The sequence below is a fragment of the Argopecten irradians genome, unplaced genomic scaffold, assembly GCF_041381155.1.
Source record: "Argopecten irradians isolate NY unplaced genomic scaffold, Ai_NY scaffold_0025, whole genome shotgun sequence".
NCBI lineage: Eukaryota > Metazoa > Mollusca > Bivalvia > Pectinida > Pectinidae > Argopecten > Argopecten irradians.
The window spans coordinates 40116-112204 of record NW_027187492.1 but is presented as its reverse complement, the minus strand read 5'-3'; the positions used below and the strand labels follow the sequence as shown (position 1 = coordinate 112204).

The 72089-nt window shown below is 33.8% G+C and overlaps 1 protein-coding gene and 1 long non-coding RNA gene across 2 annotated transcripts; both read right to left on the bottom strand.

Annotated features, from left to right (window-relative positions):
* Positions 1-49126: 49126 nt before the first annotated feature.
* LOC138311458 (uncharacterized) lies at positions 49127-49603 on the bottom strand. The gene is made up of 2 exons (XM_069252804.1): positions 49422-49603; positions 49127-49274 (listed from the first exon to the last, which is right to left on the bottom strand). Exons 1-2 carry the CDS (start codon positions 49601-49603, stop codon positions 49127-49129), a joined length of 330 nt encoding a protein of 109 aa, XP_069108905.1.
* A 1782-nt stretch (positions 49604-51385) lies between these two features.
* On the bottom strand, positions 51386-66330 carry LOC138311457 (uncharacterized). The gene is made up of 5 exons (XR_011206669.1): positions 66307-66330; positions 61336-61377; positions 53859-54152; positions 53404-53529; positions 51386-52773 (listed from the first exon to the last, which is right to left on the bottom strand). It is a non-coding gene; the product is annotated as an uncharacterized lncRNA (long non-coding RNA).
* Between the last annotated feature and the right edge of the window lie 5759 nt (positions 66331-72089).

Genomic DNA, 72089 nt, shown 5'->3' with positions numbered 1-72089 from the left:
GAGAAGTTTTGAACAATTGGTACCAACACTTACCGCCAAGTTTGAACCAAGGAACCAGTGTGAGATGTATAGGGCACAGGCAGAGTCAAGGACGAGAAAGAACAAAGAATCTCTGGTATCATTAGCACAAGATGTGAAAAGATTAGTTAGGCTAGGATACCCTACTGCACCCACAGAAGTCAGGGGCAGTTTAAGTTATCGATACTTTAAAGATGCTTTGAATGACCAAGATATGGAATGGGCTGTTTGTCAGGGTAGCGCTGAAAACATAGATGAAGCACTGGATTTAGCCCTTAAATTTGAGTCTCATATTATAGGAAAATTATTAAAGGCTTTGCAAATATAGTAAAGCCTTTGCACAACTCACAGAGAAAGAAGAGAAATTCCATTGGACCGAGGAATGTCAGACACCATTTATGACTTTGAAAAAGGCTCTGATTACCTCCCCTGTATTCAAGTATCCAGATGTAAAGAAACCATTTGTTATAGACACAGATGCTAGTAACTTTGGAGTGGGAGGCGTCCTATCACAATAATATGAAGATGGAGAGCACCGATCTGTTACTTTAGTAGAACATTGACAAAGGCAGAAAGACAGTACTGTGCAATGCGGAGAGAGTTGTTGGCAATTGTTGAAACAGTGAAACACTTTCATCACTACTTATATGGAGCAAAGTTTCTCATAAGAACTGACCATGGAGCCTTAAATTGGATTAAGCGTTTCAACAATACTGAAGGACAACTAGCCAGATGGTTAGAATTATTGGACACATATGATTATACCATTCAGCATAGACCAGGGCGTATACATGGTAACGCAGATGGTTTGTCAAGGAGAGGATGTGACAAATGTAAATTCTGTCAGAAAGTGAAGGAGGCTCGTCAGCAACAGGACAATGGAGATATTTTACCTGTAACAGAAAACAGAAATGACATAATTAGAACTGTAACAACCAAATCCAGTGGTTGGATACAGGAAATCTCACAAAATAAGTTGAGTGACCCAGCAACAGAAGGATGAAACCCTTAAGATATATATATCAGTGGAAAAAGGCTGGATTACGTCCTAATTGGAAGGATATTGCCTATTTAGCAGGGGACGTAAAATCATACTGGGCTCAATGGGATAGGATAGGGAGACGGTCTTGTAGAGAGGTTGAATAGCACGATTGAGGATATGCTAAGCATGATGGTGTCAAAGGACCGATTGGGAAGAGAAATTACCACTAGTGATGTACGCGTATAGGTCGTCTACATGAAAGAACTAATGAGACCCCAGCTATGATGATGCTTGGACGTGAAGTGGAACTTCCTGTGGACCTTTTATATGGCAAACCCCTGCCAAATGGGACTCATCTTGAAAGAACCTCAGTGGATTTCTTAGAGAACCTTTGGACCAGAATGTGGGCGGTACATGATCTTGCACGTAAACAGTTGACTCGAGCGAGTGACAGACAAAAGAGGCACTATGACCTAAATACTTCGACGACAGTATATAAACCGGGATATGATGTATGGCTACACAACACAAGGTTACAGGGTGTTAGTAGGAAGTTAACCAGACCCTGGGAAGGTCCATACATTATAATTCAACAGTTGTCCCATTTTACAGGGGACTATCGAGGTTGTCATTGCCTAGGTTGAGGGCGTTATAATTCCCCCTCCATTGCATGGTTCTAAAAAACGACTTTGATAACTTTTTGGATAAAAAGGAAACCCTGCCATACACCTTTACAGGGCAACTTTAATTCTGGCCATACCACGGACCGCACAAGCACACTCCATTCGGTCACATAATACTGTCAACAGGCAAAGCAGTCGTTCCACTCCCTTTATGCTGAGTACTAAGCAGGAGTAGAAACTAAAGATTAGGTTAACTGGTTAATTGTAATATTTCAAACCATTGTTTGTGATAGCACAAAAGTATTACCACAAATAGCGCTATACAGTATAACAATGGCATTTACTCAGACATCTGTAGCATAAAATACATTTGTAAAAAGTATCATTTATCTTAGCAAATTTGTCCTACAGTACTGAAGTAATAACCTTGTTTCATACATGGAATACTTGATTTTAAAGTGCGTTGAATGTGTAATATTAACTCATATGAAACAAAAACAAAAAAATATTTTTCAACGTTCGTTGAACCTGCACTTTATTTTTACGTATTTTGAAGTAGTGCGTAATTTATTCAAGTGGGATGTAAAAATGGGTGTACTAGATAATGCGAAACCCAATCGTTAATTTAAAGAATGATAATGAATTTTCTCTTTGCAATACATATTATGGGATGATACATAAAAATGTATATATACTTGTGATATACTTACAAGAATGTGTGTATCAGCATTAGGATTTCTGGGTCAAAATCAAATCAATTGCGCATCAAGGATGTTCTAGCTAACCCTACATTATGTTTAATATAATTGTCGACTCGTATACAGATGAATGGCATGGAAATGCATCGTCAAAAACTAAGCACCATCTTATCTTCCATGTACGAATTAATAAACAGCATGTTTCGTTTATATTATCTATCTATTTTTACAATAGAATGGTACACAACGTTTATTAATAAATTTATTTAAACACTGATATGGTTAACTTCTGGCACTGAAGGAAAACAACTCACCAAAACTGCAAAAGATATGCCTTAACAAGTATGGTCATCAAAAATAATGTATAATTCATTTCATTTCAATAAATGACAAAAGTAACGGATGGCATTTCTGATTTGTATCAATAACTGTTTGGCAATATTTTAGGTATCCTCCGTTAATAATAGATGATCTAATACGTCTTTGCATGCTGCATAATGTACAATTCCTTAGATTTATTTTAATCAATACGCAACGCGATGTCTCTATTGTGACGTCACGATAACATTGAAATTTCGCGCCATTATCGGATTTGTTCTTCATTTTTTATGAAGAAAAAACTCAGCTAATCAAGATTTAGTATGAAAACAAGGAAAAACAAAATGTTATCGTTGTGAACGTATCATCAAACCGATATCTAGATACACAAGGACATAGTCATTCAGATCCCCCGCCTATGGAGAGCTAAATCAATTAATGCATTAATTTTATATGCTAGTAAGAGTATAGGAAAAGTATTTTAAAACCCAACTGCAATTGAAGAATATATACAAAACATATTTGTGTTTTTTAATAAAGTGAAACCAACTTTGAAAACATTTGCTTCTTTGAAAAATACCAGAATTTTATCTTAGCTTTAACAAAGTTCAGCAGCTAATAGTGCGATTTTTGATTTTTTTTTCAAACAGCGACGAGTTACATAGGAATTAAGTGAATGTTCATAGTAATTGAGTTTGATATATCTGAGTTTTACTGCATGCATATTAAATAAAAAGTAAAAATAATACAAAATTAGAAATCCTACATAAAATGTGTCTATGAAGTTTCATAGAAATATCTCTGCTGGTTTTAGAGTTGTGCTCCGGAAACGATTCTTACACAAAAATCTGCCATTTTCAGCAATGTTTCCATGGTTACAGAAAAAATTACAAAAAGTGAAAACCTTAAAATAGCAAAAGGCACTACTAGACCATAAGACTAATGTGCCTATGGAGTTCCGTGCATATATCTCAACCGGTTTTCCAGTTATGCTGCGGAAACGAACCTGGTACAAAAATATGATATTTTCAGCAATGTTTCCATGGTTACGGAAAAAGTGCAAAAAATGAAAACCTAAAAATAGCAAAAGGCACTACTAGACCATAAGAACAATGTGTCTATGAAGTTTCGTGGAAATATCTCTTCTGGTTTTAGAGTTGTGCTCCGGAAACGATTCTTACACAAAAATCTGCCATTTTCAGCAATGTTTCCATGGTTGCAGAAAAAAAAGTACAAAAAGTGAAAACCTTAAAATAGCAAAAGGCACTACTAGAGCATAAGATCAATGTGCCTATGGATTTCCGTGCATATATCTCAACCGGTTTTCCAGTTATGCTCCGGAACGGACCTGGTAAAAAAATATGATATTTTTAGCAATGTTTCCATGGTTACGGAAAAAATGCAAAATATGAAAACCTAAAAATAGCAAAAGGCACTACTAGACAATAAGACCAATGTTTGAAGTTTCCTGGAAATATCTCTACTGGTTTTATAGTTGTGCTCCGGAAACCATTCGTACGGACGGACAGACGGACATGTATACGGTCAGTTATAGCACACGTTGATCATATCATAATTCCCTGATTAGTCTTGTATAACAACGGAATGGATACGCCATTGTGTTGGGCTGTTGCGGTAGTAGATATCGAGGTATTAGATATCATGGCCAAATACTGATGGGTGTAAACCTACCTGCTCTCTAGATCTTGGTTAATGTACTAAACTATTTTATAAATATAGCTGACCAGTGATATATCACGGATAGACAGCTAGACAGGGCTAGAGATGAGAGGGAGCTATCCTGGAGCACACACCTTGTGGTGTGGCACCATTTTGGGCTCCTGATATAATATACAATGTATATTGCATGCATATTGTTAAAATGCACCAAGAAAATAAAACATCGACACAATATTTGGTCTCCATCATCATTGAACCACAACAAAAGACACCATGCCGGCCAATTACAGTAACAACGCCAGCATCACCAGAAACCACTACTACTAAATGATCACCAGAAACAAAACAACACATCAAACAACAAGTTTTCGACCAACAGCTATATTCCATTCCATTCTACGATCAATCAGTGCCACAAGAACACAGAACACAATTACAAAAAGAATCTTCAAGGAACCCAACGCTAATGACCACGACCACCATACACCAACCAGTAAAAAGACAGAAGAAACGAAGAAAGAAGAAAGAAAATGAACTCTGTATAATAATTGTGATTTTCTAAAATTTTGGACATTTATCAGTGTTTTGAGATATTGAAATTTAGTGTTCGGTAATGTATTATGTTTATTTGTTCTAAATCTATATTTACATCTTTTCTTAATTCTTAATTTGATCTTCATCTAATTCTTATAAGATCTCAATTTAACGTTACTTTTTACTACAGATTTTAAAAACAATGTAAAACTAAGTTTATTATTTGTACACACACGCAAAAGGATGATACTTGTTCTAAGCAAACAGTTATCTAGTAATGTAGTGTAATACATACTACTCTAAATTTTGTATGTTTACTATACACTCCTTCATTGTTACTTTACCAAGTTGTTATTACAATAATTCTGTAATTTATATTTTTAGTGATATTATTTTTTTTTCCTAATCTTCGATTTTTGACAATTTTTGCTAAAGTTATATTATGTTAATTTAATTTTATTGATATGTTCATGACTTGTGCTATTCATTTTCATCAATCTCAGATAAGGTTCCTTAACATACTTTTTGTTTTAAACTATTTTTTTTATTTACACAAATATACACTTTCATAATATAAAACATATATTTTAAACGTCTGGAAATGTTCTGCTGACATGGTCTGACATGCAGTTTTAAAAGTAATTGGAACTTCCAGTATGTCTGAGAACAATAGGGTGGTGAGCTATCTCATCAATGCCCATTTTCTCGATATTAATGACATATTTACGTTTATGTATATTATTTCATGTTGGGAGGAATACCCGATGCAGTTTAATGCCGGGCACAAACAAGTTTTTTTTATGTTTCTCTCAACGTTTACATGCATACACAAATACACAACATGCTTATGTTATGGAGGTATAGTACAAACATCTGAGCGTATTCCCAATTTCTCATCATGAACCGCTTCGCAGTTTATTTAGAGTTTACTCAGATTATTCAAGTTAAACTATTAAAGGGAATTTTTCCGAATAAATGCGCAACGCCAAAGTTTCTAATGTAATATCCACAATAACGACGAACATGATATGAACACACTTTTAAAATACTTTTTATGAAAACAATTATTAAGAGTTCCAACGCCAAAATGTGTCTACTAATGCAATGGAAGAAGCCGTCACTGTTAAGTTTCTGTCTTGATGTCACAATGGATGTTCTACCTGGTACAGCCCAATGTAAATCGTTTCAGGCTATATTGCACAAGTGGCATTATCATGCTAAAACAATATAGGGCAAAGTCAATATATATATGACAGATTTTGTGATAAATACCACTTTACAATTTCCCTCATAGCAAGTTATAACTACAGCATTGTGAACATTCCTTGCAATAACATTCTTTGTAATTCAATGCTATACTATATACTCACCTGCAATTTTCACAGCTGTCAATTGAAAACAGCAAGTTATTAGAAAAATAATACGTGTATGCATTGAAGTGATTAGTTTTAAGAGATAAAAATACTATGGAAGAAAAATTAAAGATACAATTTCCTATGTACTAGTATGTCTAAAACATAAATGCAATATGAAGATATTCAAAGATATTAATGTTAGCGTGGACATTATTCGTAATGAAAATACACAAATCGATTTCTATTTCGTTACTAAAAAGTTTTTGTTAAATAAGATGAAATATAGTGAAACATGGTGACTTGTGTTTGACAAGCCAATACGTTACGGGTGAAACATATGGTCTTATATTAACATGATAAATGATAATTCTTTAACAATAGTTTTATCAAAGCAAACTTTACGAAAACATTATTGAACATTTTTTTTAATCTCACCTTTCCTTGAAATCTTTCAATGGCTTTTCTCTGAAAAATATATTATTTATTTCTTATGAGACATTTAAAAAGAAAAAGAAATGTCATACACGGTCGACCAATATAAAACAAAAATTTCGACAAACCAGAACGACGTGAAGAAGTACGATTTACCGATTTACCGTCGAACTGGAAGGTGGGACTAATTGACGGGAAATCATATTTAACTCAAAATCGACATATTACAGATATCGTATACCATATAAACATGAAAGTAACACGACAATCTAATGACTTCCAGACAGTATACTACAAACTTGATGTCATAAACCTATGTATATTACCGATACAGTCTGTGAATTAAGGTTCGTTGGATGATTTTTTATATGGCAAGATAAATCCGTTTCAAATTAAAATTTCCCCACTGATCGGTAGCGAACATAATTTAATTGATTTATTACTATAAAGGAAATATTATTTGAATTTAGCAAAGGTGAGCGAAAACAACGAAACTACCCATGCCCCGATAGAATGGATTGAACATAAAATCACAACACAAAAGGTGCTATGTTAAAGCTGACAATGCATGTTAAAATGATTAAAAATGATTTTTTTTTTTTAAATAAGTATACTCGAACTTCAAGAATCGTTTATGAGACATTCCCCGGTTGAGGACAGCCATTTTTGCTTTGCATTCCGACGACTCACCGAGACCCCTATATAAAGCGCGTGAATCAACACACGTGCGCTCATTCATGTACATATACACCTAGCAGTCCACAGTATATACCACCTACAAATAGGTAAACAAAACCCTCACCTGTATAACGATATGGGACTTGTTTTAGCAAGGAAAAAACATGTCAACTCCTTTAAGTTCTCATTTAGACGTTTCTCAAAATAAAATTTCAACGCAAGTGAATAGACATCCAAACAATAATCCGTCCACATATCTCCACGTATATCGTCGTACTCGATGCACTCAACTGACCATATACACGTGACTATAGTACCTGACCCGAACGAGCGACAACTATCAAGGATACACACGTGTCGATGTACATGTACGTGTAAAACCTAGTGTACATTGAAGTTTTTATTAGTTCGTATTGGACATATGTTGGGATATAGCTGACAACGCATTCATCTATTACTTCAATGAAATATTGTCAAGTGAGTGCAGTGTTTATTTTCAATTTAACATTGTTATTTGCAATATCGGGGCATATGTATCTGAGACAAGACATGTTTAGAAATGACACAGTGTGTCAAGTGTCCCGTGCTTTATATAGGGGGTTGGCCAGTGAAGGTTACTAAGCAGAGCAAAAGAAAAATGGCTGCCACTTCCTTAGATACCGCACTGTCATAACTATGGGATGTCTCAGAAACAATTTTCGAAAAAAATATTTCGTTATCTTTTTTTTTTTTTAATTTCAAATGCATGTTTTTAACTAGCATTGTCAACTTTCAGATTTGTATTTCATACGCGTTTCTTATCGGTATGTGTTCAGAACTACCAAGAGTCGTTGGAAAGATTGAGTTGATTGTTTGCATCATCGATGACGTCATCGATATTGATGCATGCAACGGAAATTTCTTATCTATTTTACTAAGTATGAGAGAAATAGAATTAAACATGGGCATATCAAGTGGACAAATTTTACCTCGTAAAAAGCCTCAGATTGACCAGCAAAATCTTTCAAGGGATTGACAGACCCGTGTAGGACTCTTCAAAATGGAGAGTCATCGTGACGTGTAGCCGGCTTTGTTTAAACCTTACGTTCAACAGCCGATTATAGATAAATCACCATGAGAATTTATAAAAACAAACTCTACTTTTGTTTTCTTATAATTTTAGTAATCTATACGTGGAATGTGCATTTCTTAAAACGATCACAAGTTAGAATTATTAGGAAGCTGCGCCTACTTAATGAAGGCCTAGGCTTTTTCTGCCCGAATGTGAATGTAGTCATCAGCAAATGAAACTAGATTTATTGAATGCATTCAGTTTCACTGAGTCCAACATCAGTACAGATTAAAATATTATAATATGCAGAATATAGCGTAATCATACATTTCTTTATATAAGGTTAAAAATTCAATACTTACATATTGAGTATAACAGAAGTAGACTCACATCTATAAATGAAATAAAATAACAGATAATAAACAAACAAAATAATTGAAAATGCTGAAATTTATATTTTACTACAAGCAGTAGACTGAAAGTCGAACGTATACGGAATTACAGCCGATATGACGAGGCTTTGCCGTGTTATCTTGGTTTTCCGTGTCGAGTACCAAAAATAAAACTTGTATTGTAAGATACTAACCGTGTATTCTGTTTATCCTGCAACCATTATTACGTTCAAGACGAATCAAATTACAAGTTATTTACTTGGTTTCGTTCGAAGCGAGACGTTTCTTTGATGCGGAGTAAAAGATTCATTCACTAAACCGAATGAGAGTGTACTCATTTTTACTACCATGGGAAAAATATCAGCGTATTCGCAATCAGAACCAGTAATTTTATTGAGTGTGTAATATCACCGAAAGAAAATGAAAAGACTCAAAAACAATTACTACCCAATATTAAAGAATTACTTTGTAATGCATACCTTTGCCCTGAGTCAAGAAAAAGACGACGCCACCATACGAGAATATTTCGACATCGTAAAAATGACGTAGTTCCGGTGAATGTGACGTCATTTTTTAGCGGGACTAAATGGCGTTTCATTCACCGGAAGGTTAAAGTTCTGGGTCAAGTTAGAAAATGTTCCGTCAGATGTGGAACAATTTCACGTGATTGTATTGACGGATAAAGCATTTTTTATTGATGGATAAAGCACAAGTTTATACCGGCAGTAGGTGTCGGTCAGTATGTGGGACAGTTGCAGGATAAACAAATATACGTGGACACCACAGAAGAGGTCTAACAATGTTATTTTCAAAAGTTGAAATTGTTCAAAACAAAAATATAAAGTGAAACAAAATTAGCCTTGTATGTCGTGTTATTTATATCGTGAATGCATGTAAAACTAGTTCCATACTCGTTGTTGGTCTCTTTATATTCTATATCAACCCGTTTAAATTGACATACACCGGTTGGGTAAGACAATAACACAATCCGGATATGTTTCCGGTTGTCAGTTGGATGACCCAGTCCGTTTTCTATCTGGAACTAGACTCAGAGGGTAAGAAGTTAACATTTAGAAAACTACTCTCTGTCAAATACACGCTAAAATATAGCTGTGCCCAGGCTAACATGTTTTAAATAAATTAGCTGATATTTAGAGATGTTCAGATACACAAAATATGCATTGTACATAATACAGATGATGGTCTATTTGAATATTTATCTTGATTATGATTTGACATCCTCTCAAATAACATAATGAGGTAAAAAACGGTATAAAGCTAGTATATTAATAAGCCGAAATAATAGGCCAAAATGAATTAAAAGTAAAATCAAAATCATTTCTATGGAATATATATTCAGCCACTATAGGGCCTTCTTCAGTCCGAAATCTCAAAATAACAGGCCCCGGCTAAACAAATGTATCAATTATGATATTCACATAGCAGCGATTTACAACCATTTAATGATTAGAAACAACAGAATTGTTTCAATTGAAATTTATTACGACTTTGGTTCAATTTTTTCAATATGTTGTTTAAAGATGTATATCATATCGTTATTACGAAATGTTTGTAGCTCAATTTTTAATATAAAAAATTTAATTATAGAATCAAAAAAACATTACAAACCAAAGAAAACAGCCACCCCCCACCCAACATTTCCCACCCCCCCCCCCCGCGCCGTAACCTCCCCTCCCCCCCCCTCCCCCCCCCCCAACACCCTCCCCCCATCCCACCCTAGAAAAAACCCCCCCGACCGCCGCCCCCATATCTCCCACCCCCCTGCGACAATCCCCCTGCGCCCCTCCATCCCCCCCCCCACCCCCCCCCGCCCCACTCTAGTGACAGTATCCTCCATCCCTTTCCCTCGCTCCAGCTCCCCTCAGTCCCCAGACGATTAAACCCCTTATGTCGCACCCCAAACGCCACTCCCCCCAACCTCCTCCACCGCCACCCGATCCCCCCCCTCCCCCACTCCAAACCCCATTACAGGCTTTGTAATCAGAATCTCCTCCTGGGTTAATGGGACACACACACATATTATTAATTAAATGGAAGTATAGTAGTTTATTTCCTCCTTGTCGGACACGATATATTATGATTGATTTCACATGATGTATTGCTTGCAATTAACTAATTTGATATCTGTGCCATACTTATATTTTTGACTCATTGGTTTAAATCATAAAGTAAATATGACATAACTCGTCAAAATAATTTCTCCGTTCTCCATTCTCCGTGCGACATTGGTTAGTCGGCACTTTAAAATAAGCCTATAGTCATATAGCCTGGTGTTGATTCGAACACTGAGCCTTAATATATATAAGCACACGGTGCAACGGCTCCACGCCACCTAAGCTACACGGACATGATATTTTGTGGTCATTTAATGAATTATCTACTGTAACTTTTTTCACCTTTAGGTCGAAACGGGCTGATATGCACCATACCTCTCTCAACATAGACAAAAATATAATTATAATATTCTGTTTAGGTATAGTTAGTAGGAGCGACTACAACAAGTACTAACATTCAACTAATTTAGCATATCAGCATGCTGTCGAACGCAATTTTCATTTTCTTCAAGATATTTCATTATCTTAGACTTATTGAAATGTTACAAGCATTTTATATATAACAATTCACGAATACTGTTTGCCATGAATTAATAATCATTTTGCCACTAGCCTACGTAGGATGGAACTATCTTAGTTTCGAAAATGGGTATCAAGGAAATGACAAACAAAATCAAATTAATGCTTTCCATTGCATTATCCGCTGGTGGGTCTAAATATAGAACAACGTTTTAATTATTTGGTCTTAATCTCATACAAATGTTCATTTATATTTACTATTCAAATAATAAAAAATATACTTACCCACGAAAGCATGATTCCAAACGATTTATTCTGCAATTAATTTAGTATTGAATGAATAATCATAAGTAAATTATGTAATCAAACTCCTCCTTCACCCTTAGTTATATTGTGTTCATATTTCCTTTTTTTTCAAATCATGGTATCGAAGAGGTTGCCAAAGTAAAACAGACAATATGGACATTGTCGGAACATAAAACATATAAATGATCACATATGATTTTTATTAAGTAGGACATAAACAATCATACGCTCCCAATTGTAGGATTTATACACATTTAGTACATTTATATAGTGTATATATTCTAGAAACTCTGGAGATATAAAAGTAATATATGTAGATATAACTTTGATGTTGCCTCCAAAACCGTAATCAAATACTAAGTACTGCAAATACAACGCAGCAGAAACAGAAAAATATAATGAAATCAAATGAATTTCCAAAATCAAATTATATAAACCATATTATGGGACAAGGAAGTAATTCCAACCGTGTGGACAAAACAAAATTGTCAAATTTTCGAGGCGATCTGCCCCTTTATCAAGACATACAAAACGAACACGATTACATAATAGGATACGAACAGTAATGCGGGACAAAGCAGACAGATATTATAAGACTCTTTCATATGTGGATATGAAGGATAGGGATATTCTACCCGAGGGTCACAAAATGTAGTAAAACCCGAGGCTTGCCGAGGGTTTTGCAACATTTTGTGATCCCGAGGGTAGAATATCCCTATCCTTCATATCCACTTATGAAAGAGTATATTTCTTTCATACCACGACGTTTTACTGCAATTTTACAACTATAATATCCCGCCATTTTGAAATAAATTCGAAGAAATCCACGACTGGAAGTCAATTTTCCATACATGAAAAATTACGTGATATTTTCAACACAAATTCCGTTGCTTGCATCTTTTATAGTAAAACCAGTCAATTTTGTGAAAAAAAAATGTTAAAATTTTACCGAGGAAATAGAGATTTTGTTGACGCCGTGTGACGTCACGAGGCTTTATTGCATGGGTAGCCATGCAATACAGCCTCAGGCGACATGAGTGTATTGCCCTAGACCAGCCAGTATTACACGTGTAGGTATGAAAGAATAAACTATATATCACAATGGAGCGCAATTAACCCTTCGGCAAGTGGCAGCCGAAGGCCGGATCTACACAAACGTATTTATGCTGTTCGGCAGAACGCTAAAATATGAGCGATGACTGGAAAGCGTGCCATGTGTGACGTCAAATGTGTGGCGGAATTTATTTTATAGTGCTTATTGGTATAGGATGCAAATTTAGTCGCCTATCTCCTCGGTATGTTTGCAAAGAAGCAAAGTCCCAAATTTAGTAGCCTTTTGGCTGGGCAGCATATGTAAAGGATCAAAAACGCGTAGAACAGAATGGGAAAATGCAGGAAGTAGGGATAATTAATTGAAGAGCAACTGATCAATTGATGTCAGTTTGTATATTTAACGTTCATTAATGCCCTTGGGATAGCGGGGTCTGTAGATAGGTAATCCAGAATCTCTCGATCGATCGACGCTTGGTTTGTGTCCAGTAGGAACAGTGCTCAATTGCAATCACCTGCATGTCTTTCCAACTATGGATGGGCAAGTTGAAATGTCAGGCAACCGGATAGTCAGGTTTGTTATGTTTGATAGACCAGCGGTGATTGTTGATTCTGACGTTGAGTGGACCACCGATTTCCCCAACGTATTGCATTGTGCATTTCCTACACGAGAGGAGGTAGATGACATTGCTGGATTTGCACGTCAGGTTCTGTCGGATGTTGTATGCTTTGTTGATGATAGCGCATTCAAATGTGTCAGTGGATGCTGTGTATGGACACATCATGCACTGTTTATTGTAGCATGTCCGGAATGAACCCGTTTGTGCAGCAGGAGCAAGAGGAGGAAGTTTGCTGCTCTCTACAAGGTCTTTTTACATTTTTTGGTCTGCGGTAGGCTAGTAGCGGTGGCTCTGGGAAAATAGGCCTAAGTTTGGTTGATGACTCCATGATTTTCCAATGATTCCTAAGGATAGAAGGAAGATGTGGTAAGTTAGGATGGAATGTTACCACACAGGGAACACGTTGAGTGGCAGTTCTGGTTTGGTATATGAGGAGATTGCGATTTGTATCCTCTAGAGAGGACGCACCGGCGTTCGAAGATGGTATTTTCGGACACTATACGACGGATTCGTAAAGCTTGTGAATAGGGAATGCTTCTGGTGGTATGCGAGGGATGACAACTGGTGTGACGGAGGTATAGAAATATATTGGTATCTGATGATATATCGGCAGTTAATTTGATGGTATTGTGGAATGTGTTGGTATGTTCAATAAATTCATCGAGAGACTATCGGTTGGAGGTCCATTTGATTTCAATATCGTCAATAAATCTGAGCCAGCTGAAAGGTTGAATTGGGGCTGATGTTAAAATAGCAGATTCAAGGTGTCCCATGAATACATTGGCATACGGAGGAGCAATCTTGGTGTCCATAGATATACCACTGATTTGCAAGTACTTGTCGTCCTTAAACGTGAAGTTGTTAAGGGTGAGAACAAGTTTAAGGAGATCTACTAAACTCTGGGTCGACGGATGGTTAGACACACGTCTGTCCCATGCCCGCACGACAGGCAGCAATGCCTTGCTGGATGTTGGTGTAGAGACAACATCCATCGTGACTAACAGAGTGCCGTCTGCTAGGTCATGGCAAGGCGTTTTATTCAAGTAATCATTAGTATCTTTTAGATAAGATTGTAGATTTTCAACAATGGGGCGTAAATGGAAATCAATAAACTTAGATATCTTTTCGGTAGGGTGGCCTATATAGTTGATAATTGGCCTGTCCGGGTTGCCAGGTTTGTGGATTTTGGGGAGGAGATAGAATTTGCCTGCTTGAGCGTTCTCTGGTCGTAAAAAGCTCGCTGTGTCTTGACCAGTTTGGTGTGTTCCTCTGTGGGGTCCCTATCCAGTTTCTGGTAGAACTGTGCGTTAGAGAGCTGACGGTTTGCTTCTGTAATGTAGTCTCTCCTGTTCATAATTACAACTGCCACGCCTTTATCTGCTGGTTTGATGACAATTTCAGCATTTTGTTGTAGTGAATGAAGTGCTCGGCGTTGTGATATAGAACGGTTGTCTTAACTGATCTGGGCACGATCAATAAACCATATTATAAAGACTTTAATATCAATTATTTCAAGAACATTCAACTGATCACAGAAAATACATGTTTTGTTTGACATTTTTCTTAATTAAAGTTCCTACATAAAAATTACAAAGAAAACAAAATTCTTCATTAAAATGAGTTTTTATACTTAATATACCCTTGTTTCTTATGTTGCACATACACTTATTTTGGTAAAACCATGCACATAGTTAGTTTGCCTTTACCTCAGATCAGTGTTTAATATTCATTTAAAAACATAATTGTAAAGTACACAAAAAGGGCATATGATTAGTTTACTTTAAAAACTCTTATGTCTAAATGCCTTTGATAGTAAGTCAAATTTGAATTATCATTAACAGAGATTATGTAATTTGGACAGAGGAGTCACCAGCAGGCAACAGTTGACCTAGATGGGCTGTGTATTATATAACACTCTGTGTATTCTATACACACTGTGTATTCTACCAATCAGAAGGCAGTCTTCCTATGACTGCTGATTGGTCCAAAGGAATATTATTCAATGAATAGGGAATTTATGAATGGAAGATTATGAATGAAATGGTTCAAGAGGTCACCACTAGATGTCATTGTAGTGCAAGTCCTACTCAGTCCTACACATCAATAGTAAACCGGATAGCATTAATACAAACGCTAGTCACGTTGTATTAAAAAGTCCATGTGCCTTTTTGATATCTAAGCATCATAAAACCACTCCGACATGTTGTACTGCTTCGCCGGGGTTACATAATTTACACATGCTTCATTAGCATTATACCCTCATAACCTCAACAAAATAAAAACATATTCCTTAATAATAAAAAAAAAATCTAAAAAATGTTCCCTATTCGTCTAAAAATATTCTTTAACTAGCCAAATTTCTCGGTTGCTCGGTCAATTCCGGAACAAACAATATATAACGTATTAACTTTTTGAAATAGATCTAAAAAAATCATATATCTCTTATTATACAGTACATTTTAAAAATTTAACGTCATTTCAGTTACTTTTTTCATTTGGAATAAATAACACTTGGACACACTAGTTATTTTGAATACAAGTTATTTTCATCAATATAACTATGTTTGCTTTAAATCTATTCATACGTGTAAAGACTTAATGATAAAAAATAGTATCAAAATACTTAATTTTTTGTTTCTTATGAAACCCAGAATTTAGTAAAATGATTTTCATATCCGCATCAGGTAGTCCAACTATTTATAAATTATATAATTGTGTTTCGAATTCGGATGTACAATAAAGTTCCTACAGAAAAAAATACTAACCAACAGTCCGCGCATGATAAAGGTCTTGTAAATGTCATGTTCGAGAGGGGAAAAATATAATCTTTATTTATTTTACAACGATTGCGAAACAAGTGATACAATTTATACAAATCATTTTTGATGGCCCGAATGAAAGCGCACGAGGAGTCTCAGTGTGGGAGGAAACCGGAGTGTATGGAGAAAACCCACATGATCGGGCAGGTGACCGCTGACCTTTTCACGTTTCCAGAGGAAAAAGAACAAAATAAGAAAAATGGACACCTAAACCATGCCCACCTCGAATTTTTTGCAGTAGTATTCTAATTATACATAAGGCAAGTGACATCTTGATTAACAAATATATATTGAAAATATGATCTGATGTCTTCTGGTGCATGTATACATTTTATAAACATTTACCTTAAGCATTGAAAAACTTTGAATAGGTTTGCTTTCAATTAGATACTTCATTGTTTACCTGTTCACATAATGCTTTTACTGGAATTCAATAAAGGGAGGTAATTTGCCCATTGGTTCATTTTCTAGGTATATTTTCTAGAATAATGCTAAATACATATAAAAACCACCAACCAGCAATTGGTACCTGGCAACTGTCCCAAATGGGATTCAAACTCGCGACCCAGAGGTGAAGCTTTGCTTGTGGTAATATGTCGGGACATCTGAACCGCTTGGCCACCGCTGATGTCATGCTATTATTTAAATCAAACATTAGAATCAATGTTTATTGCAGGGTAATTTAAGGAGACGATAGAGGAAAGTCTGAGTATGCGGAGAAAACCACTCACTAGCAGTCAGTACCTAGAATCTACCTCACATGTGATTCAAACTCGTGACCCAAAGGTAGAGCAAGACACAGCCCTAAACAAGTTACTCCATCTTTTTCACCTTCTTAATAACCCCTGCGTCCAAATTACTAATAAGTTATCAATACTCACTGGTGAAAGTACAGAAAAAAAATAATTATAATCTTATTTGATTGCTTATGAAGTCATTTTGCAGGGACAGATATTATGCAATCATTGTGTGTTTGGCTTAAAATTGGAAATAGTAAATTCACCTGGGATGGGAAAGGGGAGGTAAATGGCTTATTTACTCACTTTCATGCATTCAGCTAAAATTCATTTCAAACTACCTCTGAATAACTTTTTAATACATAAGCATTATAATTATACATTATATAGCTTAAGGCATGTGTCATCTTGATTAATAGATTATATTAACAATATCTGCTGTGAGCTGATGCTTGTATATATAAAGAATTCAATTAAATACTTCATTCTTTACATGTTCTCATAAAAAAATTCATTGGGATTGAATAAAGGGATTAAATTTGCCTATTTGTTCATTTTCTAGGTATATTTTCTAGCATAATGCTTATTACAATTAAAATAATAGCCAATAAATAGAAAATGTATGTAATTTTAACAGATTTCTTGTTAGCCAGACTGATAAATTAGGAATAGCAGGGACCTACATGAGTGGGTTTTATTAGTTTAATGCCCTATTGATAGTCAGAGTCCGGTCGTGTAAGGATGTGAGGTTTGTTGGTGGAGAATACCCGGCCGGAGAAACACTACCGACCAGCGGTCAGTACCTAGCCATTTCCCCAAATGGGATTCGAACTTGCAACCCAGAGTTGGATCAAGGCTTGTGGTAATATGTCGGTACATCTTAACCACTTGGTGTCTTGGCCACTACAGCCCCGACTTTTACATGATAATTATATAAAACACATTTCAAAACTGTTGATGTCATGCAATCATTTCCGTTTCGCACGTCTCTTCATTTAATCTGCGACAATCCTTCAGGTGTCGCCCTACTAGTAAAATGTAATCTTATCCATGGCTATCAATGGTAACAAAGTGATAATTATAGCTAGAAATTCATGGTCATGAAGTCTGACTTGGAACTAAATACAAACATGTTATAAATAGATATACATATACAATAGAACAGAGGAAATTACAATACGTTATCAGATATACCAGTTTTACAGCTGTTACTTTCATTATAAACAAAATGTATTTGCCCAAAACAACATAATGGTTGTAAAGCATATAAATTTATACTGTAGGAATTCAATAATAAATTCATACTTAGAAATACAATCACAAGCATTCAAGGATCAATTAGCATTTTTCATTGTGCCCTATCTCATATTGATAAATAATGGTAAACACATTTAAATCTGTTGAAAGTGTTTGAGAACGAGATCAAATTTTCACTAATTGTCAAAATTTAGATTTGAAAAGAATGAAGTTTCCTCTCCAACATTTCAGTAGACACAACATTTTGGATTTTGTCTGTTTGGGCGGGAAAATAGAAGTCGCGTGACTCGTTATTTTAACAATTAGTCATTAGAAAACGAAATGGTTAAGATATTTTTAATGCCACACATAGAGATATAATAGTCATTAATTACAGTAGTTAGAAATTAACGGATAGTTTTAGCAGAACAATTACTTTTCAATTAGTGTAAATGGCCATTGATTTTCAGCCTTCACTAAGTTGTGCAAGATTCATAGCCATCGTGATTTGCTTTCTCGTGCCCATGGAAGTCAGATAATACAAGAATGTTTTACTATGGTTATTTTCGTATCAGAAATTCGGGGGTTCCGAATAACATAGTTTAACGACGCCTCTTTAACAAAAGCCAAACAAAGGGACATATCATGATAGAAATAGCATGTGTTTCACATTAAATATATTATTATCGTGTTCTTTTAACTAGGTATCTTAACCTTAAATTAATTATTCAACTCATTGCCTAACATTGCAACATGTTCATGGACTATACACATTCATGACATTACATTAGATCTACTGTATGTAATGTTCTGTATATATAGCTGACGCCGACAAAAATCACGCTTAACAGGTTTTATACTTGCTGTAATAGAGGAAATTGGTCATTATTTCGTAATAGCATTTTTCAATAAATCAACCTATTGTTCAATTCGATTAAAACGTTGGTAAATCAAATCAGTTTGTTCTTTGTATCGTATGCATTTAAAATTGCAATTTATGATGAAAGTAGTTAATAGCTAAAATAATCCTTTTCAGCTACTTCCACATTGGCCCTGTCATTAGACCTCGGGTCGTTACATTATCACCGACCTTATCACTATTATTTTTGCATTTGGTAGTACTGGCTGCTTCTATATGGGGGATTAATAAAATAAATAACTAGTTTAATCATTCGACGAAAGCGGCAGTTTTTACGTTTGTTGAATACATGCTTATGAAGTGCATTGCAAGATACTATCAATAATAACCCATTCCCCAAAAGAGAATTTCCGATGGTGTGGTAGGAAATTTTGTCTGATAGGACATTTTCACGTAACATAATATCAATAGATAATTTTGCCATGAAATAACATAATATCTTACCAAATATTATACGTTTCACTTTACAGCCATGAGACTAAAAAAGATATTGATGTATTTATGATATGTGCTGTTCTAACACGGCTTTAAGATTGGTCGTTCTCCCAAGAGTTTTAGTGGAGGTAAAATTGGTGGGCAATAAATACATGTGATACTCATGGGTCATTTCACGGGACATGCACCACTGTATATGTATCATTATGGAATTATACTTACATGCGTAAACCATCCCTGAAACAGAATCGCATTAAATGAAAGTCCCATATTTCACTGCATACTTTAAAAAGGTTGCGAATGTAACATGCAGTGTCAGTCGAGTTTGCTGTCCTCAAGATGGGTGGAACATGTATTAGGATTACACTCCCAACATTTAAAAAAATATTTGTAGGCTGTGTTGAAAGATACCCATAGTGAATGGGCATTAACCAAACTTCACATCCGTGTTAAGTGGGTTTTTTTATAATGTACACGTCAATGTATTTCAATAAGTTGATTGCTTTGAAAACCAAAATCGCCTTTTCAGCTTCTCTTTTCAAATTGCTGTCTTGTGCATTTATGAAACCTTGAGCTTGTCATCAAAACAATATTTATATTAGCAGATCTACATTTGAACATGTATGTAGTCATTACAATTTTATTATTAAGTACATATATCTAACAATATTCATCATCCAAATTACATCAATTATTCACGGTAGACCTAACGGGCTTTACAACGCATTGGAAGTTGGAAAATATTTATACGCGCATAGCACATCTACTGTACGTGTAGATGTAAATAAATAATATGCCATTTTGAATGCGTAATTAAGAAAATAGCACAGAACACATTCTCGACTGATGAACTACATATACATGTATATTGAAGACAATGTTGATATAAACTTAAACAAAATTTTGAAACATCCCATATGCATTATCAGAAACATATATTAGATGTCACAAGGGGAACCGGATTAGGGCAGAGATTTAATCTCTGCTTAGGGTAACTGCAGTTACTCGTATCCAAGATTTCGACGGTACAAAAATACGAAGAAATATTACTATCTGTTATAATATTTCACAGTACCATAACTCGCTCCTTAACAACTTTATGATATGATTATGACTTTATATATGCAGTTGGGTATATCAGCAGTAGATATTAGACTATTAGTTATAATTTGTCTACACCGGAGGTCTACGTGTACCATACTTTAGCGACGCATGATGATATTAATGCCGAGATAAACCCCGCGACCAATTGTTATTTTGCCACCATACGACCTTTTCAATCCCGTATGCTAATGACATTTTGGACCTAAACAGCTAGTAGTTTGAAAAATCGGCAGAATTTGACAACATTTTCCCGGATTTTTCCTGTTGTAAATAAATGTTGGCATTGATTTATACGTTAAAAGAAAGATAAACATTTGCGAAATACAGTTGTGTATAGTTTGTAACATTTCAGTTGGAATAAATGAGCTTTTAATCGCTTATAGAAAAGTGGTGTGCTGTAGGTTACGTGACCAAGTTTCCATCGAATAACAGACACATAAACCTTAATGGTCATCTGTCTAATATATATATATATATATACAGTATAAAGTAGTGGTTAACAATTACGGTAATACAAAGATCTCTTTGCTGTATATTTCTGATATATTTGATGACGTCGACCTTAAAAGTAGGTCAATGTTATTCAATTTAACAAATTTGGTAGCCCTTCATCCAAGCATTCTACAGGATGAATATGAGGTCCCGAGGGCTCTTAGAGGTTTCGATATTTTAGCCTATTTAACCCCCGTGACATTGATTTGCTGTCAAGGTCATTCATTTGAACAAACTTAGTAGTACTTCATTCCAGCAGGCCCAATACGAGGTATCTACAGTTCTTATGTATTGACAAGAACATGTTTCAAGGTTTTAGCATATCTGCTTCCCGAGGCCTTGTATGTTTCAAGGTCATATATTTGAACAAACTTAACAGCCCTTCATTCCAGCGTTCTACATGCCGAATGCGAGGTCGTTTAAAGGTTTTATCCTATATGATCCCTGTGACCTTGAATGGGGCTCAGGGTCATTTATTTGAACAAACTTTATTTTTTTGAATTTTATTTTCTCCTATCAGGTTCATAAATACATAGACATATACTGACATTTAAATTTACTTACTGTCATTCAACATTATTTTCATTGCCAGTTGTATATACACCCCCTCACAAACTAGAGACTAACATACATTGACATTTTGACGTACTAATATAGACATACAGACAAACACAGAGACAAAATATACATAGAAACAGACAGAAAGACAGAGATTGACAGAAAGATAAACAAAAACAGAAAAACAGAAAGACATGGGGGAGGATCAATTATTAAATGATTATAGACTCGAAAAAAATAAGTCAATAAAATGAAAATATTATCTAAAAGAAATCTAAAAGAGAGACAGAGAGAAATAATGTTCCCTTTTTACCAGTCCTTTCGAAATTTCACTATATAAACACAAGTTTCACTATAAGTCAAACATATTTGAACATTATGATAGTCACGTATAACAATAATTATTGCACCTCGGACAGAAATGTCCCCAAATGATTGGCGCAGAGCCGTCACGTGGTGACCCCCTAACACTTTATAGGGGTCAGTAAATTTTATTATGGTGCAATATGGCGGCTGTCGCCCTCGCTTCAAAATTTTAACACATTCTCTTCAACTAAATATACCATTTCTTTACCGTAAAAATATATTTTACTTATTATTTTTTTATGTAAAATTCATTTAAAACCGTTTTAATACACTGTACTTCAAATGAAACGCATTTTTCAAATACGAGTTGCTTCCCCTACGCCAGTTTGAAAATTGATGACGCGGTGAAAGTCAAACGTAAGAATTCAAGCGTTTTCTTGACTGCGACCAAAAACAAATGGAGGGGTTCGTATCATCGGCATTACTTTAAGTGATTATTATCTCAGCGAGAATGCAGGGATGATCATGAGTCTCCGCTATAAATGTTGGATGGATGTTTGTGTCACTTTTGTTTGTGATGCTTTCAATACAACCAGTCAGATGTCGCATTGAGGTAGGCCTATTGTGCACTAGGAATGTCGAATTATTGTTGATTTATGAATTACTCAGTATTGTTCTTCAGGTTCCTTATACAATTATTTGCAGATTCCGGAAAGAAATGCATATATGTAAATAAATACGTAGGCCTACTGTAGGCCAAATATTTAAAAATGCGGCGATCGTTGTATACTTCGCAAGCATGGTTCAGGTTTGATATCGGACTCTTGAGAAAACAAATAGGAAACAAAGATCTAATGAAACAAATAAATGGTCCTCGATGCGACAAATTCGTTATATAGTCAGTTACTGACCCCTACAAAGGCATAGAGGGTCAGTAAGAAGTATAGGAGGCTCGGGCTACGCCCTCGCCCCCTATAAATCTTACTGACCTTCTATGCCTTTATAGGGGTCAGTGGCTGACTATATAACTAATATTATGATGACAACGCATATATATATATAGTTATTGATGAGAGGTCATTCAAAGATTTGAGTCTGTTTGCCACTGTGACCTTGAATGAATAATCAAAATATAATAGCTATAATCAAAATGCATACAAAACATAAACATTAATTCAATACTTACCGACATTCTTCTACTAGCTTTGAAGTTAATTGTTCTGAAAAACTATTAAAACAATACAAAAATTAGTTAAGATAAATAAAACTCGCATTGTCTCGTAGTCAATATTTTTCTAGGACTGTCAATTTCAACCAATTTATTTTTCGAATATTCGGTCAGTTTTAAATGCGAATATTCGTTTCATAGATTTATTATGACAAAGCCAGTCATTATGCAAAGTAGTTGTATGTATTAAAAATTATTAATAATCGATCATGTATAAAAGCACATGCGTCGGATATTTAGTCTCTAGATCCATTATTGTAGTTATTATTATGTATTATTTGATTTTAGAATTTTAGCGAAACTACTGATTTACATACCATGTATAATCTTTCCCAAATTTGACACTTGTGGTATAATGTTAGTTTTGTTTGTAATATAATGTCCCCATACTCATCACACACTCATTCATCACTAATCACTACCTGTACACATAAACAACTCTCAACTCTCTCCTTTACAAGTAGTGCCTCGGTCGCCGAGTGCATAAGATGTCTCGACATATCACCACAATCTCTGAGTCGCGAGTTCAAATTCCAAGTGGGGCAGTTGCCAGGTACTCCCCGGTACTCCGGATTTCGAAATATTTAATTTCTTTATTTTGTGACGCCACCTGTGACTCCATCTTGCATGCTGGCGTTTTGAAGGAATGATTATTCATTTGTTGTATTAATGGTGTCAATTTGCATTCATATACATCAGAAAATAGTTTAAGATAATTGTATCTTTAGATTTATCTTGAAAAAGTATATCATTTAAGCATTTAAGCGTCACTTTGACAAAAAACAAAAGAAACAGTTATATACTTATAAAATAATCACCGTAAACATAAGTAGCAACCTAGTTTACTGGTAACTTTCAGATCTTTTGATCAAGCGGCCGGGGTTCGATTTTATTTTTTCGGTTTTTTGGTTTTTTTTTTAATTTTCAAAATATATTATGCAAGTATGCCTATTCAAATTAATTACAAATTCTGGTGAGGGCTACATGACTACAAAATGTATAGTTCTATACATGTATCTCAGAATTTACATCGGATACACGGTCACTCAGTATCTTACAACACAAGGCCTATTTTGGTGTCGACATGGAAAGACGAGATGACTCGGCAAAATCTCTCGTCAACTCCTCTCATCGCACAATCGATACCAGCATCGATATTGATTACAGCGAAAAAAATCTAATGTTGGAAATATGAGTTTGTGTATTTAATATTTACATAAACCAATCATCAAAACAAATCACTTATTTCACCTAGACAAATAATAATTTGTAAATTCCATACAGCACCTACAGGGAGACATCCTAGGCCTATCGCTAACCACGATCGATGCACGCGATCATGGTCATATATTATGTAACTTTTCATCGATTATTTGATCCAGATATTTTCCTCGACAGTTATATTTCTATTGATATGTGGAAGGAACATATGAACAAGATAAAAACAATCCATCTCAAGTGTTATTCTGGGAACGTAAAATATAATCTTGGACACCTCAGCCCCAGCACAGAGGCACGCAAATTATTCATCATGTAAAAAGGTGCTATGTACGTCATGTCCACATTATCGAAGTGAATTTTATATTATGTAAATATCGGCTGGCTTGTAATTAACGTACATTTTATATAAAAATAATAATAGAGAGCGCAGCGAACTCTTGTGATAGAGGTGTCTCACTAACGTTATTCTATGTAAATCATCCAATATATGTAGAGTTGGAAAACTTTCTCACAAACCGGAAACAGGAAGTCAACACAAGATCCAGCATCGCGCTAGACAGTATCCAAAGTCACACTCTCGCGTGATTACAAAATCACACTCTCGTGTGATTACAAACAAGTAACGCTTCGAAAAATTCAAAATGAAAACATTAGTGAAATATAAAACCTTCCAATTTATTCTTACCTGTATCTAACAATTACATTTTTTTCTGAGTCTTAACTTAAAAGCCGTTTTACGTGAGCAGTTGCTTCGGAATTTTTCCGCCTGGCAACGGAGAATGACGTTGAGATAATAATTTGTAGCCGCAGTCACGTATTTTTGGAGAAAGTGAAAGTAGAAATATCCTATGTTCAATATTGTTTTTCTTGTTATAAACTCAATGCCAGTAATTCAGCAAAGCTATTATTCCAATAATTAATAATTCTATAAATGGTTTCTAGCAGTACAGTTATTCAGCGCACCCAATAAGCTATAAAAACAAAACACATGTCAACATCGATAAGACTGATGGGTCAGGGGAGAGTACTCTTTCGCCGTTGGAAATCCTTTATTTAGATCTACCTGGCAAAAACGAAAGAATATACTAACTGCTGCGCTCTCAGATAGGCTTTGCCTAAAATTATATTAAAAATACTGTAAGAGGTTTCTTCATAATTCAAATTGTTCTGAAATAAGAACGTTTTTTTTAAGAGTTCAAGAAAAAATTAATGTAGTGTAACTTACTTAAATTTGGAGAAAATCGACTTTTTGTGTCCCTATTTTCCTGATGCAAATATTCACTGTACCATACTTGGAAGGTCTTTATCACTACGGTGTTTTTTCCTGTTGAAAACAAGCGTTCTGACGCCCTTCGCTGGTTACGTTCATTTTACGAATTTAAAGTCAACAAAAGAAGCGGAAAAAATATCAGGAAACAATGCATTTTCAGCACTAATATCGACATTAGTCGGGCACAGAACTCGATACCGGATAATAAGAATTTCCTGTAATAGTTGCAATAGGAAAATATTACGATTTCAGTAAATAAATGTTTAATTTCTTTCGTTTGATTCAATTCCTAAATTTGATGACTTGATCCCGAACATTCCAGTGACGTCACTTTTAGTAGGAGTGAATGAAGCAGTCAGTCCCGCCAAACAGTGACGTCACAATCACCGGAATGACGTCGCTTACATATGTCCCACGGTAGTAAAAAGGAGTACACACTTATTCGGTTTAGTGAATGCATCTTTTCTTTGAAGAGAATACACGGTCGCTATCTTACAATACCAGTTTTATTATGGTGTCGACAGGGAAAACAGAGATGACTCGGCATAATCTCCTCATCTCATCTCATCGCACAAACGATAGCAGCATCGATATTAATTATAGCAAAATAAAAATGTCCAACGTTGGAAATCTTGCAAGTATATTCATTATTTACATAAACCAGTAATTAGAATAATCATTGATTTCATCTAGAATAAATAATTTGCAAATCCCATACACCGCCTGCAAGGAGATGGTCCTTGGCCTATCGCTACCCACGATACTCTCGATCGTGGTCTTATATTATGTAACTTTTTATCGGATATTAGATATAGATATATCTTTTTTCCACAGTTAAATTTCTATGAACATGTGTAAAATAAGCAGTCTCAACTGCTATTCCGAGACCGTAAAATGCAATCTTGGTCACCTCAGCCAAAACACAGGGGCACGCAAATTATGACAGAAACGTTTACTAGTTAATTAATACACACATGTATGTCATTTAAAAGTATTGGAGACCTTTTGATATGCACGTGTTTATCATGACGTTTCAATTGGCTGCCCGTATTATTTTTTGTGAAAAATGAATTATACATATATGTTATAAAATCCGGTTAGCTTTTTTATTATCATTATTGTTTCATATACTGTATGTGATATTTAAACAAAAACACAGATTTTACCTAAAGAGCCAATGATATATATATATGTAAGTATCGGTTAGCTTGTTAACTTACATTATATATATAATAATAATAATAAAATTACTGTAAGAGGTATCTTCATTAATTCCAATTGTTCTGATATCAGAACGATTTTTTAAGTGTTCCAGCAAAATTAATGTAGTGTAGTTTTGGAGAAAATCGACTTTTTGTGTCCCTATTTTCCCTGATGCAAATATATTCACTGTTGCCTTACTTGGAAGGTCTTTATCACTACGGTGTTTTTTCCTGTTGAAAACAAGCGTTCTGACGCCTTCGCTGGTTACGTTCATTTTACGAATTTAAAGTCAACAAAAGAGCGGAAAAAATATCAGGAAACAATGCATTTTCAGCTCTAATATCGACATTAGTCAGGCACAGAACTCGATACCGGATAATAAACATTTCCTGTAATAGTTGCAATAGGAAAATATTACGATGTCAGTAAATAAATGTTTAATTTCTTTCGTTTGATTCAATTTCTAAATTTGATGACTTGATCCCGAACATTCCAGTGACGTCACTTTAGTAGGAGTGAATGAAACGGCAGTCAGTCCCGCCAAACAGTGACGTCACAATCATCGGAATGACATCGCTTACATATTTCCCAAGGTAGTAAAAAGGGAGTACACACTCACATTCGGTTTAGTGAATGCATCTTTTTTTGATCATCAAAGAAGCGTTTCGCTTTGCGCAAAATCGTGTAAATAACAGACAATTTGCTTTCGTTTTGAATACCATCTTCTGTATGTAGAATACACGGTCAATATCTTACAATACAAGTTTTATTTTGGTGTCGACCGGGGAGAAAACCTCCTCATCTCATCTCTTCGCACAATCGAAAGCAGCATCGATATTAATTATAGAAAAATAAAAATGTCAAACGTCGGAAATATTGCAAGTACATTAATAATTTACATAAACCAGTAACTAGAATAATCATTTATTTCATCTAGACTAAATAATTTGCAAATCCCATACACCGCCTGCAAGGAGTCGTCCTTTGCCTATCGCTACCCACGATGCTCTCGGTCGTGGTCTTATATACTAGATATATCTGTTTTCGACAGTTAAATTTTATATTAACATGTGTAAAACAAGCAGTCTCAACTGCTATTCCGAGACCGTAAAATGTAATCTTTGTCTTATCAGCCAAAACACAAGGGCACGCAAATTATGACAGAAACGTTTACTAGTAATTTGATACGTATGTCATTTAAAAGTATTGGAGACCTTTTGCTATGCACGCGTATATCATGAAGTTTCAAGAGGCTGCCAGTATCTTTTTTTGTGAAAAAATGAAATTATACATATATTATATAAAAATTCGGTTAGCTGTTTTATTGTCATTATTGTTATATACACCGTATGTGATATTTAAACGAAAACACATATTTTACCTAAGAAGCCAATGATATATATAATGTAAGTATCGGTTAGCTTGTAATAATAATAAAATAACTAATAACAGGAATCTTTCAGAAATCTAACTGTTCTGGAATCAAAATGAAAGTGTTCCAGCAGAAAAAAATATTGTAACTTGCATAATTTGGAAATAAAAAATTGTTTTTTGGTGTCTCTAATTTTCCAATTCAAATATTCACTGTCGCCATACTTGGAAGTTTTTTATCACTACGATGTTTATTCCCTTTGAAAACAAGCTTTGTGGCGCCTTTGGCAGAGTGAAGTTCATTTTGGGACTTTAAACTCAACAAAATAAGCGGAACCACAACAATTAACAATTCATTTTAGCACGTATATCAACATAAGTCAGATAAAGAGTTTTAGCACCAGATTCATATAACAATTGCGATATGAAAATATAATACGATGCCATTAAACAAATATTTAATTTCTTTATTTTTATTCCCAATATAGTAATTTGATATAATTTGATTGCGAACCTTCCAGTAACGTCCCCTTTTTTGTAAGAGTGAATGAAATGTCTGTCGGTCCCGCCAAACAGTGACGTCACATTCACCCGGAATGGCGTAATTTTTAACACCTGCGACCATGTATATCCTGAATTATTAATTTTCATTTGTTTTCATATCAAATCCAACTCTCTGATTGGCAAATTCTTTTTCTTTACAATGAAGAAAAAATTCCGAGAATGAAGCGGGAAATCCGTCGTAATCATGACGTCACAATAGAGACGTCGACGTTGCGTATGGATTTAGAAAAAAAAAATTCCATTGGGAAATCAAAAAATTGTACGTTTAAACGTACTTTATGTTATAAAGTAGTCCGAAAAAATAATTATAAGCATTGATATAACTATTTTTAACTTTATATGGTAATGAAAAAGATTTTGTTTGCAAACTTTTGTGAGAATCCCGCTTTGCGGATTCACACAGTTTGCAAACAAAAATTCTTTCATACTCCTATGAATTTTAAAAATAGTAATGTGGTGTTTTAATTGTATAAAGGTTGAGTATAACTGTAGTTTAAGTAGTTTTAGTTGTTATTCTCTATGACAGGTATGTTAGATTACTAGGATCATTAATTCGGTGTAACAATTAGGATAGTTATTGGGTCAGCAGACCAGCAGAGGTTAAATATAGATGGCGGTTATGGTCAACGCCAGCTGTAAACTAGGCCATTTGTAAACTAGAAAGGGCTGTGGTCAGTCTGAAAGCGCTAATGATGTAGTAATGGTGGTGTGGACATTAGGACACTGTAGGGGAGTTGGTATGTAAATAAAGGGGTCAGTGATTGTGTATCTATAGATCCTAACTAATGTCTGTAGTAAGGGTCGGTCATTAGGCTAAAAACGGATATGGGATTTCCTTATTTTAGTTTTGGAGTTATTTATGTGCTTCTGCTCTCTGGTGATATCCGATGCCTACCTTTAGGAGAGGATAGAGATGTGGTGTGGTCAGTCTTTAAATTTGCATATTCAGTATTGTTCTATATTTAGGTATGGAATCCAGCTATATATAGGTGAGCTAGGTCTAATTTTGGCCAGGGTCACAAAGAGTTCAGGGGCCATCCTATTTTAGGTATGCATGTGTAGTCATAGCCGTCCTAAAATTACATATCCTTAGTTTAGATTATTTAGTTAATATAGCATTTTATAAATATGTATCCTTAGAATAGAGTATATAGCTAAGAATAGTGGTCTAAGAATAGAGATGTAAATTAGAGTCAGTAAAAGGGAAGGAAGACCCTTGGAGTTGGGCAGTTCCTGAAAAGTGAGTTGAGAGGTATAGCTGTAGTTCTTTGGAGTTCTGATGAGTTTGCCGAGCAGTTGGACATTTAGTTGAGAGTCAGCTGGAGCACAGGGACTTGTAACGTAGGTTGTGGGAAAGTCTACTGTGTACACATGTGTACTATATACTATATAAAAAGGACAAGTGAACCAACGGCTCGCTTTGAAGAGGTACAGATGCCTCTACAAAAGTCGCCCGTATTCCGTCAAACATGGATAAATATGTACATATTTAATACCAATATATTCTTAAATACATTTTCGACATGGAAAACGCAGCTACAGATTTTGAAAAATATAACACGTCATCAAAACCTACTTACTTGCCAAATCGACTGCGTGTCGGGTCGTCGATTCTGAAATCAGAAGAAAATAACAAATTATTAACAGCAAATTCGACATCGTGGCGCGACTGTGATGTTCAAGAACATAATGTCACTGTTCACTGGATATAGATCATAGATTGAATGGAACTTAAATTAGGGTCAAAAGGTTGTAGTGACACTGTAATGGTATTCGCAATATTGATATAATACATCAATTATGAAATTTCAAAAAAAACCTAACACCGGGATTTGAACGTATAGAGAAACATGCAATCCTATTCAAGTCAAAATGTCAAAAGGTTGCAATAACATTTTATTCGATACGTGACATTCTGTCCGGCAGATGAGCCCACAGTTTCCCAGTCCTAGAATAATGATTTTATATATATGCGAACTTACATTAGGTAAATACTGCGATTTAGTTTTTAGATAATACATTCAAAATAGGGCGGAATAGTCCATATTATGAGTAGATACACTGAAATCTGACGGATAAGTACAAATAATTCTTGTACGAATCCGATAATGCATGGTTTAATGTGGTACTTACATTTCATTGGAATGCAATTTCTTCATAGCTACAAAAGAAGCAAAAATATTATCGTGTGGTAACATATGTATTTAGATATCCTCCTAAAATTAATATCAAACATATTCGTTAAAGATCAGTTTGATGACGTACTAAATAGGTCTCATGATTTTGTCTGACATTGTTTTTATGCGTTTACAACTATTGCTGTTATATATCGTTGTAATTGTTTCAATAAGTTTCAGATGTATGGTATACATTTACTGAGTTGTAACTAATTTCGTATGCTTAAATATACTTCTAGTAAATGCTAGTTTATACAAATGTTGCAAATTGTGTGGATGTGCGCAACATTTCCCAACAAAAGTCTAACAGTGGCATATCTGTACGCGTAACTGTGGCTTGCCATTAACGCTTTTAGCAAAGTATCAATAGATCTGGGTTGGGAGATCACTTCTACTACAGAAACTCTATGTAGGTGTACGCTATGTAATTTGCCTCTGTGCTACCTTCCCGAATGGTACGTCTTGGTTTATATGTACCTATTGTATGTTAAACTGTTGTATATGGAGGGTTTCATAGGGAATTTTTCATGGTTTTTCTTACTTTAGAGTTTATAATTAGTGTTCTTCACCATTCGTGGGATAATCTCTTTATGGAGGTTCACGGTGTTACAATCATTCGAATAGATTGTAAAATAATGGATAAATATCTTGGGAATTTATATAGGGTGTTATTGGATTAAAATGTTACTTGGGATAGTATAAGTTAGTTTTACCATGCATGCTTCAAGTTAACAAATAAATATTTTGTTTTGGGCCATTTTATCAAATGATTCCACTACAACGTTATGAACTGTAGATATGAACGAAAAACGAATTGTCGTAGAGATAGACTGCTGTGAAAATATAGTGTGTATATACATGTATATTATTTCTTGATCGTATTCGAAACGTTGATTTTAATGTTTGAAAAATCAGGTACACGTAAATAAATATATAATTAACTTGTGAAAATTGATCATAGAGCATGCAAAAGATATATTCAGTTTTAGATGTTAACTGTCACAAATGACTATATTGTTAAAATTTGACTTGAAAATGTGACGTTTCCAGTCGTCAAACAACATATGGTTGGGATATATAGTATATGATTTATTTGGTTCCTGCTTCCGCTGCTCCTTTGAGTTCAAAGCAGCAAAACATATTCGTATTTTACCTATTAACATAAATGGAAAATTGATCCCAAACTCACCTTCTGATTAAATCAACAGCTCTTTTGTATCTAGAAAGGAAATAAGAATTTAAGAACGAGATAAGAAAATATCTTTAGTGCTTTTTTTATAATTTAGTTATACATAAAATTTTAACAACAACACATTTTATCTTTGAACCTTCAGTGTGAAATATCTCTAAAATATTTTAAGTAATTGTTTCCATTATCATGAAGCATATACGTGAACAATTATATATAGACCAACACAGAAATTTGGCTCTCTGTATAATTGATCAGGCTCCGGCTTCGCCTACGCCTGCATACGAAATATGCTTATAATATTAGCATCTATGATTTTCTTATGGATTAAATTGTAAATATTTCTTTTTTCATTAACGTTTAAAAAATATGAAAATGAAATAACAATCGGTCACCCACTATGATGCAACTAGAATATTAAGTGAGCAAATTAAAGAGATTAATTCTTTTTACACCATGGATGGAGTTATGATCAAATGTAATATACAGTAGTGCATATACATATATATTAAGCAATGTCATGAAGATGTAGATAAGTGTTATTAAGTGTGTACAATTTGTAATGTAACGTTTGTAAGGGTATATGTGTTAAAGTGTGTGTGTAAGGGGTGTGTGTATGTGTGTAAGGGTATGTGTGTGAGTGTATGTATGTGTGTATGTATGTATGTATGTATGTATGTATGTATGTATATGTATGTATGTATGTATGTATGTATGTTTGTATGTATGTATGTATGCATGCATGCATGCATGAATGCATGTATGTATGTATGTATGTATGTATGTAATGTATGTGCATATGCATTGTACATGTATGTTTGCATGCATGTGGTATATATGCACATGGGTGTATTTGTCTTATATACACTGCATGTATCGGTATTTTTTCAGGAAAAAGGAAAAGAAAATGTTTGGGGTAAAAATTTAGTATTCTCAATTCTGAGTGGAAAAAATATATAGACTGCTGACCAAAATAATCATTACGTCACAAGAGTGTGATAAACATTAACAGTCATCTGACTAAATACAATACCACATATCGTAGAAATGAAATACACAGAGAAACATTTCTCAACACATTGCATACAAATAGTTTGTTCCTAATTTCTATTTCATACTTTTACTCTGATACATGTATATCTTAACTGTAATCAAAATTGTTTCCGTTGCAGATTGAATGTTCCTTTTCATGCATGTTTGTATTCGGTACGTCTTGTTTTGCAAGTTAGAATCATATGATTCGTCTGAATCTATGTTTGTCAATATCATCCTATTGTTGGCCCATTTTTACTTGCTCAGGAACTGCTCGAAAGATTAAATGTGGAAAGACGTGGACAGTGTATATATCAAGGACAATACATTTATCTTACCGTTTATCGCTATCTACAAATTCCCACCTTGGCCCCATGTCTTGTTGTTGTGTAATGTAACCATCTTTGTATTATAACCTACATGATTTTATGTTTATTACTTAGGATTATCTTTTATGATATTTTAAAGTCGTGTCTTTTCTAAAGTCCTAGTTCTCCTTCCACACTCTAAATCACTAATTTCATGATGTCGCTTCGTTTCTCTCCGCCAGGGAGAAGATAATATTTTTTGGTACTATGCCATGCAGTTAGACCCCCCCCCCCCCCCCAACAGTACTATAAAACCAAACTTGTGTTCCTCAACAGCATTTTACCACTGTCAAGCTTTTGCTATAGAATAATATATTTGAATTAAGTTAAAGAAAGTTATTGAAAGGCCCAAAAAAAAAAATAGGGAAAATTGTTGTACACATATATATTTTATGCAAACATAATTATTAATTATGATGAACAAGTTAGGCATTTTATACCCTCGTGACGTCAAACAAATAAACGCTGCTTTCTCACACACAGACTAAAAATTTATAACCCCAATTTCAGAATACTAGACTGGTATTATTTTATATGGACCACCACAGGACAATGGTTAGTTAGGCGCTTGAAATAATGGGGTTTTTTCTGTAATTTTATACTGATTATATATAAACAAAAATAGCGGGAGTAAGATTTGATTTTATAATAATGTAATAAAAATCGCACAGGTTATAATATAAAACTTTATTGTTATTATTACATCGACGCTTGGACCGAAAAACACGTTATACAACATTATATAAATCACTCTTCGATGGCCCGGAATGTAAGCGCCACGAGGGGTCTTAGAGATGGTTGGAGGAAAACCCCGGAATGCCCGGAGAAAAACCACGTAATCAGGCAGGTGACCACCTGACCTTTTTCACGTCCAAACGGGACACACTCAGCGAACCCCGGCCCGGTCTAGGTTTAAAATGCGAGAAAAAGTCCTTTTGTTGTGGCATCTCATTTTTAACTCGATTTTTAACATAAGCTTTCAATATTTCAGCCAGTGCCTTTACTAATTAAATCCTACTACCCCCTAGTTTGCATATTTTTGGAACCAACGTGTTTATCCTTCGGCTCTACCAGGTGTCTTATTTGTGTGGTTGTTCTAACTCATGGTGCTCTCATTTTCTACAACTGTTATGTTAATTTTTATACGTCTCTCAACAGCTTGTTACGTTTTGGTTCCGTATAAAACAGGTTTTTTACGCCGGATGGAATCATATATCCATGACAATCCATATTAAATTTCTAGTCACAGCTTATTTGCCTTGAGTCATGGCTACGTTGGTGAATTAGGTATGTCCTCAGCGATCATTTCATTTGTTTTGTACTCTGATTAGTTTTGGAAGAGACATTACATCACACACATTCTATTGATCACAACATAATTTATAGAGCTAACTTTCGGGTACCGCTAATATTACTGAGGACTCTGAACGTTAAAGCCATGGGTTCACCATACAAATGTTTTTTAAAACGGAACTACAGAAAATTAATCGCACTTGGAACCTGTGCATAATAGCTTACCTTAGTTACATCGTCTCAACTCTTACTTTAAATTCATGAATTAGTGTTGCGTGAATATTTTTTTTATAACAAACATTCTTTTTAAGGCTTAGCAAGGAAAGCTAACGTCATTACGTTCTGTAGGTCTAGATTATTTCATTGCGTTTTGACCCGATGCTAATGTGTGTCATAACGTTTATATAGATAAATAATATCACACAATACAAGCAAGTATAATGTCATTGAGTTCAATCTTCATTGATAATGGACATATTTTTTTTAAACATTTTGTGTGTTTTTTTGGTAAATTCTGATACAAAAAAACCTTTACTGTAAAATTCGTTATTTCTCATAAGGGCCCAATTGTGGCCCCAAATCAGCCTCACCTGCACAATCTGGTAAATCATGCATTTTGGTTCACATACTTAACAAATAGAATAAATAAGAAATTTATAATCATCCCTAAGCACATTAGAGGGCCCCTTTTGCCTCTTGGTTTATTAAAAAGAGGTTGTTTAGGACTTCCCGGTTGACCGCGTCAAGGCGGGGTGGTACACGTGTTTTGTATTTCTCCAGCGATACTCGCCAATATTTCAATTTTTCAATCGTAACTGTGGACTATTCTTGGATGATGGATTATACGATTATGAGTAACTAAAACAGAACAGGAAATAAACTCGACAAACACCCTGAAATATGTGAGTAATTAAGACATTACTTGTGGACATTATAGTTTACCAATGAACTTGTTGTGAAACTTAACACCAAGTGTAGAGAAACTCGAAAGTCGTGTATTTGACTTGGAAGTAATCAACGACGAACCCACAAAAAAAATTCGATTTCTAGAGCAAAACGTGTCGAGTGTAGAAGATTCCATATCGGAAGTTGGATACACAGCTGAAAAGGCCTCGTACGACGTAAACGAATTAGAACAGTACACTAGGAAGTCCAGCGTCCGCATCTTCGGTCTTCAGGACGACAAAGGTGAGAAGGTCGAAAATACATGTAAAAAAGTGGAGGAGCTTCTAAGATCGAAGCTAGACATTGCTATCACTAACAGCGATATAGACATTGCCCATCGTTTGGGTCCCTATGACCAGAAGAAAACCAGGCCGATCATCGTGAAATTCATGTCCAGACGTAAGAAAATAGAGTGCGTTTCCAATAGATACAAACTAAGAGGATCGCGTGTTAGTTATTAAAGATGACTTGACATATATGAAAATCAGTACCTGATGGACACTTTCAGTATGACAAGAATATTGAGGACGCCTGGACAGACAACGGGAAACTATACGCTCAGTTGAAAACAGACAAAAATCTATTCATAGAATCCATCCTTGGATGTGTGTTGAAGATCTCCTTGTGGGATAAAATGACATGTACATATTGCATGCGGACAGACGCACTGTGTTTTTATCTATTAGTGATCGCTGACCCGACATGGTCTGGACAGTCTTTATTGTTAGTGGTCATTGCAGTGAATTCATTGTGTATCTGTAATACGTACATGTATATATGTGCATGTTCTTTTGATGTCCTCTGAATATTTTCTCCTTACTCAAAATGCTTACCAAACCATTTTTTTTGTTATATAATTATATATATATATATACATCAATTACGTTAGTCTGATGTACTTTGTGTGATTATATTGATATTTACTTATTTATTCGATGACAAATGAGGAGAAAAATATGTGCATATCTAGCAAGTGAGTGCCTCCATAATTACACTTATGATATTTACAAAAATCGAAGAAAGATATTTTAACTAAATCGTGTATACATTTATTATACTATGGCATTTTTTTTAGCTCATCAGGCAATTATTATACAAGTTATAATCTGGATTCACCTTAGTTTGAATAGGAAATAAGTGTAACATGTATGAAATGGAGACACAATGTTATCATTTACATATGAGTCGCATGTATAAGTCAATATTCTTTTTCCAGCAGTTTAAAAAAAACCAATTATTATGTGTATATTATACCACAAATTTCTTATTTTTACATCAATAAAAGTATCATCATGTATAATTCCTCTATATGATTATCTTACATCATAAGCCGAACTGCACCGACTTTTTATTTTGCAAAATTTCCTGTCGAACGCTCCCAATTTAGTCTTGGTCATCTAGACGCTTACTATAATACAAGATCAACATGATCAGGTGTGATGTCGAGTTTTTTCCTTCCTGCCGGACGTCGATCGGCCTGTTGTAGATGTCTTTGTATTACTTCTTGTTCAATGTAAGTGATGTTATGTCTCTGTTTTTATGTTTTGTACCAATATGTCTGCTAAATTTAGGTCAACTATGTTATTATTACATCGGTTATGTCCGCGATTGAAAGTTTGAAAATTTTGTCTGCCAACTGCCAGGGTCTTGGAGATTTCACTAAACGAAAAGATGTGTTCTTTTATCTAAAAATTAAAAATTATAACATATACTGTCTTCAAGACACACACTTAACTGTAGAAAAAGAAAATATAATCCGTTCAAATTGGGGATTTCATTGTATTTTTAATTCATTTACTTCTCAATCTAGGGGAACTGCTATTTTGTTCAACAATAACTTTGAATACAAGATTTTACAAGAAAGAAGAGATATAAATGGTAACATTTTAGCTATAAACATACAGACACATGAAGAAAAAATAACGCTAGTTACATTATACGGCCCGAACACTGATCAACCTACTTTCTATGATGAAATTTTCAATATGATAGAGGATTTTGGAAATGAATATTGAAATTGAATATATATTGTGTGGTGATTTTAATATGATTTTTTGACCCTAAGCTTGATTGTGATAACTACAAAAACATAAATAATCCAAACGCGAGAAATAAAGTATTAGAATATAAAAATGATTTTTGGTATAATAGACACATATAGAGAAATGAATCCTGATACTAAAAGGTTCACCTGGCGTAGAAGGAACCCACATAAACTGGCTAGACTAGATTATATACTTATAGCAGATAGTTTACTACCAAGTCTCACATCTTCAACAATTGAACCAGGGTACCGATCGGATCACTCCTTCTCAGTAATTAATCTATCTTTTAATAATTTTAAACGTGGTAAAGGTTTATGGAAGTTCAACAACTCTCTTTTATTCGATAGTGAATTTTTAAATCTGATTAAACTAACAATAGATAATATCAAACTACAGTACGCCATCCCAGTTTACAATATAAACAATATCAATAGTGTACCTTTAAAAGATATAAATTTCACCATTAATGATCAACTTTTTTTGGAAATGCTCATGATGGAAATTAGGGGTAAATCAATTGCATACTCGAGTCACATTAAAAAGACATCTAACCAAAGAGAAAATACATTAATAAAAGAAATAAGATCTTTAGAAAACTCAGATCCTAACAACACCACAATCAATGAGTTGGACGAGAGAAAAAAAAAAGAATTAGAAGAATTAAGAAAACATATAATGGTATAAATGGTAAAGTTATACGTTCAAGGGCCAAATGGATTAGAGAGGGAGAAAAACCAACTAACTATTTTTGTAATTTAGAATCTCGTAATTATACAAGTAAAATAATTCCACCCATAACAAACGATAATGGAACAATTGTTTCTGATCAAACAGAAATTCTTAAAGAAACTGAATTTTTTTACAAAAACTTGTACAAAAAAAAAATAACACACTAAACGATGTTAATCTTAATCAACTTTTAGAATCCTACAATGTACCTAAATTTATCGGAGCAAGAATCAATAAATATCGAGGGTCCTCTTACATTAACTGAAATTTCAAATACGCTATTTAAAATGAAAAACAATAAAAGTCCAGGTTCGGATGGCTTTACTGTTGAATTCTTTAAAATGTTTTGGAAACAATTAGGACCATTCATTCTTAGATCTTTAAATTACAGTTTCACTGCATCCGAACTTTCAATAACCCAGAAACAAGGAATTATTACATGCATTCCGAAAGGAGATAAGCCACGGAACAAACTAAGTAACTGGAGACCTATAACTCTTTTAAATAATATTGATAAATTAGCATCTAGTGCAATAGCCGAGAAATTTAAAAAGGTAATATCTAAATTAATAAGCAACAATCAAACTGGTTTTATTCCTGGTCGATACATAGGTGAAAATACAAGATTGATCTACGATATTATGCAATACACTGAGGAAAACAATATACCTGGCCTCTTGCTTTTAATTGATTTCGAAAAAGCTTTCGATTCTGTTTCATGGAACTTTATAAATAGAACTCTTGATTATTTTAACTTTGGTCCCAACATTATAAAATGGATTAATAGTTTTCAAACCAATACAAAATCGGCTGTAAATATAGGTGGCAATTTATCTAATTTCTTTGATATTGAAAGGGGATGTTGTCAGGGTGATCCTGTTTCTTCTTATATTTTCATCTTATGTGCTGAAATTTTATCAATAATACTTAGAAATAATGAAAACATAAAAGGTATATACATTGAAAACAAAGAAATTCTCCTTTCACAGTTTGCTGATGACACATCTGTAATTTTAGATGGCTCTGAAAAATCTTTAGATCAAACGCTAAAATCTCTAAACTTTTTTGCGGGTATATCAGGATTAAAAATGAATTACTCCAAGACCCAGGTAGTATGGATTGGCAGTATGAAATATAGTAATAACAATTTCAATAATAATTTTAATTTAAAATGGGGGTCAACACGCTTCAACCTATTAGGCATTGAATACGATGTAGATTTGAGTCAAATAATTAAGTTAAATTTTGACAAGAAACTTGTAAAACTCAAATCATTGATTTCAGCCTGGAAAAAAAGAATCCTTACACCAAAATAGTTATGACGAAGGGGGTCTAAAAATGATACATCTGAAGTCATTTATAAAAGCTCTTAAAGGAACTTGGATACGAAGAATCTATACTAAGGCTGGAAATTGGGACATCATTTTAGAATCTTTATTAGACAAACATAAATTGGCAAATACAGGAATTGAACATTTAAAGCAAAAAGCTAATAATTGTACTAATATTTTTTTGGTGAGATGTTTTAAACGCATGGTGTAAAACTCTGAATTTAAGTGAAATATATAAAACAAACATTCTTGAAAACCCAATATGGTTTAATAATCACATCAAAATAGATAGAAAGGTAATTTTTAATAATGCCTGGTATAAAAAGGGAGTTCTTTTTATTTATAACATTACAAAACCAGATAAATCATTTCTCAGTTTTGAAGAATTCTGTGATAAATATAGTACTCGGACTAACTTTTTAAAATACCAAAGCTTGAAAAATGCCATTCAACATTTTGTAAGAAACAATAATCAAAATTACGACACAGAAAAGAATGTAATATTACCCAATATACCTATAAATCTCAAAGTCATTCTAAATTCTAAAAAAGGAGCTCAATACATATACAATATTTTAATTCAAAACCAAGTTAAACCTACAGCTCAAAATCAATGGAATCAAACTTTTAATATAAATGAAGAAGATCGGAAAAAGATTTATAAACACCCTTTTAACACATGTACAAGTTCAAAACTTGTCCTGCATCTCTCTGATACTTAACAACGTATACATGTATTACCTTAAAAATATCAATGTTTGAGAACTTATCCTCTATAAATTATCAAATTTATAGAGGATAAGTTGGGCCACATTTGCCTCCTCCACACTAGCATCCCGAACTACATTTGCCTCCTCAACACCCGGAACCACCACCCGCGACGGCACTACTTTTGGCACTTTCAACACTCCCAGAAGTGCTGTTGAGAATGTAAGTTACCATATATGTATAATTATATAGGGCATAGAAGTAATTCCAACAGTGTGGACAAAAAATTGTCAAATTTTCGAAGCAATCTGCACCTTTGTCAAGACACAAGAAGAACAAATAAAATTACATGTTAAGGACGGTCACGGACGTACACATAAACAATGAACACATATAGAATATACAGATAAACTAAAGGGACAATATATATGTGTAGTGTCTGAATGATCCCTTCGGTCAGTCGCTATAATTGGTTGCGATTGCCGAAGGCTTATTTAGTTCATCTGTAGAAGGGCAAGAAAAAGGTAAAAGCTATAATGAAAAATATATGAAATACATCTTTTCTAAATAAACCAGTTCCTTGACTTTGTAATAAACTTAAATTGCTTATATTTTAATATTAATGTGTTTCAGACCAAGTTAGAAGCCCACAGTCCCTAGGGAAACCTTACACTGGTGCAAGCAGAGAAAATGATGATATTGACTTGGATCAGACGGAGTGTGTCAGATCAATATTTCTCAATTGATGAGGATATCCTCGAATACCCAGTCTTTATATCTGCCTTATTTATGTTGACATTTTCGACCGATTGATTTTTCAAGAACTTTATTGGCCTACCATCAACAGACGATGAACTATTCAAATCGTCTTCGCCCGTGGTCCGTCCAACCATATGTCGGTTAAGATTTCTGGTTAACACTAGTTCTCAGAAATTACTGAAGTGATCATATCATATAATAGGTTTAATAATTTTACCCACATTTAGATTCTCAGTCTTAACTGCTGTCTTGCCGCCTGAATCTCTTCTATGTTTATTCCACCGATGTAGGTTGCAACTTCTATGCATATTTCAGTTTCAAATCTCTCGAACGTTATGACCGAGTAGGCGTAACAGAAATCTCCAAACACTGTTTCGGAAAATACGGTAAAAGTTGCATTGTCTTGTAGGTTTAGTGTCGATTCGTCAGCCATTTTTAGCTCACCTGGCCCGAAGGGCCGGTGAGCTTATGTCATGGCGCGGCGTCCGTCGTCCGTCCGTCCGTCCGTCGTCCGTCCGTCCACATTTCCTTTAAATCGCTACTAGTCATAGAGTTCTGCATGGATTGTAACCAAATTTGGCCACAAACATCCTTGGGGGAGGGGGAACAGAACTTGTATAAATCTTGGCTCTGTCCCCCCCCGGGGCAGGAGGGGCGGGGCCCAATAGGGGAAATAGAGGTAAATCCTATAAATCGCTACTTGTCCTAGAGTTTGGCTCTGACCCCCCAGGGGCAGGAGGGGCGGGGGCCAAATAGGGGAAATAGAGGTAAATCCTTTAAATCTCTACTTGTCCTAGAGCTCTACATGAATTGTAACCAAATTTGGCCACAAACATCCTTGGGGGAAGGGGAACAGAACTTGTATAAATTTTGGCTCTGATCCCCCGGGGGCAGGAGGGGCGGGGCCCAATAGGGGTAATAGAGGTAAATCCTTTAAATCGCTACTTGTCATAGAGTTCTGCATGGATTGTAACCAAATTTGGCCACAAACATCCTTGGGGGAAGGGGAACAGAACTTGTATAAATTTTGGCTCTGACCCCCCGGGGGCAGGAGGGGCGGGGCCCAATAAGGGTAATAGAGGTAAATCCTTTAAATCGCTACTAATCATAGAGTTCTGCATGGTTAATATTAAAATTCCTTCAGAAAAGAAACAATGAACCTGTATTCAGAACATTACTTGGCATTACAAACCAGGTGAGCGATACAGGCCCTCTGGGCCTCTTGTTTGTTTGAGTGTTGTTATTTGTAGAACTAGTTTTGAAATGGTATATCATGTGTGACACATTATCTTTTACTTGTTGAGAGTGATCAGCTTTCTATTAAACTGAAATGTTTGTAATGTGATGCAGTTCATGCAGTTTGATGGTGACATTAAAGTGTAGCTGTAATGGTTATGATGTTATAAGTTACGCTTTTCTGATAAAAAATAATTGATAAAAAATGATATTCCAAATAAAATGCGAAAAAAAAATTAAGAAGGTATTGCTGATTTTCTGAAAATTACACCTGTGCAAAAAGCGAGACCATCCGGTTTCAGCTTACAAACCGGAAGTGACGTAGCAACAGTGATCCGCCAGAAAGAAAAACATAAGAAGCCATACTATACATCGGCATGGCGCAGGTAAACACAAAAGAAAATACACCAGGACCGCGTTATGGAAGGCGATGTGTGGCGGGTGGATGTTCAAATACGAACTCTGATGGTGTATCTTTACACAATTTTCCGACAAAAAGGCCCGATTTTCACTGACAATGGGTAGCATTCGTATGGAGAAAACGGAAAGATTGGGAGCTAACACGATACTCCGTACTTTGCAGCGCTCACTTCGAGGACGACTGCTATCTCCTGAAATTTCGTCTGGGTATCCTGGAGTCAAGTGGACAAAAAAAACAACAAAAAAAACAACATTAAATGAAGATGGAACGCCTACAATATACCCGGCATCTCTGACGCCGATCACGCCACAACAATGTGGAAAACGTGCACCGTATATCGAAATGTCTACACCAAAGCTACCTGTCAAAAAGCCAAGGTCGGCATTTGTCAAGCGTGACATCCAGTGAGTGAGTATTTACTGCCATTGTTTACATCTCGCGATGTATTTTGCACATCATGATCGGCAGTGTAAATTAATATTGCAGAATATATTGAGTGAAGGTTAAAATGTTTGATTATTTATAAATAATTTGATATAACTTTCTGCTCTAGAGGCTAGAAGTACGAGTATATTGTTACGTTAGTATACTTGGTATTACTGATATACATTTACCAGATGAGAGAGAATATGAAGAAGCCGAGCAAATTGAATTACTGGTAAACATACTAAACACTTTAGAACCAATGGATCTGGAAGATACAGTATCTGACCAGGTGTACAGCATGGAGGTAAGGTTATGTTAAATTATCTGTAAAGAACTCAGAATGACATTTGCATTAAATTAATCATAATCTCAATTTTTATTGGTATTCAAATATTTTCAAATCTGATGGCAAAGGTGACCTGATGTTGCAAAAATGGTCCAGTATTGGAAATCATATCCAAAATCTTCATGAAGGTCATGGCTCTCTCTTTCCTGTCTGCACTTATGGACCCATTGATCCCTCTCGCAGAACAAAATAAAATGGCTCAAACCTGGTACGTGTTTTATGAAATACTTTAATTTTTTTTACTTTGACTCAAAAGTATCAAAATCACCATAATATTACAGTACTTACAAAATTCTGCTCCCAAAATGATTGAATTCTCAAACCACGGAATGCAAAGCCGGTAAGTTTTATGTAAATTTTATAGGGATAAAAAACTTAATTTCACCTTCAGTAATAACCCAATAACATAATCAAAGTATTCATTTACATCAAGTTAATAAGATGAGACATGTATAATCAGGATCTTTGTATTAATTTCTATGTTTTCCTTTGTAGCCTGCTTCTGGCAGCATTACATTTTAATGAGAATGTGGCAAGTGCACAGGCCTCACTACCCAACGGTGACAAGCGATACAGCATCACCTTCCCCAAACAAACAAAAATGGTGATTTCATTGTTAGTCATTACAGCTAAGATAGTTATGATAAGCCCATAGCAGATCAGATAAATATTTCATGTAAGCTTATTCAAGAAAAAGTATCATTATTCACTATATTTATTTGCCTCTTGTCATTTTGCTCATTGGTTTTTTTATTTCTTTCCAGAGTATGTGGATGAACTGATAAATGCTACACTTGATCGTGTCCCGATGCCTCACTGCAACACCAATGGAGTAACACCACCACCTCTTTGTCAACGATTTGTACATCCAGAGAAGTCTGAGGCAGTTTCTCGTCTGATGTCACGTTTTTCTCATTAAAAAGGACATATACACTAAAGACATGCACCAGTAGTTTAAGTCAGCAGCTGATATACCGTATTCAACCCAATAAGCACAAAAGTGGTAGTTTCTGCTCCTGCTTAGCGTTCAGCATACAGGGAGTGGGACGACTGGTTCGCCCGTTGTCAGTATAATGTGACCGGGTGGGGTGTGTTGCTTGGTGTCTTCGGCGGCATGCTTCAGTGATATAGCACTATAAAAAAGGCAACAGTTCCACTATACAAGAAGACACAACACGAACATACCGCAGTCTCCCAGTACACTCACCTCGCACAACATACACGCAACACACCGCATACATGGGAGGCCGTCCTTACATGACCATAGCTGTTAATAGGACGTTAATAAATCAAACAAACAAACAAAACCAATAAGCACTCGTGTCCCTATACGCGACCCTCCCCCTTTTTGAGGCTACAATTTCAATTACCCAAGCATAATAAGAACCAAAACTACATAAAACAGTATAGCTTTGCAATAATTTTACTTATTAGCACATATTCATTTGTATCAATTTTCTAAGTGTCATGATCACTTATTGGGTCGAATACGGAAAGTGATTTAAAAACAATATCAAAGTACTGAAAGTACTAAATGGCTCGGTCTCAATGATTGGAGAATATATTTCTAAAGTCAACACTTTTTTTTGGACAATAAGAAATAAATTTTGCTAGTGTTCCTTCCAGTTTGGACTTTTGAGGATTCCTTGGACACCAAGGTGTTAAATAAGAAACACATACTAAACTCTTGGGAGCCCATTCTAATATTTCCTACGATGTTATATGCCAAATGATTTTATAGCATCTTTAACCTTTTCCTTGTTCTTCTCATCAAGTTCCTGGGACCAAAGTATCAGTTAACAAGTATTGTTTTGCAGCAGAGACAGACAAGAGGCATATTTTTCTATGCCAAAATGTCTTAAATATAGAATATGTCAGTCCTCTAGAAGACTTATCAATATAGTCATACCATTTCTGAATAAATTGGTCAATTGGTCTACTTTTAACAAGTTTTTGTAATTATTCTTTTGTAAAACAGCAAGTTGATTGATATATCCAAACATGATTTAAACTAGCTCTGGATGAAATATCTTAAACATCTTACCGCCATTTAAAAAACGTCTGGTCTATTTTCATGTAAAGTATACATTATGCGAAAAAGTAATCATTCTACATTTTATTCCAATATCAATTGGGTATCTTGTTAGCTCACCATAGACCATGAATTATTTAATACACTTTCTTAACTTGAGGAAATTACAAATGATTTTTTCTACAATATTTGTATTTTCAAATCCCCATACTTCTGACGAGTATAATAAAACTGGCATTACAAGTGTCTAAATATTTTCAGTTCAAAATCAACAGGAAGAGATAAATTCCTTTGTTTTTTAAAAATAGTAGACACTGATTTAATTGTTTGTTCAGCAGTTTTTCCTTTTCTTTAAAAACGCTACCATTAATGTTAAAAAATATACCTAGATATGTATACCCTAGCCTTCTTATCAAAATAATTTTATATCACATAACGTAAACTGGTGTTGTTGGGCCAATTTACGTTTTGAGAATATTGCAACTTTTATCTTTCTGATATTAGGTTATAATTTCCATGTAATGCAATATTGTTCAAATCCGTTTAACATTTGTTGTAGAACAGTGTCATCGGCATATAAAATGATAAAAAGTTTGGGATACATTTCAATATTATCTGTAAATAATTTGTCAATAGTTGTCAGACAATTAACATTCTTTTTCCGCCAGATAAGATTCCAAGGTAGATTGAAAATAGGAAAGGAGATATAAATAGGGTACCATACTGTGCAGGTTCCAATTGAAATGATACTTGCATGTAGACATTATGTAAAACATAAGAAAACAATAAATGTATTAACAGAGTAATTACTGAAAAGGCTAATATCATATAATTAAAAATTTTTTTTTATAAATAACAATACCAGTTTAGAGTAAATATTATTGAAATTTATTTCCTGTTCAACATTCTGAAACAAAATGGTAACCACATGATCACTAAAAGACAAATTGTGGCAATTTATAATACTTATTTGGTAAATGTTACTTGATGCGAGACTGAATGGACTTTGTAAATGTATGGAAGATATTCTTGAAGTAAGACTTAAGGAATCGGCAGAGAGTACGGAACAAATACAGAACTGAAACAAAGCGATTTTGTGGCATCCTGTTAATCCAAATAAAAATTAAACGAATTATTATCAAAACAGTCATCATTTTCTTTCTATGTCTCGACATTTTGGAGAATATCACAAAACACTCCCAAAGTCTACTTGACGCCATAATATAGGTATTGATATGAGAATCATTGATGATTATGATGCAATGATATACACATATTATACAGTTGTTTCTGATATTAGCTGTATGTCGTATATAAAATGCCCTAAAAGTTTTATGGTGCGAAAAAAATGTCCTTTTTTTGCCCAGCGCCCTGCCCTTTTCAAATCTTAGCTGGAACACTGTGTTGTTCTTCAGTCCTCCTGGTCTTTAGAGTTTTGTCCTTCATAAATTGATTGTAATACAAGTGGTAGTTTCTGCTCCTGCTTAGCGCTCAGCATACAGGGAGTGGGACGACTGGTTCGCCCGTTGTCAGTATAATGTGACCGGGTGGGGTGTGTTGCTTGGTGTCTTCGGCGGCATGCTTCAGTGATATAGCACTATAAAAAGGGCAACAGTTCCACTATACAAGAAGACACACACATGAATATACCGCAGTCTCCTAAAACACGCACCTCGCACAACATACACGCAACACATCGCATACATGGGAGGCCGTCCTTACATGACCATAGCTGTTAATAGGACGTTAATTAATCAAACAAACAAACAAAAAAGATTGTAATACAGCAGTTGTCATATAATGTATCTGATAATGTGCACAAAGAAGTATAAGTATACGCATAAGTTTATTTTGCCGAGTAAAAAGTTCAAAGAACTAGTATTGTTCATACCCAAAGATGTAATCGCACTAAAAACAGTGATCGTGTAGGCTTTTGTGTGATTGCATTTGTAAGATTGTGCCAGGTGGTAGAGATTAGTTCCTCTCGAGTGATCACACAATGCAAGTGAGAATCGGGAGTATGTTTATGTAAGTTTTAATTGCTAATCTCTGATGATTATTGATAAAATATAACTCAGGATAATTGCTAAACATTTAACAGTTTTTTTCACGTTTGTTTAGATTGAAACAGCTTTTTAAGTGCCGTTCTACGGTAGAATTATGAAAAAGAAATCGGCATTTTCATCGATCTACAAATGTAGTAGTCCAAAATAATCTCACTTCGAACATTTTATGTATGATTTTTTTGTCATTTGGACCAAAAAGTTACTTCGTTAATTACGTAGTTTACTGAATAAGTTATATATATTATCAGAACGTCAAGTTCCTGTAGACCTACATGTGATGAAAGAGGCTAAAATGTTTTTAGTGGCAACCTCTAAACGTGCTTTAATATGTAAATGTGTATCTGATAATGTATATATGTGCTTATAAAATTATCGATAATTATGGATGTGGTAAATATTCATACCTTATTAACTGCCGTAAGTTGGAAGATTACGCCACCTTGGACATTTAGAAAATGTTCATCGTCTGTCATGCGCTATTTGATCAGTTGACAAAGTTTATCCTAAATTTTCTTAGAGTTGTCTTTCTTCCATTGTGGATTTACACGTAACTGTTACATGTGGCATAACGCAGCCGTGATAAACAAATACCCATTTCGTCCTGAAATTAATTTGCTCCCGAACTAATATGATTCAAAATGCAAAAATCATTATTGTAACAATTTTGATGTTTGAGGTGAAACATTGATTTCATTTTTTTCGTTGCGGGATAATTGTCACTAGTAGGGACTAAACGCGTGGGGCGAAGCGAAGCATTTTCGGGACGAAACGTCTTCATGCATCGTAAACAACCTTTTCGGGACAAAAAGTCTAGAAACATTGTAAACAATTCAAGTGAAAATTTTCCAATCTAATATCATTTTGATAGTGTATATGGTAAGGATATGAAAGCAGTAATCTACTGTTCCTATTTCAACATTACAGATACGCTTATTTCAGTAACTTTAATATTCAAAATTTGCTATTTAAAATTCCCGGTAAAATCAAAGTTGTTGAATACACTGCCGCTAGGAGCGCTAGTATCTGCGAGCAATTTCTAAGCCAATCATATTGAGGAAATTGACTGTAAGAGAATTTTGCAACCACGATCACAATGGCGAGGTGACCCTCGCCAAAAATGAAAGTGACTTGATGTGATTTCTTTAACGTTCATTGAAACTAGACTATTACATTACAGTAACAAATAATGGACATATACAATTATTGCACCGTCTTTTCACTAAGATTCACTAATCGAACTCGAACTGTCCATCAGCTGCTGGGAAAGTGTTCCTGATGGAGGACACGGCACAAGCTGGAATGATCACCCGGACATGACGACCAAGCCAACCCCAACACCATCGTACAAACTGTCTGTAGGCAATAAATCTATTCCTCCTGAGGGAAAAAAAACAGTCACATTTTTAATTTATTCACGGTATTAAGTTTCATTTACAAAGTAAATATGTATTTTATACTGAAAAGAATGAATATATGATATCGGGTTATTTTAATAAAAAAAATGTAAATAAATTGTATACATACTTGTTTTGATCTTCTGGCAATGGACCATGGTGTTGTCGGAAAGTGAGGTATGCCGTCTCCAGTACATACTCAGTTACACAGATTGCATCAAAACCAGGATGAGCTGTAATGCATCCGTCAGAAAGTTTGTTCTGCACCTGATCTATTTCTTTGCAATATAGGTTTTCCTTCTCAGTGGGCATTGCTGGGCAGTGTCCACATCTACACCTAATTATGAACAAGAGGCCAATGGCCTCGTAGCACGATGGTTCAGTTAATTAATGTTCCACGATTGGTTTTGACAAGTTGTATAGATTTACACATGAATTGTTTGAACTATTAATTAATGATGCTTCACCGCTGATGCATGAGATTTTTTTTATATCAAATACATCAGCAGACGAATTAGTATTTTTCTTCAGTTGCAAAAGTTACACCATTACCATCATTGAAAAGTTTTAGCTTCTTATCTTACTTCAAGATAAAAGGAAAATAATTACTGTACTTGCATAGTACTATTCCTTAACTTCAAACTTCAAATTTCTCCATAAAAATGCATTACAAAAGTGAAGGAAAAAAACTTAGTTATGAAGCCTTCCTTAAACCTGTAATGCTTTCCTATGGAGAATTTTTAAGTAAATGGATTCCTGAAATTAAAGGAATGTTCATGTAACTGGGCTGAGATTGTGATCCATCAATGCATCCATCAAAAGTCAATTATTTTATACCATTTTTAATAAGACATACATGTACATTTAGATGAATAAAACATTAATTATTGTTCAAATGACAAGTCTTTTATGCTCTGTCGGTGGTGGAGTATCTTTAAGACAATTGAGATGACGACAGGTATTTTTACAATGTAGGCAAACAATCATACCAATTCTTTCAAGATAAATGGTAAAACGTAAATTCATATATGGATCAACAGTTTTATAAAAGGGATCATTATTGATATATAGATTGCAAATTTCGCAAATGTAGAAAGATAATTTACATCCCACATTTATTTTGCAACTTTTTTTTATAACATAACCTTTTAATATACTCCATGTATTTCCATGTTTTATGTTTTTCATACAGACAGAAGAATAATATTAATTAACACTAAAATTAAATGTACCTGCAAATCTCTACCCATGGATTTATATATAAACCCGGTGGATAACTAAGGTGCTGACTTTTATATATGGATGGACCTAAAGAATCTTTTTGTTTGTCTGTGTGTAAAAGGCAAAACTAAATTTAGGATCTTATCAGTTTCCTCTCCCTGAAACTCCTCCCGTCTTTCTTGACTCTTTCTCACTTTTTGGCGCCTAAGTTGTTAAAGGCTTGATCCTGTGTGAAAAGGCTTTTTTAGTTTTCTGTCCCTTGGCCGAAGACACACCATTAGTCTGTATTAGTTACCGTAGTTTTATTGTTTTTTTTCTAAACCTTTGCTTTTAAATTAATTTCTAATGACTATATTTAGTTAAAAAAACAACAACAAGGCATCAATATATCTGATTTTGATTTTCTTTTTTTATCTATACTATTCAGTACACATGCATAAGATCGGTCAGGTGTTTGGTGTTATTTTTGTTCATTATGATATCATCATTTATAAAACCTCGGATTTTTCCTATATTCTCGCCATGTTCCATTGATAACAATAACATATTTCAATGTATTCTACAACAATTATAATTATTTGGAAAATAACTACAACAGGCATGAAACAAAGTGAAGTTTAATAAATAACTTAAAGGCTAGGTTATCGCTCACTCTGAGGTATAGTCAGAGTTAAATATGACACAAATAAACGCTATATGGTCAAAAAGAAATCAATCTCAACCTTTTGTTCAACTTTGGAATCTCTCTCCCCTTCGATATGTGATGATCTCTGCTTAAATCTAGATGAGCTAACAGGTACATTCATTTGTTTAGTTCAAAGATTAAGTTGTTTTTATGTATCTATTTGATTGCGTTCTTTACTTGGTCCGCGCCCCTCAGGAATCCAGTGTAAGGGGGGACACCTTCTAGCCTAATCCCTCAGAATTTCAGCCTATCAACTTGAAAAATTTTGAATCTACATCCCATAGTGATGCTCCATGCCAAATCTAAATTCCAATCAATGGATTTTCAGAAGTTTTTTTTTTTTTTTTTAAATTACAATGATGGATGCCAGACGTACATAAATGTATATAATATACTTCTAACATTGTAACTATAATGTTTCCCTAAACATTTACTATAAACTATGTTATCAGAAATGTATATAATATACTTCTAACATTGTAACTATAATGTTTCCCTAAACATTTACTATAAACTAAGTTATCAGAAATGTATATAATATACTTCTAACATTGTAACTATAATGTTTCCCTAAACATTTACTATAAACTAAGTTATCAGAAATGTATATAATATACTTCTAACATTGTAACTATAATGTTTCCCTAAACATTTACTATAAACTATGTTTATCAGAAATGTATATAATATACTTCTAACATTGTAACTATAATGTTTCCCTAAACATTTACTATAAACTAAGTTATCAGAAATGTATATAATATACTTCTAACATTGTAACTATAATGTTTCCCTAAACATTTACTATAAACTATGTTATCAGAAATGTATATAATATACTTCTAACATTGTAAACTATAATGTTTCCCTAAACATTTACTATAAACTAAGTTATCATAAATGTATACATGTGACTTCTACATTAACATGGTAAACTGTAATGTTCTTCTAACACTGTAAGCATGATATACTTCAAATATTGTAATTATGAACAAAAACACCTAATGTAGCCATGTCAGGCAAGTCCATACATGTAGGTGTGTAAACAAATGCTTAATATAATTTGGCCCCTGGGAAGATATATCTTTTGGTAATTTTATTTAATGGAGAGAATGTTATTTCCACTCGCACTGAAAGAGCAAATAATTGGTAACTATGGAGAAACATAGGTGTTCTGGATGTCGTCTAATGATGAATCCATGTCCAGATGAAGATAACTGCAGATAACATCTTTTTTGGCAAACAAGTTCTTGCTCATTCCCATTTTCATGTTCCACCACAACATTTATTGTGGATTCTGCTGTTGACACGGCGAGAATCTGGCACTTTTGCAGTTCTCTTTTTAGTTCAATTTTTTTACAGCCGCCAGTGAGTTAACAGAAATAGTGTTCTCCCCGTGAAATTGTGAAAATTTAATTATACCGTCTTCTATTCTTATGCTATCTCCACATCTCACAGGTTCATCTGACCTCTGCTCCCAGAGAGATACTTTGACCTCTCCCGTGTTATTTTGTACCGTGATCTCTTTAACTTTTGTCTGTCTAGATCCTATTGTTAAGGACTTCACTGCTTCTTCCTGTCAAAGATAAACATTCAATACTAACATATTGAGCAGTGTCAGATAATTATTCAATAGAAATAAGTTCTTTTAGTATTTCCATACTTGGAAAGGAATATTTTATAATGGATATATCACTATTAAAAATGTCAAACTCAAAGTTTTTTCCTGAATATAAATCTTATAATTATGAAGACAAATATCATTAATTTTAAAACCTTTCTCAAATGTGCAATTAAACAATATCAAATTTTTGTCCATAGAACTTCTAAAATACCGACTAGATTAAAGTGAATTGTCGGGCAAAGGAAGGCTAAAGTCGGTAAATATCAATTTCTTTATTGCAATTACAATTTTACACTGCCCTGCAGGTAGGGTGTACGAATTGTACCTGCTTCCCCTATTGCCTATAAAAGTGACTAAATTTAAGAACATCCTTTCTTCTTCCTAACGTCTCCCTATAACATACATCTCACACTTCACGCACACTGCACTTTTGTTTGTTTAATTAATGAACGTCGTATTAACAGTTATGGTACACACAGCTTACATGGTTACATGACCCTGGCTCTGTTAACAGGACGTTTGGTACATTTTAGAAATTTAGCCTTAATCTCAGCTTTTAATAATTATCTATTAGATATTGACCTTCACTACTGTTCCTTCCACAATGACCGATGTTTTTACTGGTGAAGCCTGAATTTGTTCCATCGTCTTTTTGGGGAAGATGTGTTTTCTTGTCTAACTTGTTCAGGCACATCTACAGGCATACATCTAAAACAAATAAGGAGGTAATTAACAAATGTGTGCACACAAGTAGAGATATTTCTTTAATACAACTTTATACATGTATACATATGGTATACATGTATATAATTATATAATATACATATATTGTATATAATAATGTAACATGAAATGTACATCTGCCAGGAATAAATCACCATCATGTTTTTCATGCATTGCCATTAAAAAATACAAATATGGTTTGTAATTAAACATTTTGTAATCAAATTTCTTAACACATTAAATGGGATGAAGACTTAAAGACTTGAATATAGTTGATGAGTAGATGTTTTAGTATTACTAATGGAATTTCTTACTTGAAAGCCCTGGTAGACGATGTCAGTTTCAGTTGATTGCTGGAGTACATGAAACCTCGCAGAAGCAGGTTGGCCCCCTTCTTTAGGAGAGCCTGCTGGGAGTCCATATCATAGGCGATACCCCGCAGTGTGTTCCTGTCCCATCTGCCGCAACAAATTTGAGAAAAGATGACATCTTTTGATTCGGTCTTTTATATTCTGTCCATTCTCCAACATCCAGTACATGGACCCTCAGAGATTTTGTATATGGTGTTGACTGTGGATTTTCTTTTAATTTGGCGATATCCATGATTTCTGAAATAGTTAGATCTAAGAGCTATAAAGATCAATCATTGTTATACGTAGGTGGCAGTAGTATATACAAGTCAAATGATTTCATGTATATAACTAAAATTACAATGGAAATTAGAATTTGATACAATAGGGAATTTGAACTCCTGGTAAACATGAAGTTATCTGAAACCAGCATATACTGGTTTGTGATCCGAGTAGTAAGATTCTAATGTTCCAAATACTTCAATAAGACCTGGCATATTTGTATAAATATGATCTATATAAAGTATTGTTATCAGTGGTGCTCATATTTATCAACTGATAGAAGTTAAATACATCCTTAATAGTTTTTTGCAAGTTAATCAGATTTATGTAGGTCATAATTGAAAATCTCCCAAGATTATAATTGGGTATTCAACATTGATTTCTCTTTTTATGTCATGTAATATTTGCATAATATTTGAAAACAGAACTTTTGGTCTGAAAAAACATACAAAAAGACTACTTGGAGATATGCTATCTTAAAGTCATCTGAGAATTTTAGCACAGCATATTCACCTTCGTTTAAGCATCTGTACTGATAAACGTCATTTTGACTTATTACTTTTATTGTAAACTGCAATTCCTCTCGGTGACCTTTTATTAATTGTACTTAAATAATCAAATCGGTTTAAGGAAAATCCATCTATCACAAAATCATTTGAGCTATCTGCAGGTATTAACCATGTTTTCACAAAGTCCTAAAAGGTCTACAGATAAGATACTATCTTCTGATTGAAGATCTTTAAAAAATGTTTGTGCAAAGATCTAGTGTTGTGAAAACATACTTTGAATGAAACAGGATTATCATTTAATGATCTTGGTATTAAATTCAGCACAGACTGGGTTCGCAAACGATTCATTTCAGCTTTTACTTCATTACAAACGGATATTTTTGATTCATTCAATTCTAAAACAATACAAATATTTTGTGTGTTTGTTACTCTACTAACTCAATGCGACATAATGTATATGATTGATTTTTCTGTTACCAAGATGTACAGCCAAAGAAGTAACAGTATCTCCTTGAGATTTATGTACAGTTTTGGCAGCAGCTGGTCGAAGAGGAAATTGGGAACGATAACAGTAAATGACCCATTTCTACCAACAGGAATCTTTCTCTTTACCCATCAAATATAGGGGTCCCGAGGAAGGATTAATCTTATTTGATACAAAAAAAATCTGTATTGATTCCTTCTTTTAGCACCGACTATCTTATCATCAAACAAACACCATACTATGCTTAGTCTGTCAGATTTACTATCTCTAAAATCAAGATAACTAACTATACAGCTAAGCACCATTTGTTAATCCATCTGTGACATCAACATTCAAACAAACCTCATATCTCAATGAAATTCCTAGTTTCAATTCAAAAAGCAGACCCATGGTTTTTGCAGGATTCTTGGATAACTTTATCAATATGTTGGCTTGATTTAGTTTAGGGCAATTCTCGACAATATCTAAAGCCTTGACAGAACATTTTGGATGACAGTTTGGTAAAGATTCTATAATTGATATATTGTGTTCATCAACTAATCTGTTTGTTGTGTAAAGTGTTGTTGTTTCAGTAGGAATTATATTTCTCTGGGATGGTTTAACACATTTGGTTTTTAATACGGCTATAATCATCTTGTGAGAAATTTCCTTCCCTCATTCTATTAAGAAGTTCAGCATGATGATTTGTCATCTTTTTGTCTCATTATTTTAGTAAGCTCAAACACAGAAAACATTTCTTTCCAGATTTTTGCAGCTAATTTGGGCCATAACTGCCTTTGAGGTCCTGAAAAATCCAATCATCCATTACTGGTTGTAGTTGATACAAGTCACCAATTGCTATAATTACTAATTCCTCCAAAGTAATCTGATTTGCCCATAATAGATCACATAATCTCTGGTGAATGAAATTTAAACATTTTGTTTCCCAACCATGGAAATTTTCATCAATTAAAGACAACTTTCAGCTTATGAAGTGTTGTCCTTAAAGTATTAAGAGATTGCCATATCAAGTGATTTGTAAGATAAACTCTGATTGCAGGGATATAGAAAAGTTGAATGTAAGGTATTACCGCCAATATTATAACTAGCTTTACCAGTTGGTGCACACAACAAAACTTTGATCTCATCTGGATTTTCACCTTGGTTATGATTGAAATATCTTACCAATGCCTGATATAAAAACTTTTGTAACTACAGTTTTTGCCACAACCTGCTCACCTGTGAGAAAAGTACAATATAGGCTTAATCATGAATGTTTTAAAATTGATGAAGAACATGGTAAAAGAATGCACGTTGTTTCTTATTCAAAGTCTGTACAATCTGATAATAACTTTTCTCTGGCATCAAATTAGTTTTGTATTTCAACTGATTCTTGTTGTGCATTTAATCCAAGATCTCTGGGCCTATGTCATAATTGCTGGTATGTATTTTTTGGATCAAAGACGCTATGAAAATTCTGATGAAATATCTCCTTCATCTTCATCTATTTTCATTCTGATATTCAGTTGATGGTGCTATATCATTGTAAGTTTCACTTTCTAGTGCTAATTTAGCTTGATCCAATTCATAACTATTTTTTTCATATTGAGATCCAATTCATTTCAATTCCTCTTTCAATAAGTCATATCTTTCTGAATATGATGAAGATTTTGATATTAAATCACTTTCCTTTCTCCATGATGTATATAACATGACTGTTCCCGACAATAGTTTTTTCTAAGTCAATGTTTTTGTTAAATCGAACGAAATCTAATTATTTTCTGTTTTAATCTTTTTTTCAGCACAATTCCTCCTCTCATAACATACTGAACACAATTATCATCACCATCAATTTCATCATCACACTCATCAGGTAGGACAGTCATTCATTTTTCATCAGAAATGTTTGACTCTCTCAGGTAAGAAAATTATCACTTTATCTTTAGAAGTCGACTAGTCTTACAATCAAAGAGTAGGTCTTCTGCTTTTCCGTATTGTGTAAATGTTATTCACCAAGAACACAGAACATCTGCTCTTACACCACAAGTCTTTTACAAGGGGCTTTTGGTCTAACGCTGGTACTTTTTTATGATATTATCACTTTCAATATTTGTTTGAAGTAGAGTGGCTAGGTCTTCTAAACTTGCGCTTCTTGATTTCAAAAGAAAAGTAACGCTCATTCTTCAGAAACACAGTGTTTATGAAATAACAGTTTTCTCTTGAAAAACTTTTTTTTCTTTAGTGGTAAAATTAGTAAAAGTATAAATCTAACAAACAGCTTCTTTTGCACTGATTTCCTACAGCTCCACAGAAATTTGGTCTTCCATATTATTTCCTTACTTGTTGCTTTAAAATCAGATATTTCCTTCCTTTACTTCATCACACATGCTTGTTGCAATAGTAGAGACATACCTCTTTGACCTTTGGTTTATATAAGAAACAATATAAGATGCACAAGCATATGCATTTGTGACGTATTGAATATCCATATTTGCTTCCAAGCAGAAAGCAAGGCTTTATTCTGTAACAGTTAATTCTAGTTTCATTTAATTGCCTTTTAAGAATGGTTTTAAGCTTCAACTAGGGACGAACGCACAGCATTTAAATATTGGAGTCTCTGTTAATTCTAACTTTAGACAACCACTCATCCAAACTGAACATATCTCCTTTCATTTCTTTTAATTTTGATGTTATTTTTTCAAAGTTTTTAGATGTTTGTGAATGAGAAGCATCATTATTTTTGGGAAGTGGTTTAAGTATTTGTGTCTCACGCATAGGTGGAATAGGGAAGTGAAATCTACATGGTTGGGATATTGTACTATTGAGTTTTTTTCTGCATGTTCTTGTACAAGTATGGTGTTGTAATGCAACTAAGTCACTCATATTATTGTTATGTTTGCAGGTGATATATTTGTCTATAAATTGTACTATTTCTTCATCTTCATTAATACCAAATTTGGGTGAATTTTCAATCCAAACAAGCATATGCAAGTGTGGGGAACCTCTGTGTTGAAATTCAATTCTACCAAAGAAATCAATAAGTTTTTCCTATTGGCTGCAAATTACTTTGTAATACTTGAGCTATAAATTTATTTACTTTGTAATCAAAATATCTAGCACAAGTGACAGGGTCACATTTAAATTAGCCTACATTTTTGGAGCCAAGGCATATTTTCTATTTCTTTATCTGTGTATATTTTGTTGTCATTAAGCTGACCTAAAATTTTCAACAATGAAACCCATTTTGTTTCTGCTGCTGATAATGAGCAGAAAAATGTTGGTAAGCCAAGCTGTCGGATAGTTGCAAATAAATCTTTTTTCAATTGTTCAAAATATGGTGGAGATCCTCTTAATGTTCTTAGTACTCTGTAACCTTCATTCAGTTTTACAAGACTATCAATAGTTTCCTGGTGATAATAGTTGCTGAACTGTATATTTCTTTTGCATGTTTTCCTTTAATTTTTCGCATTGCAGTGAAAACTTTATCTCTTATCTGCTTTATTTGTATTTTGTTTAATTTAAAAAAGATATTCGGTATACAGGAAGCAACCCGTCTATCTATATTCCTCAGCTCCCATTTGCAAATTTCACTGTAAATGGATGGGGCAGGGACGCTCATCATTGTCTGCTCGTTTTGCTCCACAATAAATTGTTGGGAAAGCCAAATATTCAGAATTTTTATCTTGAAATAAACCAACTGGTACAATTTCCTTCACCTGGAGCAAAGGCTATTGATTTGTCTGAATAATCTGATGTTTGCAATAAAGTATCCATGTTGCCACTCAAATCACAATCTTTGATACTCAGATCAATACCATTAATGTTGGTTTCATCCTGTCCCACCATCTATGCAAAACAGAGTCATTTTCATCTTCATGATCATCTGACTGCAATTCCCCACTTACAAAATTTTGAATTTCAACACAATGATCCTGTTGTAAAAATGATTCGTTCAAATGGATACCTTCATTTTTGAATAGTTCACTATTAATCAAGCAGATATTTTGCAGCTTGAAAACTTTGGAAGGACGAACAGTTTCAAAGCTTACATAATGTTGATACGATAATTTTCGTTTAAGCTTTATTGCAATTGTATCAGTTTCTGAAAGTGCTCGAGGTTAAAGAATTTACAGTATTTGAGACATCACATGGGACATTAAACAACATTGCGCCTTTAATACTAAGCTGCCCACCTCTTGGTCGCTCCCTGATTTGCATAAAAGGAATTCTTGGTTGAAACATAAGCCTTTCCTCAAGGCCAGTTTAATTTAAGTTCATTTGGTTTTTGGTGGAAATTCCCGTTCTTGTTATGAATAGCACAAGCAGGCATAATTTACCCTTTTTTATATTGAACATACATGTCCGACAAAGCCATTCTTTATTTGATATACTTTTAAAAGCCTGTAAAATACTTTGAATATGTAATTGTTTTCATTTGTGATGGAACTTTACAACGCTTTCCTTAAACAAGTCTGTTGGCAGCATGTACATACATATATATGGCCCTCTTGACACAGCATGTTTAAATTCAGAAACTAAAGTTGTATTTTCTTCTCAAAATTTTTATTTTTCTGTAAATTTGTTTCATTCATTACTTTCCTCGATGAAGTAAGCTCATTCATATTCTTTGTACATATTGTTTTGTTTTTGATCTTATAGCTTGTATTATGTTTCAACAGTGTGTTTTGTTAAAGAGCTTGAGACATTGATTGTTTTGCCTTTTTTACAAAGCTTCCTGTCATTCATATCTATGTCTGATTTACGCTTATTACATTTTCTTATAACTCCAGACTCTCCTCTTTGTTTTCTTAATGTGATTGCCACACTCTTCAGTAGCAGAAATTGAAGTATTTTTTAATTTTCTGAATATTTGAACTTTCCTTAGCTTGATGGACAAAGTAAGCATGTAATTGGTTACGGATAATTTTACAAGGAGTTATTTCAAAAGGTTCATTATCCTTTAAATCTAAAGATACAAACAGACATTTCAGATAATTCAACATATCTCTAACAGTATTAAAGATCATAAGTATTGATTTTCCATCTGATTCAGCAAGACCACAACTATTCCTCGAGTGTGAATCATAAATACAATACAATTGATTTTTAGTTTCAAATAATGCTGTAGTACACAAATTATATGTCAAAAAAAGAGATTTTGAAACTTTGAAACTTTCTTGTAAAGCTGTTTCTAAGGAAAAATAAGGAGGATTATCAATGTGTGACCATACCATGCCTGTAACACTTTCAAACATATGTAAATGATATTCATATTTTTCAATATTAAATATTTTTGGAAGCTCATTTGATAAACAACGTTGTAGGAGTTTTGTCATTTTTTATCAATATATCTGTCATACCAAACTGCTTCCGTCTTTAAAATCCTAATCACATATGTCACAATTCCACTGAAAGCATTCTGTCTTAAAGTTTTCTACAATGGCTCTTAAACATACAAATGTACACTGTAAAACCTGCATACTTAAAAATTGTCTCCCCCTGATGATGACGTCCTTGAATGATTTTATAAAATGTGTATTCTAGCTTTTTAATTATTTATAACTGTGCTTGCATGAGCATTAAATATCCAACAGCTCACAATTCTTGTTGCCATGAGAATATGCTGCAGAATATTCAACATTTAGCTTTAAAGTTTGTTCTTGTTTTGCTTCAGTTCTATTATTGCGCATAGCATCTCTTCTCAATTTTCTTCGTTTTTTCATCACTTTGTTTTTTTTATAAACGCATTTTGAAAAAAACAATTATTCACACTGAAAATAAAATAATAGGGTCACACTATTTTCCCCTTTGAATAATGAACGTAAGTTTAATAATGGGGCTACACTCTTCTCCCCTTTGAATAATAAGTGTAAGTTAAATACATGGGGCTACACTCTTCTCCCACCTTTGAATAATAAGTGTAAGTTAAATAATGGGGCTACACTCTTCTCCCCTTTGAATAATAAGTGTAAGTTAAATAATGGGGCTACACTCTTCTCCCTTTGAAAATTTAAAGCTATTCATCATAATTTGTTGTTTTCGACAATTTTCTTAGCCACAATTCCCATGGCATGAATACTCTTAATAATCCCCTAAAAAGATTGTAGTTATTTTTATTTTAGTTCAATAATTCAAGCAAACTAGATGATAGCTATAGGAGTCTTATAATAAACATAATTAAACTTACCCTATCTAGGATCTTTTTCTACTTCTTATTGAGCATTCAAAGCTGAAAGAAAACAAAGTGTGAGCAATAATTAAATATGCTTCTACTCTGGTATGTTGAAAGTTGCAACTGCAATGTACTGTTATCCACAAAAATAGCAAAATCTATATATCTGAAATTACCAATTAAATATTACTATATATACATATTTAACTAAGTAGTAAGTATGTCACTTAATGAATAATGTTATAATAATGATCAAACTTCAGCAAAAGTAAGAAATGCACATGTATTACAGTGTATTCAGAAAGGATAAAAACATTATATCGATGGGACATGTCTTGGTGGCGGCGGCGGGATGCATGGGAAACGGCACATCTCTCTCATTTTTTTATGAAAGTACCTTTCCCAAAACAGCTTCAAATTTTTAACCAGAGGGATCTTGGCGCCCACCAAATGAATGATCTACGTCTGACAATAGAAAGAGGGATCTTTTCTCTCTGCTTTTCACAACTTTTACTACATATTACTACATATGAAATTTGAGAAAAGATCTTTTCAGTACTTTCTGAGATACAGTGTATATAAAACTAACCGAGCTTCAATTATCAAAATCCACATATAACTTTCTGAGAAATAGTGGTAACAAACTTCAATTATCAAAATTCAAAATGGTGGCCTATCTGCCATCTTGTTGATCGAACGGTCCCAAAATGTAATATGCATAACTAGGGACCTAAGGGAACCTGCACATGATATTTGAGACATATCCCTTCCAGTACTTTCAGAGAAATAGCGGTTAACAATCTTCAAAAACTATCAAAATCCAAGATGGCGGAATGGCGGCCATCTTGTTGACCGATCAGTCCCAAAATGCAATATGCATAACAAGGGCCCCAGGGAAACCTACATGTGAAATTTGAGAGAGATCCCTTCAGTACTTTCTGAGAAAGAACGGTAACAAACTTTAACTATCAAAATCCAAGATGGCAGCCATATTGTTAACAGATCGGTCCTAAAATGCAATATGCACAACTAACGCCTTACGCTATATATAGCCAATGATGTAACAATGTATTTGCCTCAATAATTGCCGACTTCTTCCACCTTTTTGAACCCAAATAATTTTCTCATCGAGAAAACAATATTGATTTGATATGTATACTTATTTATAAATTATTAGGTTAGTAATTAAGCAGCATTAAAAAATAAACCAAATTAAGAATGGAAGAAAAAGCATAATGAGCTCAGTGTTGGTCCTTTTCAGTTGTCAAAATTACCTGATAAACGAAAACTTTTTCAATAGTAATGAAAAATGCTAACAATATAACAGTACATAAAAAAGAGTCAAACAGCAACAAAAACTCTGCATTCACCACTAAGATTCCATCCATATTCCCTGTAACAGAATGCCAAAATGGACATCTATATAGTATAATTACCAGAAATAAATTATGATTAAAAGAAAATCACATTGACCCTATATTTTAGTCTAAATTATTCTTAACTGACATAAATTTTCAGCTCATCCTATTACAATGTTGGGGTACAAAAATAGCTGAACGCTCCAAAAATAAAATGATGGGCAGTCCTTGGGACTAATGTGGAAGGTATTTAACATGAAACATATACATCAATTAGATGGAGTAAGAAACAATATTGGTAACTATTTTTTTTTGAAAAACATATAGTTATAATACAGTACAAGATAATATCTTCTGATATGTCGCAGTGACATAATCATGCAATAAAATCTTAACATATTTGAGTATCTTTGATTTGCAATGACCTAATACATTTTTTTGAAAAGTAGGTCACAGTGACCTAATTTTGCAAAATTCATTTTTGATTACCTCTTTTTATACCCTAAATATATATTTGCAATGTCCTTCAATACAATTTTTGAAAAATAGGTCACAGTGACCTAATTATTGCAATATTCATTTTTATTACATAATTAGATCATAGATAATTAAATTTGCATTGTCCTAATCCTATAATTTTTGAGAAAAGTAGGCCACGATGACCTAATTATGTAAAATTTGCAATATAATTATTACAGCTTAATTAATCAATTTAAAAATGTATGTTGTCTTAATACAATTTTTAAAATGTAGGTCACAGTGACCTAATTTTGCAAAATTCATTTACAACGTATTTGTATATATCCTAGATATCCATTTGCAATGACCTAATACATATTTTTTTAAAAAGCAGGTTCACAGTGACTTAATTTTGCAAAATTAATGTTTTGACCATTTTTTTCTATTCTAAATATATATTTGCAATGTCCTTCAACAATTTTTGAAAAATAGGTCACAGTGACCTTATTTTGCAAATTCATTTACAAACATAGTTGTTATATCCTAGATACCAATTTGCAATGACCTAATACATTTTTTTGAAAAGTAGGTCACAGTGACCTAATTATTGCAATATTAATTTTTATTACATTTTAGATCCTTAGATAATCAATTTTACATTCTTGATTCATTTTTTCGTAAAAAAGTAGGGTCACAGTGACCTAATTATGCAATATTCATTTTTATTACATTATTAGATCCTAGATAATCAATTTTCATTGTCCTTAATTCAATTTTTGAAAAGTAGGTCACAGTGAACCTAGTAATGCATAATTCAATGTGCAACATAATTTTACATTTTGAGAAAAGTAGGTCACAGTGACCTAAATTATGTAAAATTTGCAACATATAATGTGAATACATCCTAAATTAATCAATTTAAAAATTTATGTTGTCTTAATACAATTTTTGAAATGTAGGTACACAGTGACCTAATTTTGCAAAATTCATTTAATACAGCGTATTTGTTATATCCTAGATACCAATTTGCAATGATCTAATACATTTTTTGAAAAGTAGGTCACAGTGACCTAATTTTGCAAAATTAATGAATTTGACCTTTTTTATAATTCTAAATATATATTTGCAATGTCCTTCCAACAATTTTTGAAAAATAGGTCACAGTGACCTAATTATGCAAAATTAAATGATTTTGACCTTTTTTTATATTCTAAAATATATATTTGCAATGTCCTTTACCAACAATTTTTGAAAAATAGGTCACAGTCGACCTAATTATGCAATATTCATTTTTTATTTACATTATTAGATCCTAGATAATCAATTTTCATTCACCTTAATTCATTTTTTGAAAAGTAGGTCACGGTGACCTAATTATGCAAATATTCATTTTTATATTACAATTATTAGATCCTAGATAATCAATTTTCATTCTCCTTAATTCATTTTTTGAAAAGTAGGTCACGGTGACCTAATTATGCAATATTCATTTCTATTACATTATTAGATCCTAGATAATAACTTTCATTGTCCTTAAATTCAATTTTTGAAAAGTAGGTCACAGTGACCTAGTTATGCGATTAATTCATTTGCAATATAATTTTTACAGCCTAATTAATAAATTTAAAAACGTTATGTGTCTTAATACAATTTTTGAAATGTATGGTTCAGTGACCTAATTTTTGCAAAAATTTCAATTTTACAAGCAAAATTTGTTATATCATAGATACCAATTTGCAATTGACCTAAAATATTATTTGAAAAGTAGGTCACAGTGACCTAATTCTGCAAAATTAATTTTTTGACCTATTTTTTATATCCTAATTATAATTTGCAATGTCCTTCAACTATTTTTTGAAAAATAGGTCACAGTGACCTAATTATGCAATAATCATGTTTATTACATTATTAGATCCTAGATAATCAATTTGCATTGTCCTTATCCAATCTTTTTTATATCTTAGATATATCAATTATCAATGCCCTTTAGCATTTTTTTTAAGTAGGTCACAGTTACATAATTTTGAAACAAAAAATATGTTTCCCACATTTTGTTGATCTATATTACAATTGTCAATCATAGATATCAATTTAACCAATACCATCTTGGTAACACCTTGTACTCACTAGCAATAATATAAAAATATTATTTACTTGATTATATTATATTATACAACAGTAAAGATGGCTGTCATGAAAAACCCTATACTGGGCACCCTTAATACTTTATCAGTTAGGTGGAATTTGCAGGTCAAATGGGGTCAGTTTCAAACCACCTCAAAGTGAGATTAGGCCCTTAAAGGACTGTCATTAAATTTTCAGAACACAATCAAGATTAATGGGATTTAATGGTTAGATGGAAGCTTTGTGTAGATATGAACACAAGTTGCTGCTGAAGCCTGTCACCTCGCCTGTCCTATTCAAAAGCCTACTCAGCTTAACACGGATTTAAGAAAACAGAAATAATACATGAAGATGTTTACGCAAAGACCGAATTTAAAAATGCATGTAACACATCTAGTATAAAAAATTCGGTACAAAGTCTCTCTTATTTATTTTGATCTCCTACTAAGTAAGTATTGGTTAATCTTTGACGTGCTCAAAAATCCGTATGTTATTTACTTCCGGTTCTATAGATTACTATAAAAAATGCGACAGCCCATGCTTGTGTTAGTACCCTCTCATTTGCATGCAAAACTTGCAAAGGTACCGCAAATAAAATAGTTTTGGTTGACAGATGTTCCGAACTTTCTTTACATTTTTTGTTTGTTTTGGTGTCATAGCCGACTAGGGTTAAAAGTTGAAAGTGGTGTTACACTATGCCGATCACGACTGTAAACACATGAACAACTGCTCTCGCATGTGTGTCAGGTAACGATGTACGAGATGCAAGCAAAGCATGGACACTTTATTTAATATTAACAACCAAAGCTGAGTACGGTGACTAGAAGTTTAGAACACTCCCGCGACGGCAATACCTACATAAAACAAACGATCCGCCGTGGAATTGATTTGCGGAAGTGTGGAGGATGTTTCTCGCCACAATAATTCGCTATCTTTATAATATCATTTAACTTTATGTATTGTTTACAGTACAAGTATAAAATGAAACAATTACAATTAATCTAACTAATGCAAATGTCCGTGCAATGTAAAAGTCCACACTTACCTTCCGCAGATTTAAGCACGTGTCCCGCTAGCGGTCAACCCTCGCCTACAGGTGAGACAAGATGATGGCCTGGGAGTCGGTTTTAACCCCAAAATCCTTCCGACTTTTTCGGGGTGATTTTATAACTTTTAGTCTTACAAAGTTAACCCTCATTTCACATCTAAAAAATATTTGTAAATATATATTTAAACAACAACACCTGTCCCGAGATCTAAACAGTTGAATAATTTTTCTGTTTATAATTCAAAATTTGTTGATTTATTACAGAACTATTTTTTCTGCGCAGGATTTTAGTGAGCGTAATGCAGCAACTGCATCCCTCTTTAGTTTGGGAACAATTCAAGATAAGCATCAGCTAATCAAGGACGTATTTCCTTAGCTTAATATATAGAAAAATTTAATATAACATTGCAGTTCCAACATTAACAATTTTAATAAATATGTTTGTTGGATATATACCATCAAAATAATTGGGTAAACATTTTCCTACATGCGATTGTTTGTCGGTAATATCAAACATGTAAAAACTACAAATTAATTTGACAAAATATGAAAATGGGTGATTTAGGAAACAAATAGTAATTATATATTTTAAAATATATAAGGTGAAACAATTATTAGTTATGATTTAACTTGTTCAGTGAAACTAGAGGGGAAGTGTGTGTGTGTGTGTGGGGAGGAGGAGGGGGGAGGGGGGCGGTTGCAATATGTTGTTGGTGGTTTTATTGTACATAGAGATTAGAGTTTTCCTGTCTCCAGTTTAAAGTCTTTGGCTCCAGATGAGAAATAAAACTGGAGCATACACATGAGTTATATTACTGGTTATTTCTCTTCCAGAATAAATGAAAAATAAATAGGAGTCCTATGTAATGATCGACCTCTGACAGCCTTATAGCAATGATACAAATACAGCAGCCTGGAATAGAAAAACAACCTGGTGTAGTACACAGGCAATTTCTGTACCATAGTGATATATAGTGTTGTAATTGGTTACAGGTAGCCTAGAATAGACTAATTAACCACCTTGTAAATTACACAGGTAATTCCTGAATATAAGTTCCTTTCGGTGATATTAGTTGTATATCCTTAAATGGAATTCTCAATCGGGTAAAATACTCTGATGATTCCACAATGTTGTGTGTCCTCGTTGAAGATAAAATTACAACATGGTAAAACAGTAAAAAACACAACGGAGTATGACCATATATGACACACGTTATGGCCTTACTGTTGATATGGGTACAGGTAGCCTAAACTAGAATTGCAAAATAGCAAAATACAAACGTAAATCCCAACCTTGGTGTCCTTCTTGACAATTCAGTTACATGCATGGAGCCTATGAAATAGACTGAACTGAATAGCATCTGGTAAAATACACAGATAAATCTCTAATTTAGTTTCTTACAATGATATGGATACAGGAAGCATATAAAACAGACTTACAATCTGTTAAAATACACAGCTGATTCCCTGATATTCCTTTTATATAGATGTGGAAATGGTTTCTCGAACATTGTTTATTGTGACGAAGATTTTTTCTTCCTGCTGTCACCTCTGATGCTCACAAGTATGCATGCACTTATTCTGCAATTGTATGGTACAACTCAAAGCAAGTTTAAAAACATAATGCAACCTAGCTAATACTAATGATTGGAAAATTGAAACATATCATTCTTCCGCAGGATTTTTGTAAGCCTAAAAGGATGTTGTAACTTGAAAAAATCACACTCTACTGGACAAAAGACTTCACACTTCCTGCACTAGCTTTAACTTTCTCTCCCGTTAATGGCAGGTAGTCACCAAAATGCCTTGCTGTGAGCCTTCAGGAGATTGTGCTTTCTCACCTTTTATTATGCATATAAAAAAAAAAACCAGTTCTGCCATACTTAAATTTCGAAATTACATGTAAAAATTATAATAATATAGATCACTTTTGTGTCTTCAAACAATATTACAATATATGTGACTGCCGGTGTAAATGCTACATAGTTCAATGTGTAAAGATACAGAATAATATTTAGTAATTATTTACCATATATAAAATAGATCTGGACTGCTGAAGTCCATGTAGATGTTGTACCGTTTCAGAAGATAGGGTTCGGTGATGCAGATTACAAGGTCATACACGTCACTCTATAATGACCACTGATAGCTCTCCAGTTTACAACTTTATTTGTGTTCACAAAGTAAAATTTATGTACAATTCAATTCTGTACTTGATGGATGTGTCTGGATCGTATACTGAAAATTTCAGTTTTACTCTCCGAGCAATCATCCCCTTTTTAAATGCTACATACTGACTAAAGATTGTAAACATCTTGAAATCTAAAGTTTTTGAAGAGATGTGTAAACAACTTAACTGTCCTCACCATGGAGACCATGACTAACACTTTTATGACATATGTAAAATAAAACTCAAAATATACAAAAATTTATCACAGGTCATTACAGATTTAAAAAAAAATAGAGTGCTCAAAACACTGTCTGTAGACCTGCAGTCTTGCATGTTGATCTGATTTACAAAGCCCATTTTGAATTCACCCATTTTGATAGTCACTGCTATGAAAGACTGAAGTCCATGTCACGAATATTGTATAAGTTCTAGATGTTCCTTGATGTATTAGTCAGCATACCTATTTGTTTTCGAAACAATTGTGTTCACAATTCCTTCTGTGAAAGTAAATAATTTCAAAGAAATCGAGTATTGATAGCGATCCATTCACTAGATATACAGTATAAGGCAAGTGTAAACACAGCCGGTGATTTCCCATTTTCTACCGAAGTTTCTTAAGCAAACGGCTCTAAAACATCGTGCTTGTTCTCCTTATCATCAGTATATAAACTGTCAAAACCATTGTTATCTTTCTTCAAATTCGCGCAGTACTTGATCGATTATGATGCTGAAAGCCATGTTGTTTACAACCGGGCTGTAATTAGTACGTTCCCCGGTATTTGGTCAAAGTGAAAGTCGAGATAAGATTACGTTTGTTTCAGCATAATTATTATACAATAAACAGAACACTTGTAATGATAAATAACAATACCATATAAATATTATATTTCAGTCATTTAATATTTCACTATATTGCCGAAACTATCAAAATTATCGAATTTATGTCATCAATTCCGGCAAAGTATCGACTGCGCATGGCACTGTTTGACGACGACTGGTTGATTAGAATTTCGACTTCGTTGAAAACAACGACAGTAAGATCATTCATTTTAACGTAAGAAATGTCACAAGGAATATCTATATATTCAGAATGTCACTACATACCTTATTTTTAATTTGTAAACTCCCCGAAAGATAGGATTTTCTTTGAAATAATAGAGCACCTGTTTTCCCGCATGGCGCTAAAATTACGTCATCTACTTTCACAACTCATGCGCAAACCACGATATTTCAACTGCTTCCGCTGAGCTAAAAATATCGTCGTTCTGACTGAAGTGGGGGATTCCTGTTGGTTACGTTACGACAACTACTAAACCATGGCTTGTTAGAATAAAATATTTTGGAAATATTTCTTTGAGATTATAAACTTATGATCAACACAAATGCTATTCATTATTTCAGTCACACATTTTCGTTTTTGATCACAGAAATATGGGGTTTCCCAATTTTTGTCTGGCGGGTATATATACCCGTTCAGCACCCGACCGATGGATTAGATATATACCCGTTCAGCACTACTAGGGTTAAGAATTATGCATTGATTGATTAATTGTAAATATAAGAAAAATAATTGAACATATGGCATGAAGAGAAAAACATTTAACTTTACTGAAAGGTTAAAGTGTATCTCCAGTGCAATTTTTTTCAAAATCTTCACAATGTTTGCGTCTGTCTGATTATTATGTCGAAAACTGCGTGAAAATCGGTCGAGCGGTTACAATGTTACGGCAGGTTGAAATCGGCTTTTTTTACCTGTCCATCGATAACCTAATCAAGCGTACCGCGCACTGGGAAAGTTGTGCACTTGTATTGATGACGTCACGGCAGGAACACAACAAATTCTAAGATGGCGAACGGTTACGATGGACTCTCTCTCCCGGTTATGAGTGACGGCGATTCTATAGATCTACATATGTCTGATGGCTCTTCGGATTTCGATATGGAGGACACACATTACGATGGATCTATACAACCGTATATGTTTGAACCAGAGGCAGATCCAAGCTCCGATGAAGGGAATTCGGAAGGCGATCTCGAGGTCCGTGCATTACGAGTTGGAAACACCGAATGGTAAGTAAAGATAAACGCTAACGAGTGTGTTACAACTACGGGGATTTTTATAGGCTGTCATTATACCTTCTTCGTTTTTCACTGCACTTTACGTCTGATGTCGGCAATATCTTATCATAGCTATTTGACATGTAAGAGGCAAGTGGTCGTCCCAATCGCTTTCAAACAAATACATGTATATAGTCTACTTTACAGTACCTTTACCAACATTCAGTGGTACTCTTTTAATAATATAAGAAATCAACAGGGGTGAAATCCTGATTAAAATTCCCTTATTTAGTATAACAAATATAACATTCAATGTTGAATGATAAAGTTACGCTATGAACCAGTCAAAGAGTGTCAATGAAGTTTGGGCGGTTATGAAAACAATCTGTTATCTTGTATCCCCTACATGAAGGCTATGGTAAATTTTCACCAGGGTGCCCCTGGGCACTCGAACAGCTTACGTGTTGGTATCCGGATAAATCAAATTTATACAAACAAAAAACCCAATGGAAGTTTATTTAGTTGCTTTGATGTCCATGCCATGTACAATAGTGTGAACAGAAGTTCACACCTATATTAAACCCAGGTCTATTATCATTGGGCAGTCAATCATCATGTCGGGATGGAAAATCACTTTGATGTTTATAATGACTTTTCTTTATGATTTTGCATAACAAAAACATATCTTTGTCAATCTGTCAACATTGCAACACTTTTACTCCTCACAATGAAATGCTTCTAAGGAAGATTTTAAGTGTTCTATTTTGATATCAAATAAACCAAGGTAAACCATTCTAATATTTTGTTTATAAAATAATTTCAGTTTTCTTGTTTAATTGATAACTTCAAAATCTTGTAATTTCAATTACTTATGGAAAGATAATTATTGACAACAAGGAAATTACATACTGAGTGATTAATAAAGAAATTTTAATAAAGTCATTAATTATTTTAATTACATTTTGAATAAATGTCCCTATGTCTGTTTATTGTGCATAAACCAAATGTATATTCCCTTTAGTGGTGTAAAGGAAGCAAAACAAACCCATATATGTCTATATTTGAGCAATATTTATTAGCAAAATATTTCATTCATGGCTGATTATATATCATATTGTCAATTCAAAGTGTTGTAAAAGACAACTAGCACTAGATTTGAAGTAAGGCCAAAAAAACATGTCTGTTTAGGATTACATTGGCAAACAAAAAAGGGTCGGTAGGTTGGTTTGTTTTCCGGAACCGAAGTCGGAAATTGAAATCACAACTTTTATATATATTTTTTTTTGTATAAAGGTGGAAAAAATAAGGTCAGGGGTAAAAATGAGGGCCGGGTGGGAAACCCTAAACAAACTTTTGTTTGACCTTACTTACAAATCTGCATTTCATCTTGCAAATATTTTTAATATAACAATAATTTGGACTTCTTCTGGTCATGCAAGCAGTAGAAACTCTGAAGAAGTAATTATTCTAATTCACTATTTTCATTATAGTATCAATGCAGCTTTTTGATTACAAATATTTGTGAACTAGACTAACAATTAAATCTAAGGTT

Excerpts from the sequence above, each read along its gene's own strand:
- LOC138311458 (XM_069252804.1), bottom strand. The coding sequence starts at position 49,603 with ATGCCCACTGAGAAGGAAAACCTATATTGCAAAGAAATAGATCAGGTG. Across the intron at positions 49,275-49,421 it reads TTGCCAGAAGATCAAAACAA|GAGGAATAGATTTATTGCCT; the intron begins GTATGTATACAA and ends TTTTTCCCTCAG.